General features: G+C 45.1%; 2 protein-coding genes across 3 annotated transcripts; both read left to right on the top strand.

Moving 5' to 3' along the window:
• Positions 1 to 30,413: 30,413 nt before the first annotated feature.
• LOC123092546 (DNA (cytosine-5)-methyltransferase CMT2) lies at positions 30,414 to 49,381 on the top strand. Of its 2 annotated transcripts, XM_044514345.1 has the most exons (22): positions 30,414 to 32,096; positions 32,178 to 32,344; positions 33,421 to 33,452; positions 33,546 to 33,639; positions 33,982 to 34,089; positions 34,230 to 34,349; positions 34,447 to 34,540; positions 34,837 to 35,030; positions 35,112 to 35,177; positions 35,283 to 35,516; positions 36,134 to 36,192; positions 36,261 to 36,327; positions 45,170 to 45,499; positions 45,621 to 45,689; positions 45,997 to 46,083; positions 46,159 to 46,246; positions 47,260 to 47,390; positions 47,467 to 47,571; positions 47,654 to 47,697; positions 47,790 to 47,859; positions 47,941 to 48,044; positions 48,771 to 49,381. In XM_044514345.1, the coding sequence occupies exons 1-22, from the start codon at positions 30,449 to 30,451 to the stop codon at positions 48,922 to 48,924; spliced, it is 4,065 nt and encodes a 1,354-aa protein (XP_044370280.1). In that variant the 5' UTR covers positions 30,414 to 30,448; the 3' UTR covers positions 48,925 to 49,381. The 2 variants fall into 2 exon arrangements, with proteins under 2 accessions (XP_044370280.1, XP_044370279.1); XM_044514344.1 differs by having other exon boundaries at positions 30,414 to 32,344.
• Positions 49,382 to 49,600: 219 nt separating this feature from the next.
• On the top strand, positions 49,601 to 51,391 carry LOC123092547 (uncharacterized). Its single transcript, XM_044514347.1, has 2 exons — positions 49,601 to 50,696; positions 50,870 to 51,391. Exon 1 carries the CDS (start codon positions 49,953 to 49,955, stop codon positions 50,586 to 50,588), a length of 636 nt encoding a protein of 211 aa, XP_044370282.1. The 5' UTR covers positions 49,601 to 49,952; the 3' UTR covers positions 50,589 to 50,696; positions 50,870 to 51,391.
• Positions 51,392 to 72,089: the final 20,698 nt, after the last annotated feature.

Raw genomic sequence — 72,089 nt, 5'->3', positions numbered from 1 at the left:
GTGGGCCGAAGGCCAGTCGACCCGAGGCTCGTGGGCCCAAGACCCGTGGACCGGAGGCTCGTGGACCGGAGTCCGTGTAGCCTCCTCCTCGGACGAGTCCACCCTAGTAGTCACGTGCTCGGGTGAAACAGCTGGGGGTGGCGGCGAGGAAGGCGCCGTAGTAGTCACCCTACCTCCTCTCCCACGACCACGTGCCCCACCTCCTCTCTTCCTACCTCATCCCCTGCTGGGCACCGCGGTCGACGAAGAAGGGCCCAGCGGTGTGGCCATACTGTCCAGCAACGCTCGGCGGAGAGGTGCGTCTGGAATGGAAGACCTCAGACCACGCTCCCGACCAGCGCCCACCATCTTTCAACACCTGCCATGACAAACAGTAAACGAAATTAGTACAACATAAAAAAAGACCGACATGAATAATAATATGTGTATCACTTAAGTGTATCATCATCAAGTACAACATAAAAAAATGTAATACCTGACACTACTAATAATCTCGATCAATATCACCAATAAATGCATAATACCTGACACTACTAATGTAATACCTAACACTACTAATAATCTTGATGGTGTCGGGGTGTTGTTTCGGGGTCGGGGTGTGGTGTCGGGCTCAGGGTGTCGGGTCAGGCTCGGGGTCGGGGTGTCGGGTCAGGCTCGGGCGGTCGGGGTGTCGGGGTCGGGGTCGGGGTGTCGGGTCAGGCTTGGGGGGTCGGGGTGTCGGGGTCGGGGTCGGGGTGTCGGGGTCGGGGTGTCGGGGTCGGGGTGCCGGGGTCGGGGTCGGGGTGTCGGGGTCGGGGTCTCGGGGTCGGGGTCCGGGTCTCGGGGTCGGGGTGTCGTGTCGGGGTGCCGGGTCGGGGTCTGGGTACCGTGTCGGGTCGGGGTCGGGGTGTCGGGGTCGGGGTCTCGGGGTCGGGGTTGGGGTCTCGGGGTCGGGGTGTCGTGTCGGGGTGCCGGGTCGGGGTCTGGGTACCGTGTCGGGTCGGGGTCGGGGTGTCAGGGTCGGGGTCTCGGGGTCGGGGTGTCGTGTCGGGGTGCCGGGTCGGGGTCTGGGTACCGTGTCGGGTCGGGGTCGGGGTGTCGGGGTTGGGGTCTCGGGGTCGGGGTGTCGTGTCGGGGTGTCGGGTCGGGGTCTGGGTACCGTGTCGGGCCGGGGTCGGGGTGTCGGGGTCGGGGTCGGGGTGTCGGGTCAGGCTTGGGGGGTCGGGGTGTCGGGTCAGGCTTGGGGGGTCGGGGTGTCGGGGTCGGGGTCGGGGTGTCGGGTCAGGCTTGGGGGGTCGGGGTGTCGGGGTCGGGGTCGGGGTGTCGGGGTCGGGGTGTCGGGGTCGGGGTCGGGGTCGGGGTGTCGGGGTCGGGGTCTCGGGGTCGGGGTCGGGGTCTCGGGGTCGGGGTGTCGTGTCAGGGTGCTGGGTACCGTGTCGGGTCAGGTTTTTTTCCTTTTCTTCTTCTTCCTCCTTTTCCTTTTCTTCCTTTTTTTCCTTCTTCTTCTTCTTCTTCTTCTTCTTCCTCCTTTCCTTTTTCCTCTTCTTCTTCTCCTCCTCTCCTCTTTTTTCTTCTTCTTCTTCCTCTTCTTCTTTTTTCTTCTCCTCCTCCTCTTCTTCTTCTTCCTTTCCTTTTTCCTCTTCTTCTTCTCCTCCTCTCCTCTTTTTCTCTTCTTCTTCTTCTTTCCTCAAACTAAACTCAACCTAAAACTAAACCTAAAACTAAAACTAAATCTAAACTAAACATAAACCTAAAACTAATAAAATAGAAAAAAGGAAAAAACTAAATCTAAACCTAAAACTAAACTAAAACTAAACCTAAAACTAAAACTAAATCTAAACTAAAACTAAAAAGGAAAAAAATAGAAAAAAACAGAAAAAAAGAAGGGGGGCTCACCTGGGGCAGGGCCGATGGAGGAGGGGGTGGAGGAGGGGGGCGGTGCGGCCTGGGGCGGCGGAGGAGCGGGGCGGGGCGGCCTGGGGCGGCGGAGGAGGGGGGCGGGGCGGCCTGGGGCGGCGGCGCCGGGCCCGGCCGGGGCGGCGGGGCGCGGAGGTGCCGGGGCGCCGGGGCGTGGCGGCGCCCAGACGGCAGGGCGGCGGGGGCGGGGGGCGCGGGGGCGCCGGGGCGGCGGCGGGGTGGTGGGGCGGCGGCGGCGGGGTGCTGCGACGGGGCTGGCGAGAGGTGGGAGAGAAAGAGAGAGAGGGGGGGCACGGCCCCGTTAACGTTACGTGGGGCCCTCCCTCTTTGCCGTCCGCCACCCTTTGCCGTCTGCCTTCTTGCTCTTTGCCGTCCGCTAGCGGACGGCAAAGAGGGGGCCCGTTAGGTTTTTTTTTTTGCAGCTCGTCAGTGGGGCCCCTCCCTCTTTGCCGTCCGCTAGCGGGCGGCAAAGAACTGGCTGATAGCAAACTTGCTCTTTGCCATCAGCCAGTTCTTTGCAGTCCGCTTTTTGGAAGCTGATGGCAAAGAGCTTCTTTGTCGTCCGCTAGCGGACGGCAAAGAACTGGCAGATGGCAAAGTAGCTGATTCCAGTAGTGCTTCCAAGAAGGTTAGAACGGAGTTGTTGGAAAACCAACAATGAAAAGAACAAGCTTGTTGTGGGCTTATGGAACACATCTCAAAATTATGCGGTGACAACCGACCACTAAAGGAAACAATTGTTTGCTTTAGATCGACGAAGAGATGAACACTTCTTCCACCAAGATTATAAAGAGATAACTTCGATCATTGATAAGCACCACAAATAGCAACATTCCCAATGGAAGGCTTTTAGGTGAAATCTATATCAAGATACTCCAATGAAGAAATTATGATGGGTTGAAACAACTCATGATCGAAGAGAAAATGATGGTTTTAAAATATCTCCTTCTTGACAACTTGTGAATCATGAAACATGAAGAGAAATTGTCGAGGATGACATAACCCCATCTCAAAAGATAAGATAGAAGGAATTACACTTTGGAATGCACGATGAAGGATGCTTGAACTCCTCCAACAAGAGTCTTGAAGGACACTTCAAGAATGAATTAAATCCTTGATGAACCACCATGTTGAGCCTCCATGAAGAACTCCGAATAGGAAATGATAACATAAAAGAATTGAAGGTTGAAGCGAACAAGATTGAAGCCTTGCAATGATTTAGATGGAGCTTCGTGACGAGACATCCAAGAAAACTTGGAACTCCAGAAAAGAAAGGTGAGCAACTTGAATCAAGAATTGATACCACGAATGAACTCTGGAGGAAGGAATGAAATCACCTTTAGGAAACAATAATAAGAATTACGTTGTGCATATCCTTCACCAATTTAAATTGATGACAAGCAACGGATTTGGCATACTACTTATTCTCGTAGAAAGGATTAAGAGGGATATAGCGTAAGCTTGAGAAGGTATTGATGGAACCACCGGTGGGATTTGGAAACAACGGATGAATTGATATGATAACAAAGGAAGTGAAATCTTGAACGAACCACCGTAAGAATTGAAAAAGAAAGTAGCAAAGGCACAATTCACCGGGAAGAATTGGAAAACGAATGAAGATACTTGACAGAATTTAGATACAAGAGCACAAAGAGATCATGAGCTGACTAGAGTAAACTTGAACGATGCACCGGTAAGATTTGGAGAACGAGAACTGAAAGATGGAATGAATAATTCTGAGATGATGGGCTCTGGCGAATCAAGCTGAAAAGGCTCCTAAATTGCTCCGGATGGGTGAAAAGAATTCTCACAATCGAAAACAATTATGAGTGGATGGCATCAAGCTTGAACTTCGCATCACACCACCATGAATTGTTGAGGCACTCCGGAATGAAAATTAGAAAGGTTGAACTAATGATGAAAATGTTTTGAAAGCAATCTTGGAGAAGGAATATGACTGATGATAATTCATTCTTATGTCAAACTTTGAAATGAATTTGGGAATAGCTCTGGATAAATTAGAAGAGTCAGGTAAGATCCTGGAAAAGACCTGTGGGTTAGGGCCCACTCAAAAGAAAACACCATTGGAAATGATTTTAAAGAGAGATTGCACCGGTTGAATTAAATGGCTTGAATGAGATAACAATCTCCAAATAGCTTGAACGCCTCAAAACAAAACATGTGTTGAGCACCATGTTTAATTTTAAGTATAGCTTGGCGGATCATAACTCTGAGAGAAATCTTGAAGAACAATTGAACGATGAAAGGAATCCTTGATGAACCACCATGAAGAACTCCGGTGACAAAAGGGTGATGAGATAGAATGAAGGACAAAAGAATAAGATGAGCCTTGCGGACAAGTTGGTATTAGAGCCTCGACCGACCATAGGAGCCCCCTTGATTGATCGTGTAGTTTGGCCATTGTCGAGTCTAGAAGAAAATTGTTTTCAGAGTCTAGTTATATTGGAGAGTAGGAATTCTTTTTACTCCTCAGCCTCTTCGTTGCTCTGGTGAGGAATCTTGACGTAGGTGTTTTGAATTACTCCTCTTCCCTTTCAAACTTTCTTTAGGATCACGTAGTTGGTTTTTCGATCGTTGGTTCTCAGCTCTTTTCATCCGGTGCATTTCTCGTCAAGTTGACTCGAGCCTCTTCATCTTTTCCCACCCACCCACCCTTCTTCTTCTCGGAGCCGGAGTCCGTAATCGAGTATCCATCCTACTCGTGCGAAGTCTTTGCTTTCTTTCCTCAATTATTTCAACCGGTGTTTTCTCTTCAAGTTATTCATAGGTTTTCCCCTTCCAAGTTGCCTTTGTTTTCCCGCCCTCCCACCCTCTTCTCCATGGAGCCTGAGTCTCTTTCGAGCATCAATGTCATTTGTGTGGAGCCTCTTCAGTCTTTCGTCAATTGTTCCAACCGGTGAATTCTCTTTTGTTTGACATTCTTCATCTCTTTTTCTTTCCGGTGGATTCAATTCAAGTTTTTTGGGTTGATCATATTCTTTTCCGTAGCTCAAGTGTTTTCCCTGCTCGTTCGCCTCTCGCCAGTTTATCTTTCCGGAGTGCTCAACACATCTCAGGAGATTCGTCAATGTTCCAATTAATTCGAGGTTGTCACCTCATTCAAATATTTCAATTGTTCTGGTGCATCATCTATCTCTTCAACAATCCTTTCCAATGGTGTTTTCTTTTAGTGGGCCCTAACCCACAGGTCTTTTCCCAGGATCTTACCCGACTCTTCTAATTCTTCGGAGTTATTCTCAAATTCTTTTCAAGTGTGACGTAAGAATGAATTTCATCAGTCACATGCCTTCTCCAAGATCGCTTTTAAATTCTTTTCATTGTTGGCTCAACCTCTCTGCTTTTCATTCTCCCAGAGTATCTCAGTAATTTTGGTGGTGTTTTCCGTCGTCATTTGAAGACCGAAGAAGAGTTTTCCTCTAAATATTGTCTGTTCTCTCGAAGTTTCACGGTTCTAGCTCCATATTATCCTCTTGAATTATTCCATTTGTCAGATATTCTTTGCTTATCCATCCGGAGTATGTCAGAAGTTGTTTTCCTGTTTCTATTCACCGAAGGCCATCGTTCCAGAAGAATTCTTGGTCCTCACATTTCAGCTACCGTTATCCAATTATCCCGGTGCTTCGTTCAAGTGTTCTTTAATCGGCTCATGATCTCTTTGTTCTTTTGCATCTAAATCCCCTCTAGCATATTGGTTCTTCTAATTCTTCCCGGTGATTCATTCTCTTCCATCAGTCATTTTTGAATTCTTACGGTGGTTCATTCAAGATTCTTTTTCCTTGATTATCATTTTAATTCATTCGTTCTTTTCAATCCTACCGGTGGTTCATGAAGACTTTCTCAAGTTTTGTGCTATACCCTCCTTAATCCTTTTCAAGAAGAATAAGTAGTATGCAAAATCCATTGCTTGTCATCAATTTAATTTGATGAAGGACAAGCATAACATAATTCTTATTCTTCTTACATCAAGTTGATTAATTCCTTCCTTTTGGAGATTGTTCATGATGAATAATCTCTCGGTTCTAAGCTAATCATCTTTTCTTTTCCGGAGTTTAAATTTCCTAGGCCATGTCGTCGAAACCCCCATCTAAATCACCACAGGCTTTAGTCTTATTCTTTTCATCCTTCATTCCTATCTCATCATCTTTTGTCACCGGAGTTCTTCATGGCGGTTCTTCATGTTTTAATTCATTTTTCAAGAGGTCATCAAGATTCTTGTTGGAGGAGCTCAAGTATTATTCTTCTTGCATCTCGAAGTGCAATTAAATCTCCGTCTTCTATTGAAGTGGAGTTTTGCATTTCTTCGTTCTTCTAAGCTATCCAATCATTTCCGTTTGTGGCTGGTTATCACCTTATGATCTTGAGATGTTACCTATAAGACCACAACAAGCTTATTCTTTTCGTTGTTGATTTTCTCAACAACCCCGTTCAAACCTTCCTTCTAAAGATGCTTTCAATTTCATTCGTGGCACAAGTTGTCATTTTCTTCTCCGTTCTTTTCATTCAACTCTTTCAATTCTTTCCGGAGGTTTTGTGTCATGCCTTCATCAACTATCATTCCATCTTCTCAAGTTCATGTTCTATTCTTTCCTTGTCCAGCCAGAGTTCTGCCTAAGTTCTTTCATGCTTATTCCACTTCTATCTTGTTCTAACCGGAGTGGTTTCAAATTCAGTCTTATTCCTTGAGCTTTTGCTTCTTATTTTATTCAACATTCCTCTTTCCTACTCGAGTGTTCTTGACTTTGTTCATTTTCCCTCTTGCGTTTTGTTTCACCTCATCCTCTTTCCCCCGTCTCATTCCTAAGATCTCGGGACGAGATCTCTTGTTAGTGGAGGAGTGTTGTAACACCCCGGATTCGATGCGCCAGATGTCCTCCAGTTATTCGTCGTTGTTGCCATGTCATTTGCTTGCGTGTTGCATTTTGCCATGTCATCATCTGCATTTCATCTGCATGTTTTTCAAAACTTGCATCTGTTCGGGTTCCCCCGGTTCTCTCCGTTGTCCATTCGGAGTCCAGACACACTCGCATGCGCCCCCGGCACCTCCAAAATATATTTTATAAGTGGCATAAAAATGTTCTCGGAATGGGATAAAGTTGGCATGTGGTCTTATTATAGTGTAGATAGGTCGCCTGTCAAGTTTCGTCGCATTCGGAGCTCGTTTGATAGCCCAACCGTTAAACATATAGCGATACCGCTGCCGGTACCTTCGTCGGACGTTTTCGGTCTCCAAAAACCCTTGCCGGGCTACCATCTTCCCTCTCTTCTCAGTCAATGGCCTTCTGCACAGCCCCCCTACAGCCCACCTAAACCCCCTTCCGATCGGAGCCATGGGATCGCGATCGGAGGGTCCAGAAACGCCCCCAAACCCTCAAACCCTAGCTCCTTTCTATAATAGACGCCTCCCATGCTATTTTTGGCCTCCACCAACCTCCTCCCTCAATTTTCGCGTAGCCAGCCACCTCCCACCTCGGTTCCACTGCCGCCAGCCGTAGCCCACCACTTGGCGCCGCCGCCGCGTGCCCCGGACCAATCCGGCCGCGCCACGTCACCCAACGCCGCCGCTCCCCTCCACTCCCGCGTCGCCATGCGCCCCTGGCCTCTCCCTCCGCCGCTGGCCCGCTCCAGCCCATCCGCGGCCCGACCCGGGCCAATCTGGGCCCGAGGCGCCTGAGGCGCCTGCGCCGCGCCGCCGCGTGCCCCTGGCGCGCGCCTCCTCCGCGAGCCACCGCGCCGCGCCGCCTCTCCGCCCGTCGGCACCAATGCCGCCGGAGCAAGCCCGCCGCCGGTCACCTCGACTCAAGCCAGTGCCGCCTTGTCCCGCTCTCCCTTCCTCTCCTTTCCTCCTCCTCTAACCTCCCTCTGCCCGCAGGATCTCGTCGCCGCCATGGGAGCCGAGCTCCTCTATGCCCCAACCCACGGCTCCCCATCAACGCCAGCCCCGCCTCCAACCAGATCGGGTCTAGGTGGACCCAGATGGCTGCCTCCTCCTCTCCCCGACGCGCGCCTCGCCAGCCTTGCCGGCGGCCTCGCTAGCTACTGCTGCACTGTCGTGCGTCGTCCTCGTCGGGAGGACGCCGATGACCCCGCGTGGGCCGACGCCCCCCCCCCCCCGAAGGCCCAGGAGCCCTCGGCCCGGCCCAGCTCCAGCCGGCCCTGCCAGGCTGCCTCCTCCTCCATCCTGGGCCGAAGCCCAATGGGTGAGCAGCCCCTGTCCTTCGCCTATGCACACTTTAGCTATCCAGCGCTCACATATTTTTTCTGCAAGGTTTATGAAAAGATGCAGATGCAATGCGCATGATGCTATGAGATGAAATGCAAGACATGAATAAAATGCAAAACGAAAGACAAAAACCCAACCACGGAGGAAATAATATAACACATAGCCGAAAATGGCAAGAGTTGGAGTTACAATTATGGAAAGTTGTATCTGGGGCGTTACACACTAATTCATGGGCCCTTCTGTAACGTAGAAAATAGGGATAATTGAATTATGCACCTAGTTGGGTCATACTCGGCATGTTTACCCCTAGTTTTTAAAAATACGTGTTCCCGCCCAAACCACTTTGATCGTCTTATGCCTTTGCCCTTTGCCCGTCATTTTGAAAAATTCATAGCATAACTCAAAAAATATGAATAAGATATCAAAATGTTAAGAAAAACATCACCTATATGTGCATGTGATTTGCATTCATGAATAAAGTGTTGGAAAGTCGCCATCTCAGTTTGAGGTCATATGATCTCAACACGAACAGTAAAATCTGAATTAAAAAACTCAAAAAATTATTAAAAATTTTGGTGGCAAACATTGGCCAATGTTTTGAGTACTTGCCAAGTTTCATCTGGGAATGACATTCGTGGAACTCATAGCAAAAAAACCAAAACCGATGCTCCAATGGCCACGACTTCCACGAATATCATTCCCTTATGGAACTTGGCAAGATCTCAAAACATTGGTCAATGTTTGCCACCCTTTTTTTTAGAATTTTTAGATTGTTTTTCGAATTTGTTGGATTTTACTATTCATGCAGAGATCACATGAGTTGAAACTAATGTGGGGACCTTCTAACACCTTTGTCATGAATGCAAATGACATGCACACATAGGTATGTTTTTCTTAAACATTTTGATATCTTATTCACATTTTTCTGAGTTAGTATGAATTTGTTATGATTTTTCAAAGTGACGGTCAAACGGTCAAAGGGCAAAATCGTAAGATGAGCAAAGTGGTTTGGGCAGGAACGAGTGTTTTCGGAAAGTAGGGGTAAACCTACCGAGAGGAACACAACTAAGGGCACATAATTAATTATCCCTAGAAAATATCAGGTCAAATAGCTCTGGCTCTGCCCATAAGCAAATAGACGCACACAACTGAAATTTCTAGCACGATGCATAATCAAGTGTTGGCCCCGAGTTCGACCCCCACGAGCGGCATTATGTTCACCCTTCATTTTGCAAATAAATTAGACACTAACATGTGGGTCCTGCAGTGTCCCAAGTGTGAGTATATTCCATTATTTTTTCTAATATATTATACACTGAAAGGTGGGTCCTAGGTGTCCCACACATTAGTATATGCGCCAGGTAATGGTCAACTACATTGACCTGACAAAAATGTTCCGTTTTGGGCATATTTGTCTGTGGGCTGAGTGGCGAAGGGGAAAAGTGAGGGACGTTAGTTGGGCGGGGCAAAACTGAGGAGTACTAAGCAATCGAGTACACAGAAATAGAAATCCCACTAATATGCGCTTCTTGATACGTCTCCATCATATCTACTTTTTCAAACTCTTTTGCCCTTGTTTTGGACTCTAATTTGCATGTTTGAATGAAACTAACCCGGACTAACGCTGTTTTCAGCAGAATTGCCATGGTGTTATTTTTGTGCAGAAATAAAAGTTCTCGGATTGACGTGAAAATTTATGGAGAATATTTATGGAATATATAAAAAATATTGCCAAACGAATCAACCAGAGGGGAGCCACCAAGAGACCACAAGGCTGGGGGCACGCCCCTTGGCTTGTGGGTCCCCTGGACCTCCTCCGACCCTAATTCCAACGCTATATATTCACATACGAAGAGAAAAAAATCAAGGAGAAGAGTTCATCACGTTTCACGATACAGAGCCGCCGCCACCTCCTATTCTTCCTCGGGGGGGCAAATCTGGAGTCTGTTTTAGGCACCGAAGAGGGGAAATCGATGCCGTTGTCATCATCAACCATCCTCCATCACCAATTTCACGATGCTCACCCTCGGGAGTGAGTAATTCCATCGTAGGCTTGCTGGACGGTGATGGGTTGGATGAGATTTATCATGTAATCGAGTTAGTTTTGTTAGGTTTGATCCCTAGTATCCATTATGTTCTGAGATTGATGTTGCTATGACTTTGCTATGCTTAATGCTTGTCACTAGGGCCCGAGTGCCATGATTTCAGATATAAACCTATTATGTTTTCATGAATATATGTGTGTGTTCTTGATCCTATCTTGCAAGTTGTAGACACCTATTACGAGTTATAATCCGCATACCCCAAGGTGACAATAATTGGATTCTTTCCGGTGATTACCGTAGTTTGAGGAGTTCATGTCTTCACTAAGTGCTAATGCTTTCGTCTGGTTCTCTATTAAAAGGAGGCCTTAACACCCCTTAGTTTCCATTAGGACCCCGCTGCCACGAGAGGGTAGGACAAATATGCCATGCAAGTTCTTTTCCATAAGCACGTATGACTATATACGTAATACATGCCTACATTATATTGATGAATTGGATCTAGTTCTGTGTCACCCTAGGTTATAACTGTTGCATGATGAATGACATCTGACATAATTATCCATCATTGATCCATTGCCTACGAGCTTTTCACATATTGATCTTTGCTAGGTTACTTTGTCGTTGCCACTTTTACAATTACTACAAAACTACTATTGTTAGTTTTGCCATTGTTACTGTTACTTCCATACTACTTTGCTACTGAATATTTTGTTGCAGATATTAAGTCCTTCAGGTGTGGTTGAATTGACAACTCGGCTGCTAATACTTGAGAATATTCTTTGGCTCCCCTTATGTCGAATCAATGAATTTGGGTTGAATACTCTACCCTCGAAAATTGTTACGATCCCCTATACTTGTGGGTTATCAAGACCTTTTTCTGGCACCGTTGCCGAGGAGCATAGCTCTATTCTCTGAGTCACTTGGGATTTATATCTGTTGATCACAATGAGGAATCTGAAAGATAAAAAAACCAAGATCTATCCCTCAGCTACGATGGGAGGTAAGGAACTGCCATCTAGCTCTACACTTGATTCAACTTCTGTTTTGAGTAAGCTTGCAACACCACCACCTGCTAGTAATTCTGATATGTCGCAAGTAATTGATGATGCGACTTCTACTATGCATGATGCTTATGATGATACTACTTCTTTGCTTGATAATATTGTGCCACTAGGTGAATTTCTTGATGAACAACTTGCTTGGGTTGAAATTATTGAAACTGATGAAATTATTGAAACTGAAGATTATGAGTATCCCCTTCGATATGAATTGCCTAAGGTACCTGAGGGTTATATTATGGATGAAGAAACTGCTAGAGACTTTTTTGCTTGCAATGATAGACATGAGCTTAAGAAATTGTTAGCTAAGCTGAAAGAAAAATCTTTGAATGCTAGAATGCAATATGACCCTAAATTTGCTACTTCACTTATCTTTGTTACTGATAAGGATTATGAGTTCTCTGTCGACCCTGAGTTGATTACTTTGGTTGAATCTGATCCTTTCCATGGTTATGAATCTAAAACTGTGGCACATCTTACTAAATTAAATGACATAGCCACCCTATTTGCTCATGAGGAAAAAATTTGCTATTAATATATTCTTAGGTTGTTTCCTTTCTCATTAAAGGGTGATGCTAAGATATGGTTTAATTCTCTTGCTCCTGGTTGTGTGCGTAGTCCCTGGGATATGATATATTATTTCTTTGAAAAATATTTTCCTGCTCATAAGAAACAAGCTGCTTTACAGGAAATGTTTAATTTTGTGCAATCTGAAGAAGAGAGTCTCCCACAAGCTTGGGGGAGGCTTCTCCAATTACATAATGCTTTGCTTGATCATCCTCTCAAGAAAAATGAAATACTTGATATCTTTTATAGTGGACTAATTGATGCTTCTAGGGACCACCTAGATAGTTGTGCTGGTTGTGTTTTCAAGGAACGAATTTTTGAACAAGCTGAAACACTAATGAGTAATGTATTGAGCAATGATAATGATTGGACTCTTCCTGAACCACCTCCTAAGCCAACTCCAAAGAAGAGAGGTATTCTATTTCTCAGTCCTGAAGATATGCAAGAGGCAAAGAAATCTATGAAAGAAAAAGGTATTAAAGCTTAAGATGCTAAGAATTTACCGCCTATTGAAGAAATATATGGTCCTGATAACCCGACATAGGTAGTAGAGGTAAATTATCTCCATAGATTTGATGAAGGTGATATTCCTCATAATAAGTCTGCTAGTCAATGCTTTGATGCATTTGATAACTTTATTGGTAAACAAGAAAACTTCAATGCATATGTTAGTAGATAATTGAAACGTAATGCTTACATGCTTGACCGCTTAGGTGATTATATGAGTAGAACTATTAATGATCTTAAGCTTATGAGTAAACATGCTTACATGGTAACAACTCAAGTAGAACAAGTTCTCAAAGCACAGAATGAGTTCTTGAATGAGATGAATAGTGAGAACAATGATAATGTTGTTAGAGTTATGACTAGAGGTGGCAAAATGACTCAGGAACCTTTGTATCCTGAGGGCATCCTAAGAGAATTGAGAAAGATTCTCAGAGAGTTAATACTGAAGCACCTAGTTCCTCTAAAAAGAAAAAGAATGATGATAGGACTTTGCATGCTTCCAGTGAACTTGTTTTAGACACACTTGAGAATCGAAATAATATTTCTATTTCTGATGTTGAAACACAACATGGTGATGAAGATGAACCTAGTGATAAGGTTAATGATGAAGTTCATATTGATGCTCAACCTAGTAATGATAATGATGTGGAGATTGAACCTGCTGTTGATCTTGATAACCCACAACCTAAGAATAAAAGATATGATAAGAGAGACTTCATTGCTAGGAAGCATGGTAAAGAAAGAGAATCATGGGTTCAGAAACCCATGCCCTTTCCTCCTAAACCATCCAAGAAAAAGGATTATGAGGATTTTGAGCGCTTTGTTGAAATGCTTAGACCTGTCTTTTTGCATATGTTCTTGACTGATATTCTGAAAATGTCTCCTTATGCTAAGTATATGAAAGATATTGTTGCAAACAAAAGAAAGATACCAGAAGCTAAAATTTCCACCATGCTTGCTAATTACACATTTAAAGGTGGAATACCAAAGAAACTAGGATCCAGGAATATCAACTATACCGTGCCCCATTAAAAGAAACTATGTTAAAACTGCTTTGTGTGATTTGGGAGTCGGTGTTAGTGTTATGCCTTTCTCTTTGTATCGAAGACTTCATTTGAATAAGTTGACACCTACTGAAATCTATTTGCAAATGGCCAATAAATCAACTGCTATACCCATCGGTATTTGTGAGGATGTGCTTGTTGTGGTTGCAAATGTTACTATCTTAATGGACTTTGTTATTCTTGATATTCCCAATGACGACAGTATGTCGATCATCCTTGGTAGACCCTTTTTGAATATTGCAGGGGCTGTTGTTGATTGCAACAAGGGCAATGTCACTTTTCATGTTAATGGTAATGAGCATACAGTACACTTCCCGAAGAAACAACCTCAAGTTCATAGTATCAATTCTATTGGAGAAATTTCGACAATTGCTATTGGAGATTTTAAATTCCCTCTACCTACTGTCAAGAAGAAATATGATATTCTTATTGTTGGGGACATGCATATCCCCGTTGAGGTAACCTAGTGTTATATGAAAATTCTCTAGTTTCATGTTATTCGAAAGAAGTTTGTTAATAAGACGTGATCAACCTTGTTAATGGATTCCTTTTGATGAGCATGAGATGGATGAATTTAGTAACAACTTTCTATACCCACCTTTTACTTTCTGTTATTTAGATTAAATAAAGCAAAATACTATTATTCGTCTGTTTTCTGAATTATCTGTGCAATAAAAAATGTCCCAAAAATAAAAGTTCTCCAAATGCCCTGAAAATTTAGTATGATTTTTTATAGAATATTTGAGAATTTTAGGCACTGAGAACACACCAAGGGGCTGCACGAGTGGGTCACAAGCCTTAGGGGCGCGCCCTAGTGGCTTGTGGGTCTCACATGGGCCCCCCTCACCTATTCCAGCACCCATCCACTTTGTCTTCCTCCAGAAAAAATCACCCCATTGCTCAGACCCGTGTTCTAGCTCATCTTGCTGCCATTTTTGATCTCCTTGTGCAAAGCTCCATTTGCGAAAATGTTTTAGGGGATTGTTCTTCGAGGAAGAAAGATGTTAAGGAGAATATACCAAGGTGGTTCCTCGAGCAAGAAAGCCCCTAGGCTTGCGATACGTGAGCCTGGTTTCGAACCACCGACGGAGGCTCAAGTGCGGCCCTGTGAATGGTCGTTGGATGAATTCATGGTTCATGCTGGTTTCAAGGAGGAATTTGATGTGTACACACAAAACGCTGGCCTTGAGGACTTCATTACAGATAAGTGCAGGCAATACTATCACCTCACTAAGTCCTTTGTGCGGAGGTTTGAATTTACATCCAAGCGTAACACACATTCTGTTTTGTTTGATCTTTATGATAAATAATATACCATGGACCTAGAAGATTTTAATGATGCATGCAAATTCCCACAATGGGGCATTCATGGTGAGTCTGGCAAAACTGAATATAATGATTTCCTTGCTAGCATCACCGTGGGTGAAACTAGAAATATTACACAAGCCACCATAGGGAGCATTCACTTTCCTACCATACATTATTTTGCTCTCTTCATAGGTAGATGCATTAACAGTAAACATGATCATAGCCACCTTTGTGCACCAAATCTTAGTGTCCTCAAGTGTGCGTAATGGGTGATAAACGATATAATTTGGGCGTTATTATTGCAAGGAGGTTAATCTTAATGCTAAAGATGGAGATCTCTCTGGTGGGATTTATGCCACCCGTTTAGCTAATTATCTTGGGGTACCCATAAGGGAGAATGACATTGAGTTACCACCTGCTTTCCTTGATTATAATGCTATGGTAGACTACTAGTTTCTTGAGAGGAACGAGCAGTCCCTCCTGTACCGACTAAATCTTTGACAGGCAGCGTATTGTCCATATTACTACTACTTCTTGAGCTTTTGTTGGTTTTTCTCTTGAAGAGGAAAGGGTGATGCAACAAAGTAGATATAAGTATTTCCCTTAGTTAGGTAACCAAGGTATCAATCCAGTAGGAGACAACGCACAAATCACCAATACCTGCACAAACAATCAAACAACTTGCACCCAACGCAATAAAGGGGTTGTCAATCCCTTCACGGTGAAAAAGTGAGATCTAATAAGGATAGATAAACAAAAGGTAAATTATTTTTGGGTTTTTTGGTTTATAGATCAAAAAGTAAAAGATTGCAAAATAGTAGATCTGAAACTTATATGATGGAAAATAGACCCAGGGGCCATAGGTTTCACTAGTGGCTTCTCTCAAGATAGCAAATAATACGGTGGGTGAACAAATTACTGTCGAGCAATTGATAGAAAAGTGCAAAGTTATGAAGATATCTAAGGCAATGATTATGAAATATAGGCATCACGTCTGTGTCAAGTAGACCGACTCCTGCCTGCATCTACTACTATTACTACACACATCGACCGACTCCTGCCTGCATCTAGAGTATTAAGTTCATGAAGAACAAAGTAGCACATTAAGTAAGATGATATGATGTAGAGGAATAAACTCAAGAAATATGATGTAAACCCCATCTTTTTATCCTCGATGGCAACAATACAATACGTGCCTTGCTGCCCCTACTGTCACCGGGAAAGGACAGCGCAATATTGAACCCAAAGCTAAGCACTTCTTCCATTGCAAGAAAAACCAATCTAGTTGGCCAAACTAAACCGATAGTTCGAAGAGAATTACAAAGATATAAAACCATGCATATAAGAATTCAGAGAAGAATCAAATATGTTCATGGATAAGCTGATCATAAATCCACACAATTCATCGGATCTTGACAAACACACCGCAAAAGAAGATTACATTGGATAGATCTCCAAGAACATCGAGGAGAACATGGTATTGAGAATCAAAGAGAGAGAAGAAGCCATGTAGCTACTAGCTATGGACCCGTAGGTCTGAGTTAAACTACTCACGCTTCATTGGAAGGGCAATAGAGTTGATGTAGAAGCCCCCCATGATCGAATCCCCCTCTGGTAGGATGCCGGAAAAGGCCCCTAGATGGGATCTAACAGGAACAGAAGGTTGTGGTGGTGGAAAAGTGTTTCCGTGGATGCTTCTGGTGGTTTGGGGATATATGTGAATATATAGGATGAAGAATTAGGTAAGGGGAGTCACGAGGGGCCCACGAGGCAGGGGGCGCGCCCTCCCCCTTGTGGCCGCCTCGTGGCTCTTCTGACTTGATCTCCAAGTCTCATGGGTGTCTTTTGGTCCAAGAAAAATCATTACGAAGGTTTTATTCGGTTTGTTCTCCGTTTGGTATTCCTTCTCTGTGAAGCTCAAAACCAAGGAAAAAACAAAAACTGGTACTGGGCTCTAGGTTAATAGGTTAGTCACAAAAATAATATAAAATAGCATATTAATGCATATAAAACATCCAAAACAGATAATATAATAGCATGGAACAATTTAAAATCATAGATACGTTGGAGACGTATCAATTACCCTTCCTGCTCCTGACTTGTTTGACTTTTAGGTAAAACGAAGATACTTTGTAACTAGAGCGGAGGCGAACGAGTATGAGATAGAGGTGGAGGCCGCTCGCCTTCATGTTGCAACCCTTCATGCAGTAGCTGCCGCATCCCAGTACAACCCCAACTAGGACTTTGAATATCCGCTAGGCCAGCCTTGGCCCTGGACCAACTTAGGACAAAAGCCTAAGCTTGGGGGAGTACGTATTTCTCACCGACATTACATTCATGTTCACACACTCATTTTAGTTGTTGGTGTTCATACCTTTTTCATTGTATCATCCATGTTAGTTTATTTTTCTTGCTTTCTTCTTGTGTGTTTGAAAAACTTTAAGAAAATCCAAAAAATAGTTATAGTTTCTTTCTAGTTTACTTAGTTGTAGCATTAAAAGAAAACCCAAAAAGATTTCTCGTTCTTGTCTTTACTTGTTGGGAGATTTCCCGTGTAAATAGTTTTTCTCGTTCTTGTTTTACTTTCTTCAGAAAAACAAGAACTCCAAAAACATTTCAGTGTTTTTCTTTGAATTTATTTTTTTTTCTTTGGGTCGTAAGGGGAAGACTACGATGAAAATATTGAGTGTCTCTCATATGCATTATTGTTGATCTAACAAAGAGCCCATATTACCTTGTCTTCTCCTCTAAATAAATGTTTGGAGATTCCAGCTTAGTCCAAAGCACGTGCACTATTATTATTCACACCGTCCAGTCGTGCAAGTGAAAGGCAATAATGATGATATAAGATGAAGTGATTGAGATGGAGAAAAGCTTGTACGGACTCGACCTATTTGGTTTTTGTAAATATGATTAGCTCATCGTTCTTGATTCAACTCATTATGGATGAAACATGTTTGCAATGACAATTAGAGATTATAGTTACTCATGCCATGCTTAACTAGCTAGGAATGTATGATGGTTTATCTTGTGTGCCAACATGCTTTTAAAATGGTTATGATGTAGTATGATAGGATGGTATCCTCCTTTGAATGATTCAAGTGGCTTGATTTGGCACATGTTCACACATGTAGTTGAAACAGAAATCAACATAGCCTCCATGATATTTGTGTTCATGGTGATTTATATCCTACTCATGCTTGCATTCAATGTTGGTTAATCTCAATGCATGTTTATGGTTGTTATCGCTCTCTAGTTGGTCGCTCCTCAATCTTTTGTTAGCCTTCACTTGTACTAAGCGGGAATACTGCTCGTGCATCTACTTCCCTAAACCCAAAGTTGTTCCATATGAGTCCACCATACCTACCTATATGCGATATTTACCTGTCGTTCCAAGTAAATTTGCATGTGCCAAACTCTAAACCTTCAAAAGATATTCTGTTTTGTATGCCCGAATAGCTCATGTAGCGACTGGGGGTTGTCAGTATCTTCCATGCTAGGTGGGTTATTCTCATGATGAGTGTTGATTCACTTGTCATTCATGAGAAAGTGGCTGGTAATCGGGATGCCGGTTCCATGCTCAAATCAAATCAAAATATAATTTCAAACAAAACTCCCCCAGGACTACTGTTGGTATGGACAGTACCCATTGTTTCGGATCAGCCATGGAGTGTGATTGTTGATGGAGGGCGAGTAAAAACTTTACCATTCTTTTTGGGAACCGCCTATAATGTGTCTAGCATGGAAGATACCGAGATCTCTTGGTTGTTATGTTGACAATGAAAGCATGCCACTCAAAATTATATTCATCTCTGTTTTTAAAGCTCGAGCTCTGGCACCTCTGCAAATCCCTGCTTCCCTCTGCAAAGGGCATATCTATTTACTTTTATTGTTAAGTCATCATCCTCTTATAAAAAGCACCAGCTAGAGAGCACCACTGTCATTTGCATGCTTTATTATTAATTGATATAGAGTATGACTGTGACTGGATCTCTTTTACCATGAATTATAATGTCTAGTCAGTCCTTGTTCTTCAGAGGTGCTCTGCATTTATGTTTTGCGGTCTCAGAGAGGGCTAGCGAGATACCATTATATCATATTGTATCATGATTGTTTTAAAAAGTGTTGTCATCCGAGATTTATTATTATTATTCGCTAGTTAATTATGCCATTGATATGAGTAAATGTGAGACCTAAATGTTATTGTGAATATGGTTAGTTCATAACCTTTGCTGAAGACCTGAACATCAGTTAGACATATTTACAACAACAAGATCAACACCGAGTTTGTAAAAGTTTTTCTTTGTCACCTTCAGTTTGTCAACTGAATTGCTTGAGGACAAGCAATGGGTTAAGCTTGGGGGAGTTGATATCCATCGTATCTACTTTCCAAACTCTTTTTCCCATATTTTGAACTCTAATTTGCATGATTTGAATGAAACTAACCCGGATTGACGTTGTTTTCAGCAGAATTGCCATGGTGTTATTTTTGTGCAGAAATAAAAGTTCTCGGGTTGACATGAAAATTTAAGGAGAATATTTTTTGAATATATAAAAAATATTGGCTAAATAATCAACCAAAGGGGACCCATCAGGAGACCACAAGGGTGGGGGGCGCGCCCCCTGGCTTGTGGGTTCCCTGGACCTCCTTCGACCCTAATTCCAACGCTATGTATTTACATCGGGAGAGAGAAAAATCAAGGAGAAGAGTTCATCGCGTTTCACAATACGGAGCCGCCGCCACCTCCTGTTCTTCCTTGGGAGGGCAGACCTGGAGTCTGTTTTGGGCTTCGGAGAGGGGAAATCGACGCTGTTGTCATCATCGACCATCCTCCATCTCCAATTTCATGATGCTCACCGCCGGGAGTGAGTAATTCCATCGTAGACTTGCTGGACGGTGATGGGTTGGATGAGATTTATCATGTAATCGAGTTAGTTTTGTTAGGGTTTGATCCCTAGTATCCATTATGTTCTGAGATTGATGTTGCTATGACTTTGCTATGCTTAATGCTTGTCACTAGGGCCCGAGTGCCATGATTTCAGATCTGAACTTATTATGTTTTCATGAATATATGTGTTCTTGATCCTATCTTGTAAGTTGTAGACACCTATTACGAGTTATAGTCCGCATACCCCAAGGTGACAATAATTGGGATTCTTTTCGGTGATTACCATAGTTTGAGGAGTTCATGTATTCACTAAGTGCTAATGCTTTGGTCCAGTTCTCTATTAAAAGGAGGCCTTAATATCCATTAGTTTCTATTAGGACCCCGCTACCACAGGAGGATAGGACAAAAGATGTCATGCAAGTTCTTTTCCATAAGCACGTATTACTATATATAGAATACATGCCTACATTATATTGATGAATTGGAGCTACTTCTGTGTCACCCTAGGTTATAACTATTGCATGATGAATGCCATCCAATATAAATATCCATCATTGATCCATTGCCTACGAGCTTTTCACATATTGATCTTTGCTAAGTTACTTTGCCGTTGCCACTGTTACAATTACTATAAAACTACTACTCTTACTTTTGCCAATGTTACCGTTACTTCCATACTACTTTGCTACTAAATATTTTGTTGTAGATATTAAATCTTTCAGGTATGGTTGAATTGACAACTCAGCTGCTAATACTTGAGAATATTCTTTGGCTCCCCTTGTGTCGAATCAATAAATTTGGGTTGAATACTCTACCCTCAAAAACTGTTGCAATCCCCTATACTTGTGGGTTATGACTTCTTCAAGAAAATACACACTTAATATATGATCACACATTTCCTACATGAGAAACTCTGCTCTTACTAAGGAATGCTTAACATTTCCTCCAATATTCAATTATTTAAATTTTTGCATGCCATATCGTCACATCCATGTTTTTTGCATAAGCGGAAAAACAAGCACACATGTGTTTTACTAATGGACATAATAAAAAAAATACTACATGTTTGGCCAAGAAGTTTTATCATCTTTGAATACTCCAATTTATCTAGAATGGTTACTAAAGGGGAAAAATAGCATTTTTATAGCGATGCTATTTGCTCTCCTCAATCTAGTAGAAACAAGTCCATCTACACATCTCATCTAATCGTTGATATTCCCCCTAAGGTGCCCAAAACCCTAGTTAATTCACCCCAAGTTTGAAGTAATACAATTGCAATAGGTATGATGACATACAATTGAAAGTACTTCCTCTCACTAGCCGCGGTACACACGATAACAAGTTATACAAACATTTTTGTTCTTTGTGAGGCAAATTCTTTTAAGCTCCCCCTCACTTACTGTCACCGCAATTACTTCACAAATAGGAACCTACCAAAAATCTATTGCACACTACTATCTCTGTTGACATTTAATCTGAACTAGCAATAATTAGACCGATGAACTGGAGAACAATACACATATTAAACAATCCAAATAACATAGACAATATCTAAAGTAATTATTCATCACACGACAAAAAGATTAACCATAGAAATTACATCATATGATCACAATCATGTTCGGCAACTCATGCGATCTTTGTATTGCCGATGTATGGAGAGAGGAGATGCTACTACTAAGAATGCCCCCTCCCAGCGGAGTATCAGAGAGGAACAAGGCCACCCTTTCCCAGTATAGGGTGCGCAAGTCATCCTTTGTGCACTAAATTTTACAAATGCATAAATAAGTCATGCATTTATAAGCTTATCATAATCAGATTTTGTTAATATTTGTTATTTTTTTCTTGTTTTATTAAAAAATAGACATAAATTTTTTAAAATTTCCCACCTAAAGAAGGCATCTATGTGGACGATTATTAATGACTTTGTAACATCCCAATTTTTAATTTGGATGTTATACATAGATCATCATATGCATATCATATTTATTCTTGCATTTTGTTGTGATCCTAGAAATCTTAAGCAACTCAAGGACCCAAGTAGAGAGTTGGAGGTTTCACAAAATTCATATTTGAATTTATTTTCAAATTTGAATAAAGGATCAATTTGATTTTATTATTTTTCTCTCCAATTATTCCCAATATTAAAAATATATGAGAGAAGATAATATGACTTCTTCAACCTAAGAGAAATATTGGAGAAAGAATTTTTAAAATCAAATTATTTATTTATTGATATTTTATTTGCTATTTTATTTGATTTAGAAAAATATTGCATTTTGAAAATTGCATCTTAGTCCAGAAAAATCTTCATCTTGTCCTAAATATTAGGTTTGGACGGTGAAAATTGTTTCTGGAATTTCTAGATTTTTAAAATATTTATTTAGAATTTTTCCTCGCGGCAAAATTATTATTTTTTAAAAAGTCTTCTCGAACCGAACTGGGCCGAAGGCCCAACCTGCCCGTCAGGCCGCCACCGCCTCCCGCTCGGAGTCTGGCGCTAGCACGCCGCCGGAGTCCCGAAGGACTCCACGACGCCGCCACCGCCTCGGGGTGCCTCCCCTTTAAATAGGGATGACCCCGACCCCCTCTGCCCTGTCCCGCACCACCGTCGCATCGCCGCCTCCCGTGCCGCATCGCGCCGCCCGCCCCGAGTAGTCACCGCCAGCCGCCGCCGCCAGTTGCCGCTGCCGCGTCGCGCCGCCTCCCCACAATGCTCACGCCGCCGCTCGACGCCTCACACAGCCGTCGCCGTCGTCCGCCATCGACGAGCCGCCGAACAGCCGCCGCTGACCATTTTTTCCGGTTAACCAGTAAAACCGTCACCCGTCCTGGTTCTTTCAGTTTATCTTTTTTTCTTCGATTCGGTTAGTTAGATCGGTTTTATTTAGGGTTTTTCTTATTTAATGAACATTCATTCGTTCGTTTGTTTTAACGAACGATTTTCGTCGGTTAAGTTCTGTTAGCGAACGTTCGCGCCGTAGTTTTTTTTCTTTTTAGTTTATTTTTGGTCAGGGACCTATCCATGAATAGTTTTATCGCGATTTAGCCCATGAACTTTAAACTAGCATAACGTTTTACTCGTTTATCCAAATTAGATGAAACCAACACCTAAATCTTCGTATTGTTCTGTTCTTTCCAGTTAACCAACTTGAACATGATTTTGGTACTGTAAAAATTTGACTTTAGTCACTACTAGATATTTTAACCGAGGGTCCAATCACCGTCGGATATTTTTGATCACCGTCAACTATTACTAAAACCGATGGTACACCGTCGGCCATCTCCCGTCGGCCTTGCTTCATCGGCCATTACAGTAATGGTCGACAGTACAGTCGGGTAATATTGTCACCTACGGTAGTAAGCCGACGGTGAGCCGTCGGGCATGTTATTGTGACCAACTGGCTCATCTTAGCCCGACGACATTTATAGCCGATGGTTCCTCGTAGGGCATTTATTCTTTGAGGGTTATTTCTTCCCTTTGTTTTTCAAAATAGTCGATGATACATTTGTCCCGCTGGACTTATTTATGACCATGAGGAGAACCAAACCGTCAGCTCATTAGATGGTCGACGGTGTATACGGCCTTTCAGGAAACCTGTTAGCCGAGGGTGAGCGAACACCGCGAGGAAAACTGTTAGTCGAGGGTGAGCAAACACCACCAATTTATAAATTCACCAACAATCTGAAGTCCCCATTGGCATTCTGTGCCTAATGACCTTGAGATCAGGAAGTTGATTCTGCAGGAGGCCCATGATTCACCATACTCGATTCACCCAGGCAACACTAAGATGTATCTGGATTTGAAGGAAAGTTTCTGGTGGACAAGATGAAGAAGGATATTGCCGAGTATGTAGCAGTATGTGATGTATGTCAGAGAGTTAAGGCAGAGCATCAGAAACCAGCTGGATTGCTACAGCCATTGCCGATACCCGAATGGAAGTGGGATAAACTTGGCATGGATTTTACCACTGGATTACCCAGGACTCGTTCAGGCTATGATTCTATCTGGGTTGTAGTCGATCGTTTGACGAAACTAGCTCATTTCATCCCGGTGAAGACAATGTATACAAGTGCTAAGTTGGCAAAGATATACATGACCAGGATCGTATGTCTGCATGGAGTTCCGAGGACCATTGTATCAGATAGAGGAACCCAGTTTACTTCAAAGTTTTGGAATCAGTTGCATGAACTTTGGATACCAGGCTAGAGTTCAGTACAATCTTTCATCCACAGACAGATGGACAGACTGAGAGAGTCAATCAGATTCTGGAGGACATGTTGAGAGCTTGTGCGCTAGATTATGGATCTAGTTGGGATGACAATTTGCCATATGCAGAGTTCTCTTATAACAACAGTTATCAAGCCAGTTTGAAGATGGCCCCTTTCGAAGCTTTGTATGGAAGGAGGTGCAGAACACCGTTATCGTGGGATGAAGTTGGAGATCGATAGTTGTTCGGACTAGACTTAAACAAAGACTCTGAAGAGAAGCTTAAGTTGATTCACGACAGACTCAAGGTAGCCCAGTCCAGGCAAAAGAGTTATGCAGATACTAAACGCAAGGAGACCGTTTTCAAAGTTGGAGACAGAGCATATCTTCGTGTGTCCCCACTTCAAGGGGTGAAGCATTTTGGAGTCAAGGGAAAGCTAGCACCACGTTTTGTGGGACCATACAGAGTCTTGGAACGCGTGGGAGAAGTTGCATACAAGCTGGAATTGCCAGAAGGATTCTCAGGAGTTCATGATGTGTTTCATGTTTCCCAGTTGAAGAAGTGCCACGCAGAGATGGCCGATATTCCTCTGAGGGATACAATGCCACCAGAAGCAATTGAGTTAGATAGTGATTTGACCTATGAGGAGAAGCCAGTCAAGATTCTCGAGTTTTCCAGTGTAACATCCCAAATTTTCAATTTGGAATGTTATACATTAGATCATCAATGCATATCATATTTTATTGCATTTTGGCTTGATCCTAGAAATTATACGCAACTCAAGGACCCACGGAGAGAGTTGGGGATTTCGTTATTTTCATATTTGAGTTTCTCAAATTTTTGAAAAAAGGATCATTTGATTTTAATTATTTTATCTTCGTACATTTATTTTATAAAAATAAAAGAGAGGGAATGAAATGACTTTCCCAAAATAAAGAAATATTGGAGATTTAATATTAAAATCAAATAAGATTTTATTTCGGAGTTTTATCGCTATTTTATTTGAATTAGGAAAAATGCGTGTTTTTCAAAATTGCATTTTAGGCCCAAATAAATGTTCATCTTGTCAAGCTTATTTTTAGAGGACGGGAAAATTTTATTTCGGGATTTTTGGAGTCCGTTTAGTAAATCTTTTCTTTATTTTTTTGCACGTCAAAATTATTTAAAAAAAAGTAAACCGACTCCGGGCCGTACCCAAGCGGGACACGCCCAGGGGGGGGGCTTTATAAGCCGGGGCCCCCCTGCCCCGCAGCGCACACCGCCGCCCAGCCCACCCCGCACCACCGAACCCTAGCCGTCACCGCCCGCGTCGCCCGCCGCCGCCGGAGACGCCGCCGCTGGAGTTGACCACCGCCGCCGCCGGTTTTTTTAGTTTATTTCGGTAAACCCTGGATCTAGATCCGTTTTTTTTAAATTCCGGTTTATTTTCGTTAGATCGTTTTTTTCGTCGGTTTATTTATTTAGCGGACGTTCGTCCGTACGTTTGTTTAAACGAATGATTTTCATCGTTTAGCCGCAGACATCGAACGTTCGTTTGTTAGCCTGTTCGTCAGTTTTTCTTTTTCTCGGGTTTTTCGCGATTATTTTCGATTGCGATTTCTGATCCGATTTTCATTTTAGTATAACTTTTTGCTCGTTTATCGGAATTAGGCGATTCGAGCGCTTAGAGTTTCGTCTCGAAACCCTCTTTCCATTTAAGCAACTCAACCAAATTTTTGCTACTGTAAAATTTGACTTAGGTCCAGATTAGTAAACGAAGCTTGTTTCTTTTGCTGTTTGAGTTTCGTTGCTTTGTTTGATTTGATTCTTTTTGCAAACTGGAGTTCTTAAGTTGAACTTTCTGGTTAGATCTCTTATTTGAGTTTTACCCGTGCTTTAGATGAGTGCTTATTGTATGCTTGTTTGTTTGTGGTAGAGTACCCGGAGTGCGGAGCGTGCTACTACGAGTCTCTAGGTTTCACGGATCATCAGCAAAGGCAAGTAACACTTTGATCATACCTTTTTACTACCCAGTTTTACTGCATTAGATCAATCCCCAAACAATTGCATGGTTAGGATCTGATTAATATGTGGGTTTTGGGAAGTAGATGAGGTAGTACCTATTGTCCTGTTTATTATCCAACCTATGGGAGTTACTTCTATGTTTGCTTATACTGCTATGCTATGCTAGTAGACGTGGATTGGGTGAGTGTATCCATTACAGATGTGAGTATTGTTAATTAATGGTTCAACGTAAGGTGGCAACTTTAATACACATCTGGGTGGATTGAGGCACCTGGGGAACCCAGTGTTGCCTGTATTTTTGGAAATCCCGGGGTACCGTGTGATTCTCCTATGGACCTCCACCCAGGCTCAAAGGGATCATGAGATTTTCATGCTAGAAATTTCCGTGTGCAGCCGCAAGCTACTATGGGCTCTAGCATAGTTGATTAAGTCGTGTGAACTCTTACAGTGGTAGACTAGCAGATGTAGGGGATGTAGGTGGTACTGTCTACCCATCGTAAGGTGCTAACACTTCTGAAAGACTATGTCTCGGTCATCCGTTTCTCAAACAACATGTAGTGTGAGAATCCAACGGAGGAGATCGAGTCTTGCGGGGAAAAGTGCGCAAACCTCTGCAGAGTGTACAAACTAATCATGGTTAGTCGTGTCCCCGGTTATGGACGTTTTGAGTATCTAGTACTTGGATTATCATGTGAATCTCATCATTTTACTTAATTTAATTTGTTGGGTTTAATGTTGATGCTTAATTGGGATTGAGTTGGGTGAACCTTCTCAATGTTTAACAACCACCATGATAGTTAAAATAAAGTTTATTCCTTTGTTGTAGGAAAAAATTGGCTTTATGCAAAACTGTAACCATAGAGCTTTCCACCAGCCATATATGCATGTAGTGATAGCATTATTCTGTTCATTACTCTCTATGTGTTACATTGCTAGCATATTCCATGTGCTGACCCGTTTTCGGGCTGCAACGTTCATGTTGCAGACTTTTCAGACGACGAGTAAGGTGCCTTAGGTCGTGATCTTTCACTCAGTGATGCCGTTGGAGTTGATGACTCGCTTTATCTTCCAAGCCTTCCAATGTTATCGTTATTAGATGGCCTTAAGCCATATTTATTGTAATAAGTTCTCTTTTGAGACATTCGATGTAATAAGTGAGTGATTGCTACTCTATTATAAATCCTTCAAGTACTGTGCGTGTCAGCATTACCGATCCAAGGATGACACTGATGCACAGAGATCAGACTGTTTGAGGTCTAGTCGCTACATCCAGTCGAGTTACTCGCAGCAAGGTTATCAAGTTTTGCAAAGTTCAGTGGAGCCACCATACCGAGGAGGAAGCCACCTGGGAGCAAGAACAAGATCTCCGCAAGGACCACCCAAACCTTTTTGCTAACCAACCCGAATCTCGAGGGCGAGATTCATCTTAAGGGGGGGGGGGTAGGTTTGTAACATCCCAATTTTCAATTTGGATGTTATACATAGATCATCATATGCATATCATATTTATACTTGCATTTTCTTGTGATCCTAGAAATCTTAAGCAACTCAAGGACCCAAGGAGAGAGTTGGAGGTTTCACAAAATTCATATTTGAATTTATTTTCAAATTTGAAGAAAGGATCAATTTGATTTTATTATTTTTCTCTCCAATTATTTCTAATATTAAAAATATATGAGAGAAGATAATATGACTTCTTCAACCTAAAAGAAATATTGGAGAAAGAATTTTTAAAATCAAATTATTTATTTTTGCTATTTTATTTGCTATTTTATTTGAGTTAGAAAAATATTGCATTTTTGAAAATTACATATTAGTCCAGAATAATGTTCATCTTATCCTAAGTATTAGGTTTGGACGTTGAAAATTGTTTCTAAAATTTTTAGAATTTTTTTATATTTATTTAGGATTTTTCCTCATGGCAATTTTTTTTTAAAAAAAGTCTTCTCGGACCGAACTTGGCCGAAGGCCCAGCCAGCCCGTCGCGCCGCCACCGCCTCCCGCTCGGAGTCCGGCGCCAACACGCCGCTGGAGTCCTGAAGGACTCTGCGACACCGCCACCGCCTCGGGGTGCCCCCCTTTAAATAGGGACGGCCTCGACCCACTCTGCCCCGTCCACCACCCCTGCCACATCGCCGCCTCCCGTGCCGCATCACGCCGCCGCCCCGCGTAGCCACCGCCGGCCGCTGTCGCCGTCGCTGCCAGTCGCCGCTGCCGCGTCGCGCCGCCCCCGCGCCGCTGCCCGATGCCTCGCGCAGCCGCCGCCGTCGTCCGTCGCCGCCGAACCGCCGTCGCCGACCGTTTTTTCGGTTAACCGGTAAAACCGTCACCCGTCCTGTTTCTTTCAGTTTATCTTTTTTTCTTTGATTCAGTTAGTTAGATCGGTTTTATTTAGGGTTTTTCTTATTTAACGAACATACGTTTGTACGTTCGTTTTAACGAATGATTTTCGTCAGTTAAGTTCTGTTAGCGGACGTTCGCGCCATAGTTTTTTTTCTGTTTAGTTTATTTTCGGCTAGGGACCTATCCGTGAATAGTTTTATCGCGATTTAGCCCCTGATCTTTAAACTAGCATAACTTTTTACTCGTTTATCTAAATTAGATGAAACCAACGCCTAAATCTTCGTATCGTTTTCCAGTTAACCAACTTGAACATGATTTTGGTATTATAAAATTTTAGTTTAGTCTAGATTAGTAAACGATCTTGTTTCGTTCGTATTTTGAGTTTCGTTTCTCCGTTTGAGTTGAATCTTTTTGCAAATCGTAGCTAATCACTTGAATCCACGTGATAATATTGTTGTTAGGTTTTACTTTTGTTAGTTTAAGCTGATTGCTTGTTTCGTGATGATTTGGATCTTTTCTCGGTTTTATCGTTGTTCCGTTTGAGTGATTGCTTATGTATGCTACTGTTTGTCTATGCTAGATTTCCAGGAGTGCGAAGCTTGTTACTACGAATCTCTAGAATGTGCAGATCATCAGCAAGGCAAGTTACACTTTGATCATACTCTTTTATACCTAGTTTTTACTGTGCATTAGTATTGCTCCTCAAATATTTTGCATGAGTAGGATTGGGAACATGTGGTTTGGTTGTAGTGCTTCAGGAACCTAATACCTTTTGATCACCCGGGGAATATATGTTATGCTTATTATGGCTTAGCCATGCTCGTAGACGGGGATTGGATCGTGATTCACACATGGAAGTTTGAGAGTTATTTATCATGGATAACATTAAGGTGGCAACTTTAATATACATCTGGGTGGATTGGTTGAGGCACCTGGGGTACCCAGTGTTGCTTGTTTTGGGAAATCCCGGAGTACCCGTGTGATTTTTCCTATGGTTCGCCATCCAGTTTCAAAGGGATCATAAGATTATTCATGCTAGAAACTTCCGTGTGCAGCCACAAGCCATTATGGGCTTTGACATAGTTGAGTAAGTTGCGTGAGCTCTTAAAGAGGTGGACTAGCAGATGTAGGGGAAAGTAGGTATGCCGGTCCGCCCAGAGTAGAGAGTAAATGTTTCAGAAAGACTATGTCTCGATCATCCGATCATGGATGCGGTCGAGTGTTGTGGGGAAAAGTGCGCAAACCTCTACAGAGTGTACAAACTAATCATGGTTAGCCGTGTCCCCGGTTATGGACATCTTAGTATCTAGTACTTGAATCTATTGATGTGATCTCATCACTTTACTTAATGAATTTATTAGGTTTAATGATGATACTTTTAATTGGGATTTGAGTTGGGGTTACCTTTTCAAATACTGGGCAACTTGGGAGTAGTTAAATAAATTTATTCCTTTGTTGTAAGGGAAAACTAGCTTTATGCAAAATCATAAACTTACAGCCTCCACCAGCCAAATATTGCATGTAGATATAGTTCTTGCATTTCATTGCTTTACAGTGTAACTCTGCCAACATATTCAATGTGCTGACCTACACGGCTGCAACGTCTCATGTTGCAGACTACTCAGACGACGAATAAGGTGTGATATGTCGTTGTTTTGCACTCAGCTATGCCGTTGGAGTTGATGAACTCATTTACCTTCGAAGCTTCCACAATTATTTAGTTTAGATGGCCTTCAGCCATGATATTTTTGTGTAATCATACTCTCTATGAGGACTCGATGTAATAAGTATGTGATTAAAACTCTGTTATAATTCCTCGAGTACTGCGCGTGTCAGCATTACCGATCCAGAGATGACACTGATGCACAGAGACTTGGCCGTTTGAGGTCTGGTCGCTACAGACTTGTTCGGAGACCAGGAGCACGTCACCTCCCAAGAGAGATGATCTACTTTTCCCATGATTTTTAAACATTTACAATTAAACCTTTTTGTAGACGTACTTTAATCATTCCTTCCGTTACTGTTGTAACTTTTCATTTTATCATTGGACGATTATTTGCTACAGTCCACTTATTGACCCACATTCTGATACCATAGTCTCCTGATTTTCAGAAGGAGTCTTGACCTCGTTGAAAAACAGGTTGTGAGCTTTATCAGCACCCACGACAAAAATAGCCAAATCCGAAAAGTTACCTGAAAAAGGAATTCAATACAGGAAGCAAGCCGGGCTGTGGACTGACTACTGTACTGACCTCTGGCCACATCGATTGACTTTACCTAATTTGGTTGTTCGGTCCAGTCAGCCCCCTGCTCCCATGGAAACTCCGCCTCACAACCCCATCTCGCCCCCCTCCCCCCCCCCGGTCGCCGATGGCTCCCCGGCGGCCGACGCTGGGGCGGACGGAGAGGAGCCGGCGGGGGAATTCAGCGCGGGCCTGGAACCCCTGTGGTCGCTCCTCTTCGGCACCCCGGAGGAGCTGGAGCCCATGTGGTCGCCGCCCAGGGGATTCGACGTCGGCGCCGAGTTCGCCGCCGCGGCAGCGGGCCCGGATCCCCTGGTGGACGACGGAGGAGGGCCCTGGGACGGTGCCGAGTGGAGGTCAACGGGGCTCGTTGCCGGCGAGGGCGTGTCGGCGACGACCCGGGCGCCATCCCCTCCCACCGCGGCGCCGGGCTTCGCGGAGTTCGAGCCCCCAGCGTCAGATTCCTCGGAAGGCGTTCCAGGGGTGAGGCCGCTTGAACACCTTGATGATTATTCACGCATGCCGGAATCTCCGTCTACTCCTGTTGCTGTAGACATGCGGGAAAAGCTCGTGTTCGTCTCTGACTCCACGCCGGTGCCAGAGTCTCCTCCATCACCATGGGGGTCTTGCTTGGAAGCCAATCTAGAGGAGAATGCACCGTGCACGCTGAACACTATGTCGTCGCCTCCACAACTTCCGCCGGATGATGACGATTTGGTGGAGGCAGAGGATGCTCCCAAGTATTTCTCTCCTTCAGATAATATTGCCTCAGCGAGCATGGCTGCTGTCGATTTGAACGCGGAGTATGACCCCAAGGGGAATGCTGATGGTTGCGGTACCTCAGGTGCTGCCAGTACAAATGACACATCCCTTTGGGGATCACGGAGGACTGCGAAGACCATGGCGGCAGCAAATGCCACACCTTCAGAACCGAAAGCACGCTCATCTAGATCCTCCAAGCGGCGCCCTGTGGACTCAGATCTGGGAAGAAGCAGTGTAAGGCACAACCTTTCTGTATCCACCACTAAGCCGATCAAAGAGACTACCACTACTGCACCAGACATAGTTGATAAGCTCATCAAAGAGATTACCGGTACTGCACCAAACACAGTTGACAAGCCGATCAAAGAGGCCACCACTACTGCACCAGCCACAGTTGATAAGCCGATCAAAGGGACTACCACTACTTCAGCAGACACAGTTGATAAGCTGATCAAAGAGACCACCACTACTTCACCAGACATAGTTGATTTGTGCAACAGGGTGGAACAACATAGGTCAGCAGAAAATGTTATGCAAAGCACCTCCAGTGGCCATGAGAACAAAGGAGGTGGTCTCAGTAATCAGATTGTAGTGGCTTTACCAGCGGTGAATTATAGGTCCGCCAAGCGCGGCGGAGTCTCTGTTCGTGCCCCAAGGAAGACTAAGACGGCTGTAAAGGCATCATTGGTGGATTCAGACAGTGTACCACCTATCTCGCCAGTGGTAAACAGTGAACCTTCAATGCATAAAGCAGAGTCTAATCCTCATGTACGACCTAGCAAGTATGATCTTGACCCTGAGAACTGCTTGCCATCGGACAAAGTGGACAGTAGTGGTATTGTACCGTGCAATGCGGGGTTGATGAGTGCGGAGTCACACGTGGTCAGTGAGATGCCCCAACAACATGATGGAAAATCCTCTAAGCCTCCAAGGGCAAAGAGGGCGAGGGTATCGACAGGTAAATGCTCGTCAAATTTGAAGAGGACAAAGAAAAATGGTGGCTCAATTTGCGAATCGCTAACTGTCACAACGATGCCAGATCCGAACAACAGTCCCAAAGTCATCATGGATAAGAAATTGGTTGATTTGGAAATGGTGGATAGTGTTAATGAATCCTGTTGTTTTGTGGGGGAGGCAGTGCCGGAGGAGGAGGCTAGACAGAGGTGGCCTCACCGCTACGAGAAGAATCATCACTTTGTGGAGAAGGTAGGCATTTGGCTCCACTGTCTGCTCTTTGCATGGCTGCATCATATACTTGATATAAGAACACGAAATTTGTTGGTGCAGATTGATTCAGAATAAACAAATAGTTCTGTTGATTTTAAGGCTTGTCAAGAGTAGAATCTTTTACTAGAACTATATTCACATGCTCATCACAGCAGTGCACAACCACAAATATAGCAAGAAGTGCTGATTAGTACACATGCGATTCAGTACCTTCCTAGCAACAATATCCAAGCATGTAGGAAAACGTCAAAGAACATACATATCAAATGGGGTACATGTTAGAATTCACAATAGATAGTAGTAAGTAGCACCATAGAAGGGATTGTAGATAGACGTTACTATTAGAGATGTATATAGTTTCCATTTTGGCTGTATAATATCCTGTTGTATAGGTGGTTTTCCTGCACATTGACCACACATGTACGTGCATATATACTGAAACGGAAATTATTTTTTAGTTCAAACCAGAAAATGAAGCCTTGATCATTGTTTTTTGCAAGTCTTCGAGCCTAATTGGTTTGGTGCCAATATTTGGTAAAATCAAAAGTAGCCAAGCAATTGCTAGTCAACATTTTGGACTTGCCAACAATTGGCATCAAATCAATTAGGCTCTTCATCTTTTATGCAGCCAGGGATACAGGAGTTACAGATAACTTTGGACAGTGGTTCAAACAAATGGACATTGAATGTCATATGATAAGAGAAGCGAACAAATGTCTTAAATCACATTGCTAGTGAGGTTGACTAGGTGAAAACCCAAAGAATGTTTGACTTGTGTAGCATGAAGCATATAATTGCAGGAGAAATTGTATGAGTAAACAGGAAAGGACCAACAATTTCTCTTGTGTGCGCAATAGCACAATCTTCTAAAGTTGTAATAAGTAATAATGTAATACCCACATGCATGTTGGCTTCATAATTTATAGATTCTTATATGGAATTTGTTATTCGTATACTAGTACATACTAGAAATATATACTCTGCCTTATGTTGGACTAGTAACAATTGAATTTTACGTAAGTAACGTTTTCTGCTTGTGGTTTCTCTGTTTGAAGGATAAGGGGAGCGACATCCAACCGTTTGCCAAGTAAGCAAAAATGCATTGTCTCTTATACTTTATGAATGATTAGGTTGCTCCTGTTACCAGGGCTAACAGCTATACGTCTACCTTGCATGACAGTGCTGGCAATGCTGTCTTGGATGTCAAATGTCACTATTTGCAAGCCAGCATATCCGGATCTACTTTATGCATTGGAGATTGTGCATTTGTGAAAGTGAGTTCATATTTCTATGCTAATATTTCTTTTATAGTTTTATGTATCTTTATGGCTTATGCCTTCTTCATTTTTATGTCTTCTGAACTCATTAAATATTTCAAAAAGTTCCCAAAAATCATAACTTATTGATCAATCTCACGCATTCTTTTTCCATTTTGTAGAGTTTTGCATCTCAGTGATCATGTTCATGTTTTTTTTGCAGAATCTTTATCTATATTTATCTAGACCTGATGCTTGATTACAAACATGTTTTTGTTATTGTGTTATATAAAATTAATATTTATGATGATGTCAAACACTTTGTTGTTGCACAACTCAAACAGGGTTAATCTTTTGCAGGGTCCAGAGGGAAAGGCAAATTACATAGGCAAGATACTGGAGTTCTTTGAAACAGTTGCCGGTGAATATTACTGCAGAGTGCAGTGGTTTTTCAGAGCTGAAGACACGGTAAGTTCTGTTGTCCTGTCTGTTTGACTGACTTTCAGCTTATATGAAAGTTGATAATGGATTTTTTTTTGGTTTGAAGTTGATAATGCAATTTATTTTAGGATCTCTAACCATGTTTTCAACCTCTTATTCGTTCTCAGATCATGGAAGACCAAGCACAGTCTCATGACCCAAGGAGGGTCTTTTACTCAGATCTGAAGGACGACAATGCTCTAGACTGTATTGTCTCCAAAGTGTCAATTGTGCAAGTTTCTCCTTGTGTATGGCTTCATCTTGTATCTTAGATATTTTCTTGTCATGGCTGCTTTCCTAATATTTGTTCCAAGTGAGAAGTAATGTTATTTATTTATGTTACAGGTTGATAACCAGTCAAAGTCAATTCCTTCATCCCAATATTACTATGACATGAAGTACTCTCAGAACTACAGCACATTCTCTACCTTGGAAATGGGTTTGTTTTCTCAAACAACAGTGATACAGATGTGGCTATGCATGAATTTAAGAGACCGAAAATACTTTATATGTCAATCAATTATGACCTGGATTTGAGAGCGGCTCTCCAAAATTTTGCTTTTGTTTCAAGTAGCTTTCAGATTTTGTTTTATTATTGTTAAGCTGGTCATAGTTTCTGAAATATCGTGTTTTGTGATTTGCATTTTGTGTAGTTTCTGTTGTATCATCTGTTTCGTTGTTGTTATGAGCTTAGTAGCTTACCTCATTAGTCTGACTTTGTTTCACAAAATGCAGAAGATACACATGCTAAATTGCAATCAAGTCAAGTAAGTAGTATCAGTATGAAAAAGGAAGACTTCAATAAGACGCAAAAGTCTCATGTGCCAAATAAGAAGGATCTCTCTTTGTTAGATCTGTACTGTGGTTGTGGTGGAATGTCAACTGGACTTTGTCTTGGGGCTCGTGGCGGCGGTGTGAATCTTGTGACGGTACTTCCACACAAACATCGTATATGTGTTATAACTTAGTAGGAATGCATGCTTTTTGAATGTTTTGCTCATTGTTTACAGAGATGGGCTGTTGATGATGATGAAGTTGCATGTGAAAGCTTCAGAATGAATCATCCAGAAACTCGGGTACTATGGCTTTCATAATTTCATGGCCCATGTAATATTTTTTGCAGTATAGTTCTAATGCAATTTCTGACCCATTTTATACACACTGTCATGCTGCTTCAATAGGTTCGCAACGAAACTACCGATGATTTCCTTGAATTGCTGAAAGAATGGCAAAAGTTATGCAAACAATATGTGAAGGAAAGTGAAGTAAAGGACAATGCTGACGCTATAACAGAATTCGGTAATGGGACTCCAGATGATTCTGCAGTCCCACCTGAAGAGCTTGAAGTATGGAAGTTAGTTGATATTTGTTTTGGTGATCCCAATAATGTCAGAAAGCGCTGCTTATATTTTAAGGTTTGCGATGTTTATTGATTAGTTTCCTCTTCTTTTAAAATTATTATAACAGAGGCAGCTTAATTACTTGTCAGATCTACCAGCGGAAGCAGACAGTTCAAATCCCTAATTCCATTTGAATCAAACTAACACGCGATTGCTCCCGGGCCATATTTTTTATTTGCAATGGAGTATACAGGTCTCATTAGGCTTAGTCCAAACCAAGGTAGAAGATAATATTATGAGCCACTTTAGTCACTATAAATATCCCTCCATTATACTCCCTCTGTTCGGAAATAACTGACGCGAGGAGACAAGATTTGGAACTGTCGGTTCAAAATCTCGTGTCCTCGTGTCGGTTATTTCTAATGGAGGGAGTAGCTATTATCTATTATAAAGGGGGCCCTGACTGGTCCTTCAATTTGTCAAACGGTCACCAAGTATTTCCGTTTAGATTTTTTACCAACAACGGAACATATAAATGATTTCCTATCAAATAAGTAAGTTCACCCTCTTGCCTTAACCCTGTAGCAAAGCTCTTCCATATGTCAATAGATCACATGCTTTTCTTCTTTTTTGTTCATATATGCTTTTATGCTGAACTAAATTTGCTATTTTATTATGCAATATGTATGCAGGTCCGTTGGAAGGGTTATGGCCCTAATGATGACACATGGGAGCCAATTGAAGGATTAGGGTATGCAATTTTTTATCTTACCAAGACTCATTTTACGTAATATGAACAGTTCCGCTTTTAAAATGCAGGAACTGCAATGACGCAATTAAGGATTTTGTTATTGAAGGTCATAAGCGAAAGATACTACCACTTCCTGTGAGTGTTATTCTTCAAAGTCAGCTTTGGTGAAATTAAGTATACTGAGTATATGACTGTCAACTAGCAGATAAGATCCTTTCCCCGAAAAAGGAAACTAAACATAGATAAAAAAACCCAGGTACGACTTAATATTTGACCGTCAAATAGAGATCCAAGAACACATTGCGAAGACCTCTATGCAATTTTGACATGATGCAGAATTTTTATTTTTTTTGAAGAATATGATGCAGAATTCTTGTGGCTATACCTTCCCTTTGTGCTCCCATGTTATAAATAGTAAGCGAGATCATGTGGGTTCTGTTATGTGGGGACAGCAGTATAGGATATATGTTCTCGTCTGCTTTATGCAATAGTCAGGGGTCTCCAGCTCAGCCTTGTGCGGCCCACACAGCTAGGGGCGCACCCTTTGCATTGCCCTCCAAGAACATATATCCTTTTGTTATCCCCAAAAAGAATTGTATTTCCTTATTTTGCGGCTGTCTCCATCTATATGTAAGGAGACCCCTGACTATTGCATAAAACAGACGAGAAGTTGCCCTAATCTGTCCAAGTCTGCAGCCTGCAGCAACAATGCCAGCCCAGCCGAACCTCTCTCATTACAGCTCAGAATGATTTTGATATCAAAGCCGGCGATCTCTGTTGCACATGCTACCATGGGTGATCCTATGAACTTCAACGACTGCGTCTCTGTTGCCACCCTCAAGGAGTTCACCGAGCACCCGCCATTGCGCACCTGAAAAAAACCCAGGTCTGGAGGTTTCTCTGCACGCATATGCGACGGCGACCGCTGTTCTCGACACTGGCAACATCCAGCGACGCCCCCCCCCCCCCCCGTAGCTGCATCCACTGCGGTCCTTGCGGCCATGCTGGGTGCACAGGAGAAGCTTCTGTCGCCCTGATCGATGTTACTGGAGGGGTGGCGTGGCCGCATCATCGACGATCACGGCGATAGTCACCCTCAGCGGCTTGCAAGTTGGTGTTCCCAACCAATGGTGCCGAGGGTGACACGCTCTACTTGGCTTAATCAATGTGAGCAATGCTTTGTAGGTCGGCGCACACTGGCAAGCGCGAAGGCGTGGTTAGCGTCCTACCACCTGACGGGTTTGGCAAAACTGTGGTACTACCACAAGGAGCGCAAGCATGGCCAACCCTCCTGAGAGGACTTCACCGCGCATATCAGCCGACGCTCTGGTCCACCATCGGGCAACAACCCGTTCGGCGAGATTATTTTGCTTACCACTTTGGTATGCCAACTGCCAGAAACAATTTCTAGCCCTCAATCTTGCGTTCCAAGGTCTTCCCCGGAGGCGAGGAATGCGGCATCTTTGTAAATGGCCTTGACGTGCCCCTCAAGGTCCAGTCTCTCATCCTCAAGCCAACAACGCTTGAGGATGCCATGGAGTCGCATGCTCGTCTGAGCAACTGGTGCCGTGCATGACTGCCGCCCAGCCAAGTCTGTCAGGTCGCTCATCCCATCCAGCCGCTCGCTTGCGGGCCCCAACCAAGGAATTCTTCGGTGTGCTACGTTGCTCCTGGCCGTTCAAGAGCTATCTTTGAGAGATAATACGTTATCACTTTCCCAAGCAAAAAAGAGCATCTATGACCCCTTTAAAAGTTCAAATTTTTAGCTTGAAGATTTGTTATAACTATTAACTTTATTTCTTTATTTCCCCTTCTATTTTTGAGGGGTTACTATTTTCTCGCGCGCACACACACAGCCACTGCTGATGAAGCCGCCTCCTCATCTACTCCCACTGGCTCATAGCCTTGTCCCAATCTTCCCTCACGACCTCACCTCATGATCATATACAGTGGATCGGGAGTCAGAATGAACCACACATCTAACTCATATATCTATCACAGTGGCAACCTACGTGGTGCTTGTTTCGTAGGTCAGCCTTTTTTCTGCTTGTTTGAAGACACAGAAACTTTTGTTAGAAATAAACCACAAGTGCGTGCGTGCGCCTCGTGTGGCAATCCGTGCGTGTGTTGCATTGGCTAGCCAGCTAGTTGGGCACGTCCATGCGGTGCGGATCATGGCCTGCATGTGCGCGTGAGTGTGCCTCGTAGTCCATCGCGTAGGATCAGGTCGTTGGCGTTGGTTGCAAAGGAGCCGGGGTGATCCGAGCAGGCCGTGGCATGCGTTTGAGCGCGGCCGGTGTGGCACGCGGATCGCGCGCGCAGCTGGGCAAGATGGGCAGTAGTGGTGTGCGTGTGTGTGCAGCCGGGTATAAAAAGCCCCACTGTGTATGTCAAGGGCCTCAGTGCCCAAGACAGCGGGGCCTCGACTACGTAGTTCGTAGTCTCGGTGGATAGGAGCGCTAGGGTTTTTGCCTGGCTGCTCAATGGTGCGGGAGGAGAGGATAGGAGACGGAGGAAGAGGTAGGAGATAATAACTTTATTGCTTATCCCTAAAGGGTGCTAACTATCTGATATATAAAGGCCCCATGGGCTAATAACAAACTAGAAACCTATACGAAATAAACTAGTCTAGGAACTAATGTGCCCGGATCAGGACTCCTGTCCAGCCTGCGCCTTGCCTGATGCGGCCGTCGGCTGCTCCTGGCCGCGCGGCCCACGTCTGTAAGACGTGCCCCACATGACATCTCTCCCCCCCTCGACGAGCAGCTCGTCCTCGAGCTGAAAAGCGGGGTAGCGCTCGACGAAACTGTCAAGATCCTCCCATGTAGCTGACGAAGCTGCTTCACCCTTCCAGTGGACGAGTAGCTGGCGAACGCCGCGTGCTAGGCGCGCACGAGTCACGCGCTCTGGTTCTGGAACAGCCGCCCCGTTGTGGATCGAAGGCAATCCCGGCGGTGTAGTTGGAGGAATGCCGAAGAACTTCTTGAGGAGGCCCACGTGGAACACGTCATGGAGGCGCGAGCGCGCCGGAAGCTCAAGACGGTATGCCACGTCGTTGATCACTTCTGAAATGCGGTACGGCCCATAGAATCGTGGCTTGAGCTTGCCCCTGGTTGGCAAGTTGAGAGAGGACGCGGCGCGCTGTCGAAGGCGAAGCCAAACCCAATCGCCCACCTCATGCCGAATGTCCCGATGACGTCTGTCGTAGTAGGACTTATAGACCGCCTGTGCCTGTTGTAGACGATAGCGGACGTCCTCGATAAGTTCGTCGCGCTCAGCCATGCTCCTGGCCACTGCAGCCACCCGTGTGTCGCCGGGCTCGTAAGAGCGAATAGTGGGAGGGTCACGGCCATACACAAGCTTGAACGGAGTCTCTTGGGTTGCTGTCTGGTAGGCGGTGTTGTATATGTACTCAGCCCAGGGAAGCCACCGGAGCCACTGCTTGGGACGATCCCCGGTAAGACACCGTAAATACATCACAATGATCTTGTTAGCAGCCTCCGTTTGACCATCCGACTGCGGGTGAAATGCTGACGTCATGTGCAGCTTTGTCCCCGTGAGGCGCATGAGCTCTTGCCAAAAAGCGGAGGTGAAGACGGGGTCGCGGTCAGAGACCATGGACTGCGGCACGCCATGGAGACGAACAACCTCAGCGAAGAACACCTGTGCCACTGACTCTGCCGTGTACGGGTGGGCTAACGCCACAAAATGGCAATACTTGCTGAAGCGATCCACCACGGTGAGGATGACAGACTTCCCGCCTACTCGAGGAAGCGCTTCCACGAAGTCGATGCCGATGTCAGTCCACACGCCCGTGGGTACCGGCAGCGGCAGTAGCAGCCCAGCGGGGTGCAAGTGCTCGGACTTGTACCGCTGGCAAGTACCGCAAGTGCGGATGTACTCCTGCACCGTCTTGCGAAGGTTAGGTGCGTGGAAATCGCGGCGGAGACGATGCAATGTGCGCAGGACGCCTTCATGCCCATCATCGTGCACGGCACTGAGAATCTCCTGGAGTAGCGGGGATGACGGCGGAATGTAGAGGCGGCCGTTGAAAGTAACGAGGCCGTCGGAGAGCGCCCAAGGCTGTTGCCGCGCACCTGCCGTGATATCCTCCCGCAGTGCGACGAGCGCCGGATCAGTGGACGTCGCTTGCCGGAGGTGATTGATGAAGTCGAAACGAGGCCCTGAGACCGCCATGGTCGTCGTCTCCTCCGTGTCACGGCGGGAAAGTGCATCCGCCACCGTGTTGGTACTACCTGCCTTGTACTCCACCGTAAAGTCGAATCCCAGGAGTTTGCCAACCCAATGATGCTGCGGGATGGTGGCCAAACGCTGGTCAAGCAGAAATTTGAGGCTGTAATGATCCGTTTTTACCACAAACTGACGCCCCCATAGGTACGGCCTCCAATGGCGAATCGCGAGCACCAGGCCGATGAGTTCCCGTTCATACGCTGCCAGGGAACGGTGACGTGGCGCGGCTGGCCGGCTAAAGAAAGCCACCGGGTGGTGGTCCTGAAGAAGGACGGCCCCGAAACCGTACGTCGATGCGTCACACTCGACGATGAACGGCCGTGTAAAATCCGGTAACGCGAGGACGGGAGCCGTGGTGATTGCCGTCTTGAGGGTGGTAAAAGCTGCTGCCGCCTCGGGCGACCAAGAGAAACCATCCTTGCGAAGGAGGGCCGTCAGGGGCGCGGCAACCACGCCAAAGTCCTTGACAAACTTGCGGTAGTACCCCGCAAGGCCGAGAAAGCCCCGAACCGCGCGCGCCGAGCGTGGTTGCGGCCAGTCCGCTACTGCCTGCACCTTTTCCGGATCCATGGCCACGCCTGCAGCGGAGATGGTGTGACCCAGGTATGCGATTGATTCAACGGCGAACGCGCATTTGGAGCGCTTGACGAAGAGCCGGTGCTGGTGCAGGACCGTGAAGACGGTGCGCACATGTCGGAGATGGTCAGCCCATGTCTCGCTGAAAATGAGGATGTCGTCAAAGAAGACGAGAACAAAACGGCGCAGGTATGGCCGCAGCAGATCATTCATGAGGGCCTGGAACGTGGCCGGCGCGTTGCAGAGTCCGAACGGCATCACCAGAAACTCGTAGAGGCCGTCATGAGTACGGAAAGCTGTCTTCGGGATGTCCTCCGCACGCATCCGCACCTGGTGGTAGCCGGAACGTAAATCGAGCTTGGTGAAGAAACGAGCGTGCCGTAGCTCGTCGAGGAGTTCGTCCACCACCGGAATCGGGAACGCATTCTTGACAGTAATGGCGTTCAGGGCGCGATAATCGATGCAGAAGCGCCAGGACCCGTCGGCCTTGCGGACCAGCAGTACCGGGGACGAGAATGCGGAACAACTCGCACGGATGATACCTTGGGCGAGCATGGCGGCGCACTGACGCTCCAGCTCGTCCTTGTGCGCGGCCGGGTATCGATACGGACGGACGACCACCGGGGCGGAACCAGGTAGCAGGGTGATGCCGTGATCGCGGCTGCGGGGCGGTGGCACGCCGGAGGGGTCGGCGAAGATGCCGTCGAACTCGGTGATGATGGCGTCCAGGAAGTCGCGGCCGCTGCATGATTTTAGGGCTGGCCCGTCCGGTCCTGCAATGCCGTGCCAGCACACCCGATGGCCCCGCCGCCAGAATGTCATGGAGAGGGCTCGGAAATCCCACAGGATCGGTCCGAGCGATGCCAGCCACTGCGTGCCCAGGACGATGTCGTAGCCCGCGAGCGGCAAGGCGAGGAAATCCTCCGCGAACTCCTCGTGGCCGATGCGGAAGGGCACGACGCGGTACGCGCCCTGGCACGGAACGCGCTCGCCGTTGGCCACCGTGACGCGCATCTTCTCTGTGGTGGGGGGCGGTAACGTAGCACGAGCGGCCGCCTCTTCGGCGATGAAGTTGTGGGTGGAGCCTGAATCGATCAGGGCGAGGAGGGAGACACCTCCGAGAGTAATCTGCATCTGCATGGTTTCACTCGTGCGCACGCCGGCGATCGCGTGGAGCGAGATTTGAGGGTCGGCCCGCGATGCATCATCAGTGGCGGAGGCCGCGTCGTCGTCGTCGTCGTCCGGCGCTAAGTCGAGGAGAAAGATGCGCTGGCACACGCGGTTGTGGCCCCTGCCAAACTTCTCGTTACAGTTGAAGCAAAGGCCCAGGCGACGGCGTTCCTCCATCTCTGTCTGGGAGAGACGCTTGATTGGGCGTCCGTCCGGCAGATTGTGGCCCTGCTGAGGTGCGGCTGGTGGGGCCTGAGCGGGGGGCGCGAGGCGTGGTCCTGGTGTCGGCAGGATGCCCTTCTGTGGAAAACGCACCGGTGGCGCGGCGGAAAGCGCGCACTGGTCGCGCAGCTCCAATTTGCGGGCGAGGCTCATGGCGACGGCGAGGGACTGTGGGTTATGGATCTCCACGTCGAGGCTGAGGGGTGGCTGGAGGCCTGCGGTGAAGATCTGAACTTTTTGCGTTTCCGACAAGGAGCCTGCCCGGGGAAGGAGCGCCTCAAACCGCTCCTGGAAGTCGACGACGGACGTCGTGCGCTTGCACGCCATCAGTTCGCCCAGCGGGTTTGCGCGCAGAGGAGGCCCGAAGCGGAGGTTGAGCAGCTCGGAAAAGCGGCGCCACGGCGGAGTGCCCTCATCACGCTGGACCTGCATGTACCACAGCTGGGCAGAACCCTCGAGGTTGTATGACGCCATCCAGACTTTCTCCTCCTCGGCGATCCGTTGTTGATGGAAGAAGGACTCGCATCTGTTGAGGAAAGCGAGCGGGTCGGACTTGCCGTCGAACTTGGGGAAGTCCATCTTCTGAAACCGCGGGGGCCGATCGTTGTGGTGCTGTCCGTCGTGGCTGATATCGGCGGCTGACGAGGAGGCCGACTTCTCCTTCTGGAGGGCTGCCACAGACGACTGCAGGGATGTCACGGTTGCAGTCAGGGCTTCGATCATCTTGGCCAAATCAGCGGTGGTGGGTTCCGACATGGCGGAAGAAACCGAGGCGGCGGCGGATGGCGGCGATGGAGGTGGGCGGGGCGGCGGGTGCAGCGTGGAGGAGGCCGAGGAGCGGCTGGAACCTGATACCAAGTTGTCAAGGGCCTCAGTGCCCAAGACAGCGGGGCCTCGACTACGTAGTTCGTAGTCTCGGTGGATAGGAGCGCTAGGGTTTTTGCCTGGCTGCTCAATGGTGCGGGAGGAGAGGATAGGAGACGGAGGAAGAGGTAGGAGATAATAACTTTATTGCTTATCCCTAAAGGGTGCTAACTATCTGATATATAAAGGCCCCATGGGCTAATAACAAACTAGAAACCTATACGAAATAAACTAGTCTAGGAACTAATGTGCCCGGATCAGGACTCCTGTCCAGCCTGCGCCTTGCCTGATGCGGCCGTCGGCTGCTCCTGGCCGCGCGGCCCACGTCTGTAAGACGTGCCCCACATGACAGTGTACTGATGTATTGCGCCGGTATGTGCCGAGCCAAGTGAGAGGGGCCTAAGGAAGATGTAGTCCGTCGGGACCGTGGTATGCGCCCGGTCGACGTGAGAGTTCTTCCGGGTTGTGCTGCGTGTGTGCGTGCGTACCTCTATGTATGTGCGTGAGGGAGTTGGGTTGAATAGAGGCCAACACACAGGCCGTTCGTCGGCCGGGGCGTTCATCGCCATAACCAAGTGTGTTTTGTTCATCTTCTTCTACCTCCGCCTGGCGTTCGTCGCTGGAGGGCTATTCGGCGTTTGTCGCCGGAGGGTTTGTCCCAACAACTTTGTGGGTTGATCATCCACTCACACGGACACTAGCACTACCACGACAAATCAAAATTCACATAACATCTTCACATAAGTAGAGCTATTACAGCAGCAAGCTATGTGCTGCTTGTTTGATAGGTCACATATTCAAAGAAACCCGTGCCATATCGCTGCCACCGCCACCTCCACACCAAGTGTTTTGTCATCTGCCCTTTCAAGGTGGATTTGTCGGGCACACCATGTCCCTCTCTGCCTAGGTGGATTTGCCACTGCCCATTGGACCACCTTAACCTCTCCATGGTGTAAAGGTCAGTACTTGTCATGACTGCTGTCACTCTGCAGTATTGTTGATAGAGTGTACTTTGGTGCTTGTGAGTTCAGACTGAAGCAAGGACATGGGGAAAGACAGATGTTTTAGTAGGATTTGGCATGGTGATTAGCAGTAATGGATGCAGTGGGAGAGAGATGATCAGAGGAATACGAGGGAGAGAGACTTGAGAGAAGATGGGGAGAAAGACTGACATGCCGCCTTGTTTTTTATTGGCTGCTTTATTAGAAGATGTCTTGAATGGGCAAACATGTTGCATCCATGTCTGGTAGGAACTAGGGTTCTACCGGGTCTAGGGCGGAGCTTGTAGGGGAAAGAGGGAGGCGGGCGAGGTCCTGACCGCGGCGGCCGGCGTGCTGGCGCCGTCTCGCGCAGTGGAAGAGGCGGTGGTGATGGAGGAGGCGGCGGCGCGGTTAGGGTTCCGGCTCCTCTGGGAACTGGGCAATAGAATTGTCTTATTGCTTAATTTTCCAAAGAGGGTCTTACAGCTGTTTATATAATATCGGTGCTAAATAAAAATAAGATAACTTGGGCTAAGCCCCTAACTAAACGCGCCCATTGGGCCTCCTCCAGCTATAAGTTACACCGGTCATAACAATGTCAGTCAAAACCGCTCTGGAATGAGTCAAGGTTGAATAAGTGAACGGTTTTGATATTTCAAGGTTGCAATCTAGATAGGTTTTGTTCAACCCCTCCCCCCCTCCAAAAAAACCCGTTTTGGGTTCTCGTGCCGTAATTTAGGGATGAAAAAGGACCTTTTAAATTGAAGTTGATATGTTATTTCTGTTATGATCTCACTTATATCACATTATAATTCTTGTGGTATTTGGGCCCATGTAAATTCTTTCTTTCATGCTTGCTATGGCTTAATTGGTTAATATTTCTTTTTTCATATCTTGTTTGTCTATGTTTTCAGGGTGCTGTTGATGTTGTATGTGGTGGTCCACCATGCCAAGGCATTAGTGGCTACAACCGCAATAGAGAATTTGATGAACCATTTAAGTGTGAAAAAAACAAGCAGATTATTGTCTTTATGGATATCATTCAATTTTTGAGGCCCAAATACGTCTGCATGGAAAACGTCCTTGATATATTGAAATTTGCTGATGCAACACTTGCAAGATATGCAATAAGTCGCCTAATTGGTATGCATTACCAATCCAAACTAGGGATCATGGCTGCTGGATGTTATGGCCTTCCACAATTTAGGATGCGTGTATTTTTATTGGGCTGTCATCCTGAAGAGGCAAGTATGATTTTCTTGTATTTTATTAACTGGGACACTGGGAGCCAGCCCTATTGAAAAATCATGTTCTGATATTGGAAAATTACTTTATTGTTCCCTAATTACCATTTTTACTCTGTAGAAATTGCCCCCATTTCCTCTGCCTACACATGGAGCAATTGTGAAGAATAGTTGTCCATTGGCTTTTGAGGTAACCATGAATTGATGAAATTTGGTCTGTGATAAAAAGATAGCGTGTATTTGTATGGAACAATTTCAGTTCACTCTTTGTATCTCACAATATTACCTGTCAAAAATGAGGATGTGCTTTCTCTGGCATGCTTACTGCATTTTATGTTTATAGTTTACACTGGTTCTATGTTTTGTACTCTGCTTGTTTTGCTTGTCCATCTGGGAATTTCCACATGTTGATGCCTGTTATGATGTCTTTGTTTTTTCAGCTAGGAAGAGTATTCAGACCTCCAGTGTAAGCCTGACACATTTTTTTAATCTTGTAGCTTAATTTGGTTGGGTGGTCTGACAGCACGGCAGTACAACTAGAGACGCCAATTGTCCTTGAAGACATTCTTTCAGATCTTCCAAAAGTAATTGACAATCTTAGAGTTCTTAAATCTCTAATTTTAATACCTTTTGGTTCATAAGCTGTTGTAAACTGTTAGGTGGGAAATACGGAAGATCGTGATGAAATGCCATATGTAAAGGCCCCTCAAACGGAATTCCAAAGATATATTCGGACATTTAGTTCTGGTGGGCCCCTACACTTTAATCTTCTTCTATGCTTTATCGTATTGTCTGACCTGCACCAAGTGGGACCATCATTCACTATGTCTGCAGGGTTAGCCTAGAAAACCGAGGAATGCAGCATACGAGGCTTCTCGTCTTTTCCTTTCTGTATCAAGTCGGTTATTTATCTTTTGAAGATACTAATTGTTGAGATAGGAAATAGTTTAGGGTTGTTAGGCAAATCTGATACGACTTGAAGATCAAGTTTGAGTCACCATACAATGGACCTGTCAACCGCGCGACGGTGCGCAGCCATCCCCGCACCACTACACTCTCAGGAGCGTAGGTTGTGAGTTGTGACCCTTTGGTGGAAGGAGGGAGAGGGGGAGGTTTTTTTGCATTGTATAAAACCAATTTTGTTCAGTACTAATGGTGGGGAAACTCAGGAAAAATAACATAATTCGATTGAAAACTATTGATAACAGCAGCTGGTGGTGCAAAGTGTCTTGTTTTGTTTTCCCAGTAGTTTAGGGTTTGGGTGTCCCTTAGGGTGTGTTTGGTTGATGCCCAGACTAGCCCTACCAAATGTTGGCAAGAGTTGACTTGCCAATTTGGCCAAGGAATCCCTCACCCTCATTTGGCCATTTATTTGGCAAGAATCTGTGTGAGGCAGGGGTAGACATCCATCAGCAACCAAAAATTTGGCAACAAAGCAAACAGTGACCAAGATTTGATAGGAAGCCGATTTTTTTGGCAGGGCTAGTGTGGGCAGCAAACCAAACAGACCCTTTCCTTGTACTGTATATTTGCCCTTTGGGTTGTTGGATATAAGCAGTCTTCATTTGAGCCTTTCTCCAGTATTGGCATGTTGGATGTCATAAACTAAATTTAGAAGGGTATCACATAATTTGCTTGTTTTGTTTTTTCCTGTAGTTTCCGTAATTTTTATTTAGTACCAAACCTTTTGTTAACCAAGTCCATTGATGGTCCTTTATCGTAATTCTGTCTGAAACTCGCATAAATTTCTTCCACTGCAGAAGTGCAGGGTCCCAAATCTCATGCTGCAAAATCTAAGTCAAAAAAATCTAAGCCAAAATTGTATGACCATCGGCCATTGGCACTGGGTAATGATAACTACTTAAGGGTTTTGCAAATTCCCAAGAAAAAGGTTTGCCGAGAAACTTATATGTTAGCATTTCATCTTTGATAAATCATTCCCTTCGATCTCACCTGTCCTATTCCAGGGAGCTAATTTTAGAGACCTTCCGGGAGTCATAGTTGGTTCTGACAATGTAGCTAAACTGGATCCAACAAAGGAAAGAGTGCTTTTACCATCCGGTCGTCCTCTGGTAAGATGCTCAAGATACACCATACTTCTCTGTATGTGCAATTTAAAACTTGCCAGGTTGTGATTTCGTATTTTCATTTCAGGTGCTTGATTGTGTACTAACCTACGAGGATGGTAGATGCTTAAGGTTGGTTTCAGTTGATTTTAGAAGTACACTGCTATTTCATGGATATGGTTTCTTGTTTCTGATTTAACTGTTTCTTGTATGATGTGTTGTAGACCTTTTGGCCGCTTATGGTGGGATGAGGTAGTCGGAACTGTGCTGACGTGTCCAAATATTCGTATGCAGGTGACTACGATTCTATCTTCTTTATTCACTTGACTCGTAATTTTAAAATATCTCATAAGAAACTAAGAGAGTATGTTTCAGGCCTTGATACATCCTGCGCAGGACAGACTACTCACTGTTCGTGAAAGTGCTCGATTGCAAGGTTTTCCTGATAGCTACAGGTTTCGTGGAACAGTCAAAGACAGGTACTTGCTTATGTTGTTTCTGTAGGTTATCACGTCTAAATGGTTGAGTACTTCAATTTCTTGTAATTGTAATACTTTATTCCTAAATAGTTGCAACCCACTACTTTTTTTTCCTATCCATGCAGCCCTGCCACATCAGCAAGTCATGCATCCCCACTAAACTTATTTTCCTGCCATCTTCTTAAGCCATGCCATCAGGTCCACTAATTGCAATTAAGAGGCTGCTTGGTTTGGTCCAAAAATTGGCTTGCCAATCTTTAGGCAAGCCAAAAAATTGGCTACCAATTGGTTGGTCACCAACGTACTTAGCCAACCAATCAAAACTTACCAAACATTGGCAAGAGATTTGTAATTGCCAAATGTATGACAAACTTTGACTCCTATGCTTAATGCAGAGCCTTTCCCCTTCCCTTTGCTGCATGCCTTGTCTTCTCCATCCCCAATGGTTGCACATATACTCCCCTCATCCTCGGCCTCGCTGCCCATAATCTCCTTGCCTCCGTGCAACGACACGGCCACCACTCCTTTCATATAGGTCATTTGTTGAGGCCGTCATATAGAATTCTCAGCATAGTCCATATGCCATACTCAATATGAATTCAAACTGTTTCTAATGATTTCCCGAAGCAACGTGTGGGGTATATTTAGTGCACATAAGATTATATTATGATATTTAGGTACTGGCTTGTAGCATAAATGTTAACATGTGATAGAGCTTGGCTGCAGGTATCGCCAGATTGGGAATGCTGTGGCCGTACCCGTTGGCCGTGCACTTGGGTATGCCTTGGCCATGGCCAATCTGAACAAGACTGGAAATGATCCCCTCATGGCGCTACCACCTAAGTTTGCATTCTCTCATAATATAGAAGGTACTCCTTAGTCAGACTGGCAAAACCTAACGGTTGACTTGTCCACCCGGGTTTAAGTCTCGTCATCTCCGTTCATTCTCTGCTAGAAAAGCTGGGTCATCGCTGCACCTCATGGTCGTGAATACCATTAGGACTCGTGAATATCGTTAGGGCATGCCCATTTTAACACAAGTCTTGATTCATTTTATTGCCATGTTGTACCTTGTAACATCTTAGTTTCTTAGAAGTTTCCGTAGGCAGGTGTAAGTTGCTCAGTAAGGTTTCTCCTGAGAGAACCTTGTGTTGTATTGTAAAAGAATGTATGTATCATAACTTTGTCACACACATTTGTTAGAAGCTCACATGGGCAGGTGTAGGTGGCTGCAGTGAGTTCCTCTGCCTTTGTTGTACTATAAAAGACTCTATGTATGTATGTATGTATGTATAGACAAGCTGGGTGGTCAGGGGAATAAAATGTACACCTTCTGACGTGCTGGTGGTGTTCTATACTTCTATGCATTTTCCTGTGAGTGAACATAAGAAATGCCTAAGAGCATTTTGAACAGATGATGTAAAACTGGTTTCCTAATTATTTTTTTGCCTTTCTCTTTTACGTCTCAATTGCATACGCATTAAAGCAAAACTTGATACGATAGTTAAAACTCATGTCAAGAATGGAGATATTTTTTTCTTCCTTCCTTTTTGGGCGCGATCTGATCAAGCCAATGGAAATACTCCAGGAACAAAGCGAATGGAAATACTCCAGGAACAAGAACCGATCGGTACGCCAACTAATCAGCCTCCAATAATTATCAATTTTATCATGTTACCCGGATGGCCGGATGATACGATCCGATCCCGTGGAGCAATGCTACACATACGTAGACTTACATTGGGTCTTTGGGCATCGTCAGCACAGCAGCCGGGCTATAAGCTTTCTAGTTTCGTTATAACTTGAGTTGATATCCCGCCCAAGCACGCCGCGTGCAGTTGACTCGCGCCTCCGCTGATCTGCTCTGCATCAAGAACCCAAGATCCAGGCTAGGCTGCCGTGGAAGCCATGGATGATCCGCAGCAAGCAGAAATGGCTCCGCCGGAAGACGCGCCCGCGCACCCCGTGCCGCACCCGGTGCGCGGCGTCTTCCTCAACTACATCGACTACTGGCGGCCACGGTTCTTCGCCCGTCCCTCGGCGCGCCCCGCGGTCGACTACGGTAACCTCGACTTCCTCCCCGACTATAGCCGGGGGTACAACTCCATCCTGGACCACTGCAACGGGCTCTTGCTCTACGGCAACGCCTGGCTGTACTGCGTGGTGAACCCCGCCACGAGGCGGTGGGAGCGTCTCCCGCGCATGGACGCCAACGACTACGTCCCGTATCTGGTCTTCGACCCAGCCCTGACGCATGGCTACGAGGTGTTGCTGTTCCGCCGCGAGCCCGAGAAGCCCAAGAAGTTCGACCTCATTGAGTTTTTGTCTTTGCTGGATGACATGTCGGTCGGCGAGGAGGACGCAGAGAATGAGGGCCAAGATGAACCGGCTGTAGAACCTTTGCCAAGACAGTCCATCGAAGACTTGCATCGTTTGACGGAATGGCCACCGTCACAATGGACGCTGCCTGTGTTCTCATCGGCTACCGGAGTGGCAGGAGAGGTCATTTGTCCGGGAAGGAGAGGCTGTCAAGACGATGGCTAGTATGCAACTGGATGCAGTACAACCCATGGAATGGGGCCCAAGATGGCGTTACAGTGTGTATTGGCGAGGCGTGCTTTACGTCCATTGTCGTGGTGCATTTGTTGCAAGGTATGCATCCTAGATCCAAGTGCATAACTATAAAACTCCTTCCATTATAGTATTGATGTTTTTTTACTAATTTATATTAGAAAAAATAACTTTCCATCCGTGGATGTTTTTTTATATCACCCAATACATTTTAGACTATTAAAACTTTTAGCGAGTAAATTTGTGTTTTGTAGGCTATCTTTACCTGAGGGTAAATACCGGGTACTTAATACACCAGTAGATTTTGAGGAAAGCAAACATGCACGACCATATCTTGGGAAGTCAGAAAAAGGAGTGTATTTTGCGACAATTCACAAGTACAACAACCTTCTTCAGGTTTGGAACCTCAATGAATCAAGCGGTCCAATAGATTGGATACTAGAGCATACTATCGAGCTTGATGAATCTACTTTGTGGGCCGCGGCGCGTTTCTACCAACACGAGATTAATGGACCTTGGATCTTAGAGGACAATAACAACGATGATGTGGAAAACAAGATGGTGCCGCTAAAAGAAAATATTGAATGGAACTCCGATGATGATAATGTAATGAGTAATCAAGGTGGTTGTGAAGAACAGTACGGTCACATTTATTTCTTGGGTTTTCACCCGTACAAAGAGGTAATTTTCTTAGGGTTGTCATTTATAGGAGTGGCTTATCATTTGAATAGCTCAAAAGTCCAATACCTCGGAAAACTACGCCCAAAAGATTACTGCACAGCGTATTCAAATGGCATATATGAATCATTTATGTACACTCCCTGCATGGTTGGGGAGCTTTCAGAGACTCCTCCATAATATGTATGCAAAGGTTACCATATGTGAACTGCAAATGGTTCAACAATGCAAGAAAAAGTGTATCCTAAAGTTCGAGTCTTATTTTCAGCCATGAATACCATATTATTTTATACATTTCACAATCTTCTGAGGTAGTTTGTCATATGGTTATGTAATTTGTACTTCTTATGCATTTGAACCAACCAGTTGTCTTCTTGCATAGTTCTACCTTCTTTTGAGGGAGCATAAGTCTACATGTAAGTACCGCAAAGTGTAGAAACATATATACTGGTTACAAATGTCTTACTTCCCCACGCTCTTCGATCACTTCTGGGCATGCAAAAGTAGTCATGTGCTTTTGAAATCGTGTCAAATTTTGCGCCATGTTAATCATCATAATATAGTTCTATATCAATTGCATGTGAAAAGGCATTCATCAATGGTAATGTCAAGGAAGAACTATGTGTCAAACAACCCCCTTTTGAAGGCCACAAGCATCCTGACAGAGTGTATAGGCTCCACAAAGTCCTTTATGGGCCCAAGCAAGCTCCTTGATCTTGGTATGATACACTCAAGAAGTTCTTGGAAAAGAAGGGCTTCAAACTAGGAGGCACTGAATCCACTCTCTTCACCAAATCTTATAATGGTGATCTATTCACATGTTAAATATATGTGGATGATATTATCTTTGACAATACTAACTCTCATTACAACGGATAATTTGCCAAATTAATAGCCGAAGAATGTCAAATGTCCATGATGGGGGAACTAAAAATATTCTTATTCCAAGTTCGTCAACAACGGAATGACATCTTTGTCTCTCAGGAAAAATACCTCAAAGCCGCCTGAAGAAATGTTTCATGGAAAATTGGAAAGACATCAAGACTCCAATGCCAACACATGGACACCTTGACCCCAAGATAATGGTAAATCATTCAACAAAAAGGTATATTGCTCCGTTGGCTTTCCATTTTATCTGTGTGCATCTAGGCCCAACATTATGTTTAGTGTTTGCATGTGTGCTCTTGGGATGATTGCGTGTCCATTAGGATGGTGAAGAAAACCAGAGATCCAAATCTTCACCCTCCCATGATCACATATCCTTGTCCTGATGACGCTTATCCTACTAGCATGCTTGGTGGGTGTGATCCTCAATTCCGCGCAACAAATGCTAAGTTTACCACCAAGTCAGCAAAGAAATGCGCTGGTAGCTGTGACAGCGGCAAACGCAGCTCATCTTGGAGCTCCTCCGTCTCCTGAGCCCAAAGAGCCCGAGACCATCCCATTTGCATCGTTCCGACAAACTACTCTTAAACCGTGCATGTGGGATTTTGGACAATTTAATACACAACGAAGGAGCGGATTTGTATAACTCTTTGAAAAATAGGTCAAAAATACAATTCACGTTTTAATACAAAAAAATGCTTTTTCAAAATCACTCCTAAACCGTGAGAATTCTGTGAAAATGTTCAACATGAGAAGTGATCATCTTGTCCACGGTTTTTCAGCGGTGTATTACACGCCTTGTTCAGACAAAATTCCGACAAAATCACAAAAAGTTGAATGTTTCGTCAGATGTACTTCGGGTATAGAAGAAGGGGCGGTTCGATGACGTTAAAAGAATATTATTCTACGAGTACTAATGGAACAACTCGTGTGTGTGTGTGTGTTTGTGTGTGTATGTGTGTGTGTGTGTGTGTGAGAGAGAGAGAGAGAGAGAGAGGACCCCGAACCATTTTGAGGAATTCCCCCAAAACGACCCGGAGCCTCCAACCCGTCGCTCCCTCACGTTTTCAAACGACCGCCTCATTATTCTAGTGACCAACGTCACCAAAAATCCCTGCCGTCATCGATAATCAACCCCATTGTCACCATCATAGTTGTGCGACACCATGTAAGGGTTCGCACAAACCCCGTAGCACATCTCTATTTGATTCTACGCTAAGGTATATATACTCACATTTTTGCATCATACCCCACTTCTCCAATGTAATGTTCATAGAGTTCTAGGGTTTTGAACAAAATCCTTAGGGTTAGGTTTTGTTTGAACATTTCGGGGTCCCTGATAGGTAACCGATCTGAGCTGAGCTTCCAAACGAGCTTGGAAAACTCTCTAGAGTTGCCTAGGAATTTATCACCAAAAATATGCCCCTAGCAAGGACAATTTTATCTCAAGGAAATGGTCTAAGTAGAAACGAATCCGCACAGATGACAATGATCCCCCATGATTTTCATGGATGCTCGGCCTTAGGGCATCTCCAACGCTGACCCACAAACGGCCTGCAAAAGTTTCAGACCGCATGACCCGAACATGTTCTGCCATCCAACACGGTCCTGTGTCGGTTTGCAGCTCGGTCCGGACGCGCTTTTTCCTGTAAATCGGATACAAAGTGGGGGACTTTGTGGGTGGCTGGACTGCTGCCACGCCCGCTACTGACTACCCTGGCCCACGCAAAACCCTCCTCCCTTGCCCGCGTGCATCCCGCTCGGCGCCAGTTGCATGCATTCATGCCGCTGTAGAGCGGCCGCTCCGCAATGACGCCAGACCAGAGCGGGCGCGACCTCTCACTGGCACCGACATTGGAGCAGCGCGCTGACCGACATAGCCGCACGCGCTGTGTCCTATTGTCCGCATATGTTCAATGCCGGATCAACTTTATTGTACTAGATGAGACGGATATCTACCACGCCCATTTAATGCCCGTCTGTTCATATGCTGCCATTAAGCAGGCTCGCAGGCCAAGGAACGAACTCCACCGCTGCGCATTGACGCACCTGAACGCTTGGCCTCACTGGAATCCGCTATTTAAAGGCAAACACACCCTGCTTAACTCCACATCACAACACTTCCACTCCACATCCTCCTTTGCACCACATCCATCATGGCTGCAAGCTCCAACGCGATGTGGGAGAGCCTTTCATCGGAGCAGAAGCATGAGGTGGCCGCTAATACGTCCATTTTACATCATGTTTTTCTACTGTTATTTATAATCTTTTAGAGCTATATCTTACTTTATGATGCAATTCTAATGTCTTTTCTCTCTTAAAATGCAAGGTACACCAAAAGAGGGAGATTGTTGATAGCTAGAATTTGGAGCCTAAAAAATCTACAACAGAGATAGCTATTCTCCGAAGCTCCAAATAACCTGAAATTTTACAGAGATTTATTTTGAAATATGTAAAAAATATTGTCACAAGGAAGTACTGGAGAAGAGCCTATGTGGGCCCACAAGGCAGGGGCACAATCTACCCCTAGGGCATGCCTAGGTGCCTTGTGGGGCCCACAGAGGTCCTCCGATGCCCATCTTCCCCTATATGAAGTCATTTTCCCTAGAAAAAAAGAGAACATTTTCGGGACAGAGCGCCACCGTCTCGAGTCGGAACCTGGGCAGGAGCACTTTTGCTCTCCGGCGGAGTGATTCTGCCGGGGAAACTTCCCTCAAGGAGGAGAAATCGAAGCGATGGTCATCACCGATGCTCCTCTCGTCGTGGGAGGACTCACCTCCATCAACATCTTCACCAACACCATCTCATGTCCAAACCCTAGTTCTTCCTATTGGGGAACACGATAATTTCAAAAAAAATTCCTACGATCACGCAAGATCTATCTAGGTGATGCATAGAAAAGAGAGGGGAGAGTGTGTCCACGTACCCTCGTAGACCGAAAGCGGAAGCATTTCAATAACACTGTTGATGTAGTCGAACGTCTTCGCGATCCAACCGATCCAAGTACCGAACGTACGACACCTTCGCTCGATGACGTCCCTCGTGCTCTTGATCCAGTTGAGGATGAGGGTGAGTTCCGTCAGCACGCCGGCGTGACGACGGTGATGATGATGCTACCGGCGCAGGGCTTCGCCTAAGCACTACGATGGTATGATCAAGGTGTGTAACTGTGGAGGGGGGCACCACACACGGTTGGGAGAGAAACTTGTGTGTTCTAGGGTGCCCCCTCCCCACGTATATAAAGGAGGGGGAGGAGGAGGCTGGCCAAGAGGGGAGACGCGCCATGGGGGGGAGTCCTACTAGGACTCCAAACCTAGTAGGATTCGCCCCCTTCCTATTCCAAGTGGGAGAAGGGGGGAAGGAGGAGGAGGAGAGAAGGAAGAAGGGGGGGCGCCGCCCCCTCCCCTTGTCCAATTCGGATTGGGGCAAGGGGTGCGCGTGCCACCTCCTGGCCGGCCCTCTCTCTTCTCCACTGAGGGTCATGAGGCCCAATAACTTCCCGGAGGGGGTTCCGGTAACCCCCGGTACTCCAGTTTTATCCGAAACTTTTCCGGAACACTTCCGGTGTCCGAATATAGCCGTCCAATATATCAATATTTATGTATCGACCATTTCAAGACTCCTCGTCACGTCTGTGATCTCATCCAGGACTCCGAACAAACTTCGGTCATCAAAAACACATAACTCATAATACATATCATCATCGAACGTTAAGGTGCGGACCCTACGGGTTCAAGAACTATGTAGACATGACCAAGACACATCTCCGGTCAATAACCAATAGCAGAACCTGGATGCTCATATTGGCTCCTACATATTCTACGAAGATCTTTATCGGTCAAACCGCATAACAATATACGTTGTTCCCTTTGTCATCGGTATGTTACTTGCCCGAGATTCGATCGTTGGTATCATCATACCTAGTTCAATCTCGTTACTGGCAAGTCTCTTTACTCGTTCTATAATATTTTATCCCGCAACTAACTCATTAGTTACAATGCTTGCAAGGCTTATAGTGATGAGCATTACCGAGAGGCCCCAGAGATACCTCTCCGAAACACGGAGTGACAAATCCTAATCTTGATCTATGCCAACACAACAAACACCTTCGGAGACATCTGTAGAGCATCTTTATAATCACCCATTTATGTTGTGACGTTTGATAGCACACAAGGTGTTCCTACGGTATTCGGGAGTTGCATAATCTCATAGTCTGAGGAACATGTATAAGTCATGAAGAAAGCAGTAGCAATGAAACTGTAACGATCATAATACTAAGCTAACGGATGGGTCTTGTCCATCACATCATTCTCCTAATGATGTGATCCCGCTCAACAAATGACAACACATGTCTATGGTTAGGAAACATAACCATATTTGATTAACGAGCTAGTCAAGTAGAGGCATACTAGGGACACTTTGTTTTGTCTATGTATTCACACATGTACTAAGTTTCCGGCTAATACAATTCTAGCATGAATAATAAACATTTATCATGATATAAGGAAATATAAATAATAACTTTATTATTGCCTCTAGGGCATATTTCCTTCAGTCTCGCACTTGCACTAGAGTCAATAATCTAGTTCACATCGCTATGTGATTTAACACTAATAGTTCACATCTGTATGTGATTAACACCTATAGTTCACATCGCCATGTGATTAACACCCAAAGGGTTTACTAGAGTCAATAATCTAGTTCACATCGCTATGTGATTAACACCCAAAGATTACTAAGGTGTGATCATGTTTTGCTTGTGAGAGAAGTTTAGTCAACAGGTCTTCTAAATTTAGAGCCGTATGTATTTTGCAAATATTATATATCCACAATGCTATGCATGGAGCTACTCTAGCTAATTGCTCCCACTTTTAGTATGTATCCAGATTGAGACTTAGAGTCATCTAGATCAGTGTAAAAGCTTGCATCGGCGTAACTCTTTACGACGAACTCTTTATCACCCCATAACCAAGAAACATTTCCTTAGTCCTCAATAAGGATAATTTTGACCGCTGTCCAGTGATCTACTCCTAAATCACTATTGTACCCCCTTGCCAAACTCATGGCAAGGTACACAATAGGTCTGATACACATCATAGCATACTTTATAGAACCTATGACTGAGGCATAGGGAATGACTTTCATTCTCTTTCTATCTCCTGCCGTGGTCGGGTTTTGAGTCTTACTCAATTTTACACTTTGTAATACAGACAAGAACTCCTTCTTTGACTGATCCATTTTGAACTCTTTCAAAAACTTTTCAAGGTATATACTCATTGAAAAATCTTATCAAGCGTCTTGATCTATCTCTATAGATCTTGATGCCCAATATGTATGCAGCTTCTCCGAGGTATTTCATTGAAAAACTCTTATTCAGGTATCCCTTTATGCTATCTAGAAATTCTATATCATTTCCAATCAACAATATGTCATCCACATATAATATTAGAAATGCTATAGAGCTCCCACTCACTTTCTTGTAAATACATGCTTCTCCAAAAGTCTATATAAAACCATATGCGTTGATCACACTATCAAAGCATTTATTCCAACTCCGAGAGGCTTGCACCAGTCCATAAATGGATCGCTGGAGCTTGCACACTTTGTTAGTACCTTTAGGATCGACAAAACCTTCTTGTTGCATCATATACAATTCTTCTTTAAGAAATATCCATTTAAGGAATGTAGTTTTGACATCCATTTGCCAGATTTCATAAAATATGACAACTTCTAACATGATTCGGACGGATTCAAGCATCGCTACAGTTGAGAAAATCTCATTTTAGTCAACACCTTGAACTTGTCGAAAACCTATTGTGGCAAGTCGAGCTTTGTAGATAGTAACACTACTATCAGTGTCCGTCTTCCTCTTGAAGATCCATTTATTTTCTATGGCTTGCCGATCATCGGGCAAGTCCACCAAAGTCCACACTTTGTTCTCATAAATGGATCCCATCTTAGATTTCATGGTCTCAAGCCATTTCGCGGAATCTGGGCTCATCATCGCTTTCTCATAGTTCGTAGGTTCACCATGGTCTAGTAACATGAATTCCAGAACAGGATTACCGTACCACTCTGGTGCGGATCTCATTCTGGAAGACCTACGAGGTTCGGTAGTAACTTGATCTGAAGTTTCATGACCATCATCATTAGCTTCCTCACTAATTGGTGTAGGAATCACTGGAACTAATTTCTGTGATGAACTACTTTCCAATAAGGGAGAAAGTACAATTAACTCATCAAGTTATTCTTTCCTCCCACTCACTTCTTTCGAGAGAAACTCCTTCTCTAGAAAGGATCCATTCTTAGCAACAAAGATTTTGCCTTCGGATCTGTGATAGAAGGTGTACCCAAAAGTTTTGTCACGCCCAATATGCGACCCTATCCAAAAGGAACTCGAAGGTCCCACCAAGGATAGACCCGCATATTGAAACACTTTTGCAAGGTGGATATCATTACATCAACATTACATAATAGATGGGGATACATACAAGAGGCATACAATGCCACATGAATACAACATCACAATACATAAGAGCATCATCCGGCTACGGATGAAACACAAACAGAAACTCAAACGACATCCACCCTGCTAGCCCAGGCTGCCGACCTGGAACCTATCCCCTGACCGAAGAAGTAGAAGAAGAACTCAACGCAAGCAAGCATCGCTCTCGCGTCATGATCATCGCATAACCTGTACCTGCAACTGGTGTTGTAGTAATCTGTGAGCCACGAGGACTCAGCAATCCCATTACCATGGGTATCAAGACTAGCAAAGCTTAAAGGAAAGGAAGGGGTAAAGTGGTGAGGCTGCAGCAGCGACTAAGCATGTATGGTGGCTAACATACGCAAATAAGAGCGAGAAGAGAGCAAGCGGAACGGTCGTCAACTAGTAATGATCAAGAAGTGATCCTGAACTCCTACTTACGTCAAACATAACCCAGAAACCGTGTTCACTTCCCGGACTCCGCCGAGAAGAGACCATCACGGCTACACACGCGGTTGATGCGTTTTAATTCGGATCTGGTGTCAAGTTATCTACAACCGTACATTAACAAATTCCCATCTGCCTATAACCGCAGGCATGGCTTTCGAAAAATTATACCCTGCAGGGGTGTCCCAACTTAGCCCATGACAAGCTCTCGCGATCAACGAAGGAATAGACCTTCTCCCAGGAAGACCCGATCAGACTCGGAATCCCAGTTTACAAGACATTTCGACAATGGTAAAACAAGACCAGCAAAGCCGCCCGATGCGCCGATAATCCCGATAGGAGCTGCACATATCTCGTTCTCAGGGCAACACCGGATGAGACATCCTACGAGTAAAACCAGCCCTCGAGTTGCCCCGAGGTGGCCCCGCAGTCTACTCGGTTCGGACCAACACTTAGACAAGCACTGGCCCGGGGGGGGGGGGCTAAAATAAAGATGACCCTCGGGTTGGCCGACCCAAGGGAAAGGGATAGGTGGTGGTGAGGCAAATGGTAAAACCAAGGTTGGGCCTTGCTGGAGGAGTTTTATTCAAAGCAAACTGTCAAGGGGGTCCCATAAATCACCCGACCGCGTAAGGAACGCAAAATCCGGGAACATAACACCTCTATGAAGGAAACTAGGGCGGTAAGAGTGGAACAAAACACCAGGCAAAAGGCCGAGTCTTCCACCCTTTACCAAGTATATAGATGCATTAATAATATATGAGATATTATGATATCCCAACCAAAATCCTGTCCACCATGGAGAAATCTTCAACTTCACCTGCAACTAACAACGCTATAAGAGGGGCTGAGCAAAAGCGGTAACATAGCCAAACAACAGTTTGCATAGGAAAGGTGTCAAAGGTTAGAGGTTCATGGCAATTCGGGAGGCTTGATAAACAGGTGATAGGTAGCGCAGCAAAGCGATAGAACGAAGCAACTAGCATAGCAATGATAATAGTGAGATCCAGGGTAGCGATCATCTTGCCTGAAATCCCGCAAGGAAGAAGAACGAGTCCATGAAGAAGACGAATGGATGAAGCCACGAAGACGAACCAAGCGTAGACGAACGAATCCTCACGATCGCACGAAACAGGAACTATCGAGAAGAAGCACACGACATAGTAAACACACCACACATGAACAAGGAATGATGCACAACAAGCATGATGCATGACAAGGCTACATGAAGCTACTCATGGCAAGCGATGACGCAAACAAGAGCAACACATCAAGGCAAGTTTAAATGAGGCCGTGAACAACATATAACAATTCCGGTAAGTCCTCATATGCATATTTCAAAGTTGGTCCAGATCTGAATAAACCTTATGTTCAAGTTGTTAAACAGCAAGTTAAGATGCACCAAAAGGATCTACACGAAATTCTAGTCAAGTTACATATAAAGTTCATTTAGTTCGGAGCTACGGCCTAGAAGATACGAGCAACACAAGTTAAACATGGCATTGATGCAAAATGCACCCAAACATCAAGCAAACACCTCAAAACAAGGATGCAACATGATAATATGAAGCTACATGCAATTCTAAGCAAGTTTCATATAAAGCACACTCAAAACGGAGCAACGGTTCAACACACACACACTATACAAGTTTAAAGGACAAGTTGTCCAAAACAGCAACTAGGCATATTGCAAGCATCAAAACAACATGCTACAGCACCCCAACATGATAACAAAAGGCATGGACATGAAGTACAGGTAAAGCACAACAAAACATGAACACTGAGCTATCTCCAGAAATAACTAGAACATGCTCAAACACACATGGTAAGATTGCAAGTTATAACAATTTCAGACTTTGCAGAAAATAACATCAGGTTGCAATGTTCAGAGCTATCAAACAACATGTTGTAGGAACTTATAAAAGCAAAACAAGACATGGCATGATTCTACTCAAAGAGTAGATCAAAAGTCCCTTACTGACCATAAGCCAAAAAGGATCAGAAAATATAATGGCACCCATGTAAACATGGCAAGTTATATTACAGATTCATACATGGCAGAAACAGAATTATGAAGGCATGTAGATGAGCTTGTGCAACTCACTACAGATCATTACATGGCATGGCAAGGCACCCAACAGTAAGAAGACATATTTGTGAAGCTAAGAATGGCAAAATCAAGGTCATAGGGTGCATGGAACACTAGGGACAACCATGGTAACAACTGAACTTAAAGTTAACAAGCTGACAACAACATTATTAAAGCAACTTTGGAGCAAGATATGAACAATCTACAGCAAGCTATAAATGCAACCAGGGGCATATATGGTTAGAAGATGACATGTAGATAAAAACATGTTTATAGAACATCTCCAGATTATGCATAGAATGATTAGTAGCAACATGTTTATATAGCATCACAAAATAACAGATTCAGCCTAGCAAAACAGCAACATCATGTACCCTACTTAACAAGCTCAAATCACTCACCACAAGTCATTGCACGACAAGATAAGCATAGCATCATCAAGAAGACATGTTTATGTAACCAACCAAGGCAAGAACAAGTCCATAGCATGCAAGGATCAACTATAGCAACCTTGGCTAAATTGAATAACATATAAACAATCTGCCAGGAAACATTTTGAAGCAAAAGTAGAGCACGAAAATGACATGATACACTACTCCATAATTGCAACAAAGGGCATGAATAGATAGACAATAACCACATGTTCAAAACATCCTTACTAAAGTATCTCAAAATATGCATGGATCTCTCTGTAGCAACAAGTTTACATGGCATCAAAATAACAGCAGAACAGGGACTAAAATCAGCAACATCACGATGCCTAGTTTGCATGCTTGTGCTAGTCACCATATTGATCAAAAAAATAAATGGTAAGCACCTCTGTAAAGAAGACATAGCATAGTTCAAAACACATGTAGACATCAACCTCATAGGATGCACACATTAATCATGGCAAAAATGACAAATGAGCTCGTTCTGTTAACAGACAGCAGACAACATCATGAAGCACTCTTACAATGATGATTCAGGCATCAAGATGACCTCAAATGAATATGATGCAATGGAATGAAATGACGTACTCTTCGAGACGAACAAATTGACATATTACACGCATGAGACGGAGCTACGGATGCAGAGATACGGCATGACGAACATGGCATGATAATTACACAAACACGGGGACTTCGCAGTTTTTAGAGGGGGGGAAGTCAACCTTGCGAGATCCGGATCTGACGCGCGGGCACGGAAGCCGAGGTTTACCAGAGAACCTCGCCGGAGTCGGGGCCGGAGGCGCTCGGGGAGGCCGGAGATGCTCACGGGGGGCCGGATCCAGCCGGGCGCGGGACGCCGGCGGGGCGCCGAGCGGCGGCGCGGCACGGTCGGCCGGGGCGGCGAGGGAGGCAGCCGGGCAGCGCGGGCGATGGAGGAGATCCGCGCGGGCGGCGAGACGGCGGGGATCGGGCGGCGGCGGGCACCACAGGGCGGCAGCGCAGCCGGATGGGAGGCGCGGCGGCGGGCCGAGATGGCGGCGACGAGAGGCGAACGGAGGCGGGGGCAGCCGCGGGCGGGGAGGCGCGACCGAACAGCGGCGCGGGGCGCGGGCCCTCCGCGCGGGAGGCACACGGCGGCGGACGGGCCGGGCGGGCCCGATCCGGGCTCGCAGGGCTGCGGCGGCGCGGGGAGGAGAGAGAAGGCGCGGTGGGGTGACGTGGCGGCGTCTGATAGGGCCATGAGGCGGCGGGGCTGACGTGTCGCGCGCCGATTGGCTGCAGCGACGTGGCGGCGGGCGGTGGACATGTCCGGCGCGACGCGGATATGTCCGGTGGCTGAGAGGGAGAGGGCTAGGGTTTCGTCTGCGGATTCATCCGCGAATTTCGGGGGAGGGGCTAGTTTTATAGGTAGAGGGAGTTAGGAGAGTCCAAATGAGGAGCGGTTTTCGGCCACGCGATCGTGATCGAACGACCGAGAGCATGGAGGGGAGTTAGATGGGTTTTGGGCCAGTTAGGAAGGGGTGTTGGGCTGCAAAGAGAGAGGGGCTTTACGGTTACCCGGTTAACCGTTGGAGTACCAAATGAACTCCAAATGGCACGAAACTTGACAGGCGGTCTACCGGTGCTATACCAAGGCCGCTTGGCAAACCTCGGGACATTCCGAGAAAGTTTAACACCCGCTCACAACGAGAGACAAAAGGGGAATGCCGGAGGGCATAGGAACGCCGGATTGCAAAACGGACAACGGGGAAAATGCTCGGATGCATGAGACGAACACGTATGCAAAATGAAATGCACATGATGACATGATAAAATGCAACACGCAAGCAAATGACATGGCAATGACGGCGAATAACTGGCAGACACCTAGCGCATCGGATCCGGGGCGTTACAAGTTTCCTTTGGGTATCCTATGAAGATGCACTTCTCCGATTTGGGTTCGAGCTTATCAGGTTGAAGCTTTTTCACATAAGCATCGCAACCCCAAACTTTAAGAAACGACAGCTTAGGTTTGTTGCCAAACCACAGTTCATACGGTGTCGTCTAAACGGAATTTGATGGTGCCCTGTTTAAAGTGAATGCAACTGTCTCTAATGCATAACCCCAAAACAATAGTGGTAAATCGATAAGAGACATCATAGATTGCACCTTATCTAATAAAGTGCGGTTATGACGTTCAGACACACCATTATGCTGTGGTGTTCCAGGTGGCGTGAGCTGTGAAACTATTCCACATTGTTTTAAATGAAGGCCAAACTCGTAACTCAAATATTCTCCTCCATGATCAGATTGTAGAAACTATATTTTCTTGTTACGATGATTCTCCACTTCACTCTAAAATTCTTTGAACTTTTCAAATGTTTCAGACTTATGTTTCATTAAGTAGATATATCCATATCTGCTCAAATCATCTGTGAAGGTCAGAAAATAACGATACCCGCCACGAGCCTCAACATTCATCGGACTGCATACATCGATATGTATTATTTCCAATAAGTCATTAGCTCGTTCCATTGTTCCGGAGAATGGAGTTTTAGTCATCTTGCCCATAAGGCACGGTTCACAAGTATCAAATGATTCATCACCAAGTGATTCCAAAAGTCCATATTTATGGAGTTTCTTCATGCGCTTTACACCAATATGACCCAAATGGCAGTGCCACAAATAAGTTGCACTATCATTATCAACTTAGCATCTTTTGGCATCAATATTATGAATATGTGTATCATTACGATCGAGATTCAATAAACCATCAACATTGGGTGTATGACCATAGAAGATTTTATTCATGTAAACAGAATAGCAATTGTCCTTTGTCTTAAATGAATAACCATATTGCAATAAACATGATCTAATCATATTCATGCTTAACACAAACACCAAATAACATTTACTAGGTTCAACACTAATCTCGAAAGTATAAGGAGTGTGCGATGATGATCATATCAATCTTGGAACCACTTCCAATACACATCGTCACTTCACCCTCAACTAGTCTCTGTTTATTCTGTAACTCCTGTTTTGAGTCACTAATCTTAGCAACCGAACAAATATCAAATACCCAGGGGATACTATGAACACTAGCAAGGTACACATCAATAACCTGTATATCAAATATACCTTTATTCACTTTGCCATCCCTCTTATCCGCCAAATTTTTTGGGGTACTTCCGCTTCCAGTGACCATTTCCTTTGCAGTAGAAGCACTAGTTTAGGTCTAACTTTGGGCTTCTTCATGGGAGTGACAACTTGCTTGCCATTCTTCTTGAAGTTCCCTTTCTTTCCCTTTGCCCTTTTCTTGAAACTAGTGATCTTGTCAATCATCAACACTTGATGTTCTTTCTTGATTTCTACCTTCGTCGATTTCAGCATCACGAAGAGCTTGGGAATCGTTTTCGTCATCCCTTGCATACTATAGTTCATCATGAAGTTCTAGTAACTTGGTGATGGTGACTAGAGAACTCTGTTAATCACCATCTTATCTGGAAGATTAACTCCCACTTGATTCAAGCGATTGTAGTACCCTAACATTCTGAGTACATGCTCACTAGCTGAGCAATTCTCCTCCATCTTTTAGCCGAAGAACTTGTCGGAGGTCTCATACCTCTCGACACGGACATGAGTCTGAAATACCAGTTTCAACTCTTGGAACATCTCATATGCTCTGTGGCGTTCGAAACGTTTTTAAAGTCCCGCTTCTAAGCCGTAAAGCATGGTGCACTAAACTATCAAGTAGTCATCATATTAATCTAGCCAAATGTTCATAACGTCTGCGTCTGCTCCTGCAATAGGTCTATCACCTAGCGGTGCATCAAGGACATAATTCTTCCGTGCAACAATGAGGATAAACCTCTGGTCACGGACCCAGTCCGCATCATTGCTACTATCATCTTTCAACTTATTTTTCTCTAGTAACATATCAAAAATAAAGGGAAGCTACAACGCGAGCTATTGATCTACAACATAATTTGCAAAATACTATCAGGACTAAGTTCATGATAAATTAAAGTTCAATTAATCATATTACTTAAGAACTCCCACTTAGATAGACAGCCCTCTAGTCATCTACATGATCACATGATCCATATCAACTAAACCATGTCTGATCATCTCGTGAGATGGAGTAGTTTTCAATGGTGAACATCACTATGTTGATCATATCTACCATATGATTCACGCTCGACCTTTCGGTCTCCAGTGTTCCGAGGCCATATCTGCATATGCTAGGCTCGTCAAGTTTAACCCGAGTATTCTGCGTGTGCAAAACTGGCTTGCACCCGTTGTATGTGAACGTAGAGCCTATCACACCCGATCATCACGTGGTGTCTCAGCACGAAGAACTGTCGCAATGGTGCATACTCAGGGAGAACACTTATACCTTGAAATTTAGTAAGGGATCATCTTATAATGCTACCACTGTACTAAGCAAAATAATATGCATAAAAGATAAACATCACATGCAATCAAAATATGTGACATGATATGGCCATCATCATCTTGTGCTTATGATCTCCATCTCCAAAGTACCAACATGATCTCCATCGTCACCGGCATGACACCATGATCTCCATCATCTTGATCTCTACCAACGTGTCATCACATGGTCGTCTCGCCAACTATTACTTTTGTAAATATTGCTAACGCATAGTGATAAAGTAAAGCAATTATATGGCGCTTGCATCTTATGCAATAAAGAGACAACCATAAGGCTCTTGCCAGTTGCCAACAACTTTAACAAAATATGATCATCTCATACAACAAATTATATCACATCATGTCGTGACCATATCACATCACAACATGCCCTGCAAAAACAAGTTAGACGCCCTCTACTTTGTTGTTGCAAGTTTTACGTGGCTACTACGGGCTTCGAGCAAGAACCGTTCTTACCTACGCATCAAAACCACAATGATTTTTCAACAAGTGTGATGTTTTAACCTTCAACAAGGACCGGCCGTAGTCAAACTCGATTCAACTAACACTACCAAAAAAATACACTTCCGTGATGATACGTGTTTGTCATAGTAGGTCGCGCTTTTTGTCATGCATGTACATCCATGACAAATTTATGACAGAATCAAGATAGTCATACCTGTGTGATGTCTACTACACAACCTTCTTCTTGTAGACGTTGTTGGGCCTGCAAGTGCACAGGTTTGTAGGACAGTAGCAAATTTCCCTCAAGTGGATGACCTAAGGTTTATCAATCCGTAGGAGGCGTAGGATGAAGATGGTCTCTCTCAAACAACCCTGCAACCAAATAACAAAGAGTCTCTTGTGTCCCCAACACACCCAATACAATGGTAAATTGTATAGGTGCACTAGTTCGGCGAAGAGATGGTGATACAAGTGCAAAATAGATAGTAGATATAGGTTTTTGTAATCTGAAATAATAAAAACAGCAAGGTAACAAGTGGTAAACGTAAGCGTAAACGGTATTGCAATGATAGGAAACAAGGCCTAGGGTTCATACTTTCACTAGTGCAAGTTCTCTCAACAATAATAACATAGATAGAACATATGACAAGCCCTCAACATTCAACAAAGAGTCACTCCAAAGCCACTAGTAGCGGAGAACAAACGTAGAGATTATGGTAGGGTACGAAACCACCTCAAAGTTATTCGTTCGGATTGATCTATAAAAGAGTTCGTACTAGAATAACACCTTAAGACACAAATCAACCAAAACCCTAATGTCACCTAGATACTCCATTGTCACCTCAAGTATCCGTGGGCATGATTATACGATATGCATCACACAATCTCAGATTCATCCAACCAACATAAAAGTACTTCAAAGAGTGCCCCAACGTCTCTACCGGAGAGTCAAGAACGTGTGCCAACTCCTATGCATAGGTTCCCAATTGTCATGAAACCCGCAAGTTGATCACCAAAACATACATCAAGTGGATCAATAGAATAACCCATTGTCACCACGGTTATCCCATGCAAGACATACATCAAGTGTTCTCATAAAAGACTCAATCCGATAAGATAACTTCAAAGGGGAAACTCAATTCATCATAAGAGAGTAGAGGGGAAGAAACATCATAAGATCCAACTACAATAGAAAAGCTCGGGATACATCAAGATCGTGCCATAGAGGAACACGAGAGAGAACATGAGAGAGAGAGAGATCAAACACATAGCTACTGGTACATACCCTCAGCCCCGAGGGTGAACTACTCCCTCCTCGTCATGGATAGCGCCGGGATGATGAAGATGGCCTTCGGTGATGGGATCCCCCTCCGGCAGGGTGCTGGAACAGGGTCCCGATTGGTTTTCGGTGGCTACAGAGGCTTGCGGTGGCGGAACTCCCGATCTATCTTCTGTTGTGGAAGTTTTAGGGTACAAGAGTATATATGGGTGCACGGGGTACGTCGGTGGACCTTCAGGTTGCTCACGAGGTAGGGGGCGCGCCCAGGGGGGCGGGTGCCCCCACCCTCGTGGGCAGCCCGAGACTCCCCTGGCGTGCACTCCAAGCCCATCAGGTTGGTTTCCTTCCAAAATTAACTTCTCTAGTTGATTTCGTTCCGTTTTGACTCCGTTTGATATTCCTTTTCCTCGAAACACTGAAATAGGCATAAAATAGCAAATCTGGGTTGGGCCTCCGGTTAATAGGTTAGTCCCAAAAATAATATAAAAGTGGATAATAAAGCCCAATATTGCCTAAAACAGTAGATAAAGTAGCATGGAGCAATAAAAAATTATAGATACATTGGAGACGTATCAAGCATCCCCAAGCTTAATTCCTGCTCGTCCTCGAGTTGGTAAATGATAAAAAAGAATTTTTGATGCGGAGTGATACTTTGGCATAATTTCAATGTAAATCTTCTTAACTGTGACATGAATATTCAGATCCGAAAGATTCAAGACAAAAGTTCATATTGACACAAAAATAATAATACTTCAAGCATACTAATCAAAGCAATCATGTCTTCTCAAAATAGCATGGCAAAAGAAAGTTCATCCCTACAAAATCATATAGTTAGGCTATGCTTCATTTTCGTCACACAAAGATGTTCCCAACTTCTATACCTCTGATGACAAGCCAAGCAATTGTTTCATACTTAAATAATCTCAAACTTTTTCAACCTTCACGCAATACATGAGCGTGAGCCATGGATATAGCACTATGGGTGGAATAGAATATGATGATGGGGATTGTGTGGAGAAGACAAAAAAAGGAGAAAGTCTCACATTGACGAGGATAATCAACGGGCTATGGAGATGCCCATCAATTGATGTCAACATGAGGAGTAGGGATTGCCATGCAACGGATGCACTAGATCTATGAATGCTCAACAAAAGAAAACTAGTGGGTGTGCATCCAACTCGCTTGCTCATGAAGACCTAGGGCATTTGAGGAAGCCCATCGTAGGAATATACAAGCCAAGTTCTATAATGAAAAATTCCCACTAGTATAAAAAGACAACTTACGAGACTCACTACATGAAGAACAAGGTGCTACTTTGAAGCACAATATATGAGACTCACTACATGAAGAACAAGGTGCTACTTTGAAGCACAAGTGTGGAAAAAGAGATAGTAGCATTGCCCCCCCCTTTTTTTGGGCCTTCTTTTTTTTCTTTTGGCCTTTCTCTTTTTTTTTGATTGGGCAATGCTCTAATAATGATGATCATCACACTTCTATTGATTACAACATAATGATTACAACTCGAAACTTAGAACAAGATATGACTCTATATGAATGCCTCCGGCGGTGTACCGGGATGGTGCAATGAATCAAGAGTGACATGTATGAAAAATAATGCATGGTGGCTTTGCCACAAATACGATGTCAACTACATGATCATGCAATGGCAATATGACAAAAGTAATGTATGTCATGATGATGATGATGGAAGTTGCATGGCAATATATCTCGGAATGGCTATGGAAATGCCATAATAGGTAGGTATGGTGGCTGTTTTGAGGAAGATATAAGGAGGTTTATGTGTGATAGAGCATATCATATCATGGGGTTTGGATGCACCGGCGAAGTTTGCACCAACTCTCAAGGTGAGAAAGGGCAATGCACGATACCGAAGAGGCTAGCAATGGCGGAAAGGTGAGAGTGCGTATAATCCATGGACTCAATATTAGTCAAAAGAACTCATATACTTATTGCAAAAATTTAGAAGTCATCAAAAATCAAGTACTATGCGCATGCTTCTAGGGGGATAGATTGGTAGGAAAAGACCATCGCTCGTCCCTGTCGGTGTACTAGAGTAGGGGTACCCTAGTATCCCGAACTTGTGCACGGGCAGTTGCAGCACACCGCGGCAAGGCTTGCCGGGCGACCGCCAAGGTCCTCCGTGGTTCCTTTGGAGCCATTCAAGAACAAAGTATTCAAGCCAAGGAGACAAGGCCCCGGCAAGAGGAGCTTGCCGGGAAGGCCAACCAAGGCATCGCAAGGAACTTGCCGCGACACGCCACGCGTCCCGGCAAGGCCCGGTGGGCGACAAGCTTCCGGGCGCGACAAGACAATAACCGCGGCAAGGCGCTTGCCGCGACAAGCTACCACTCAGTACCCGCGCTCCAGCACATCCACCAACGTGTCGCCCTGAGGCCTTTCCAGACGCGCGTGGCAAGAGGCTGTGCAGCCAGCGGTGCGCGGTGGCAAGCGACGCTGACAAGACTGCCATCGTGGCGAACGGTGGCGTCCCTGATGGTCCTTTTTGCACTATTTGGGCGACGCAGACGGGCATTTAATGCCTTTGTCCCCTGCCATCAGGGTTAGGTAGGATACACTGTACAAGTAGTTGTACCAACCGCAACACCTTTTCCATTTTTACCCTTGACTACGTTGCCACCTGTCGGTGACCCCTTGAGCATATAAAAGGAGGCCCATGCGCAACGTAGGGGGGGGGGGGTTCGAAACCAGAAAACACTCACGCTCGGTCTCGTTAGTAGCTCATGTGTACTGTAGCACTCAGCGCCCCCGAGCAAGAACTCAATACAATCAGACAAGCAGCAGTAGGAGTGTTATCTCTCCGGAGAGCTCCGAAGCTGGGTAAACTGCTCGTGTGTTTCGCCTCGATCCGCTCTTCGTGCAATCTCCGCCCCCCGCCGAACCGAAAGGGGCTCGGTCCGCCGGTCCCCATAGGTGTTCGTGGATCAGCTTCCCCGACATCTTATGGCGCGCCAGGTAGGGGGCGTCGAGGTTGTGTGAACCTGATCCGGCGTTCACACGAGCTTGATCTTCATCTTCTTCATCTTCTTCATCGACATGCCACCGAAGAAGAAGACTTCGACGACAGCTGTTCCGTCCACGTCAATCCCACCACCACCGGAGCAAACGAGTGGTGGGGCAGACGCCGACGGAAGAACGGACATCGACGAGGGAGCTCACGGTGCTGCCAGGTCCAAGGACAAGGCCGCGCAGACCTCGGCGTCCGTACATGTACCGCGCCCATCTCAGGAGGCGCAGGACCAACAGCGTCATGGTACTCGCAGTGCCATACGTTTGTTGGGCCAAGATCGAGCTGGTGGATCTCGGGGTGCTCAAGACCAGCATGCACGTCAACATGCTGGCACGAGTGAGACACGGTCGCCTGGACGGGATACTGTTCCTTCTAACATAGTTAGAAGTCCGAGCATATCCCGCTCCTCGCACCGTTCGCCATTGCCACCCACTACTCCAGCAGAAGCTTTGGCGCGAGCTCAACTGCTCCTGGATTACCCTCCAACGGAAGACAAGATCGATCAATGGAGGGCCACCATTCAGAGTCTCATTGGCTTCGCCCACGGCGACACTCCGCGGCAGCCGAGTGCGTCGCTGCCGCGGCAGGACTGCCAGGCACGAGCCGGTGGCGACGAAACCGGTGGGGGTGCAACCACCATGCACTCTCCACCCCGAAGGCCAAGATCGCCGGCTCGCCGGATCCACCTCGACAGCGACTCCACCGCATCATCAGATCCACGAGCTCGTCGCGATCAGCGCCAAGTTCTTCACGAACGACAGCAAGAAGACGCTCGTACTCGCATCGAGCGCCAAAGAGAAGCGCGGCGTCAATCCGACCAGCGCGCTGGGCCTTCTGTCGACATGCATGCGCCAGGGGAACCAGGCGACTTGCCGTACGCGGTAGGTTGCCCTGCGTTCACTCGTGAGCTGCGGCAAGTCCAGTGGCCCAGCATGAAGAATTTCAAGCCAGATGTACCAGAGAAGTACGACGGCAAGTCGCATCCGTCGGAGTTCCTCAACATCTACACCATCACGGTGCAAGCTGCCGGGGGGCGGGACGACAAGATCCTGGCCAACTACTTCCCGCTGGTGCTCAAGCCCAATGTCAGATCCTGGCTCATGCACTTGCCGGACAACTCCATATCCTCCTGGGCAGACCTATGCCATCAGTTTGTCGGCGCCTTTACGGACGGCCACAAGCCTCATGGCCAAGAGAGCGACCTTCATATGCTCGCCCAGAAGGAAGGAGAGCCCCTGCGCAAGTACATTC

Source organism: Triticum aestivum, chromosome 4B (assembly GCF_018294505.1).
Source record: "Triticum aestivum cultivar Chinese Spring chromosome 4B, IWGSC CS RefSeq v2.1, whole genome shotgun sequence".
NCBI lineage: Eukaryota > Viridiplantae > Streptophyta > Magnoliopsida > Poales > Poaceae > Triticum > Triticum aestivum.
This window is presented reverse-complemented; position numbering and strand designations above follow the sequence as displayed.

Coding starts and splice junctions, on each gene's coding strand:
- LOC123092546 (XM_044514344.1), top strand. CDS start 30,449: ATGGAAACTCCGCCTCACAACCCCATCTCGCCCCCCTCCCCCCCCCCG. Junction 47,391..47,466: donor TGCAAATTCCCAAGAAAAAG/GTTTGCCGAGAA, acceptor GTCCTATTCCAG/GGAGCTAATTTTAGAGACCT. Junction 48,045..48,770: donor CGTGGAACAGTCAAAGACAG/GTACTTGCTTAT, acceptor GCTTGGCTGCAG/GTATCGCCAGATTGGGAATG.
- LOC123092547 (XM_044514347.1), top strand. CDS start 49,953: ATGGATGATCCGCAGCAAGCAGAAATGGCTCCGCCGGAAGACGCGCCC.